Source organism: Hakea prostrata, chromosome 2 (genome assembly GCF_041222555.1).
Source record: "Hakea prostrata isolate BN-2017 chromosome 2, UWA_Hpros_2, whole genome shotgun sequence".
In the NCBI taxonomy this organism is placed as follows: domain Eukaryota; kingdom Viridiplantae; phylum Streptophyta; class Magnoliopsida; order Proteales; family Proteaceae; genus Hakea; species Hakea prostrata.
The window spans coordinates 70417666-70488345 of record NC_142601.1 but is presented as its reverse complement, the minus strand read 5'-3'; the positions used below and the strand labels follow the sequence as shown (position 1 = coordinate 70488345).

At 37.3% G+C, this 70680-nt stretch overlaps 6 protein-coding genes across 16 annotated transcripts in view; 2 read left to right on the top strand and 4 right to left on the bottom strand.

Annotated features, from left to right (window-relative positions):
• The window catches only part of LCB1 (long-chain base1), a 14629-nt gene extending 5429 nt beyond the window's left edge, over positions 1-9200 (bottom strand). Inside the window, exons 1-14 of one of the 4 annotated variants that reach the window (XM_089146458.1) lie at positions 9096-9200; positions 8892-8992; positions 7749-7867; positions 7545-7639; positions 5454-5545; positions 5071-5164; positions 4905-4977; positions 4615-4747; positions 3555-3729; positions 2190-2330; positions 2019-2114; positions 1207-1348; positions 565-692; positions 1-470 (exon numbers count right to left, since the gene is read on the bottom strand). The exon at positions 1-470 is cut by the window's left edge and continues 2803 nt beyond it. In XM_089146458.1, the coding sequence (XP_089002584.1) occupies positions 294-470; positions 565-692; positions 1207-1348; positions 2019-2114; positions 2190-2330; positions 3555-3729; positions 4615-4747; positions 4905-4977; positions 5071-5164; positions 5454-5545; positions 7545-7639; positions 7749-7854 (1452 nt within the window). In that variant the 5' untranslated portion in view covers positions 7855-7867; positions 8892-8992; positions 9096-9200 and the 3' untranslated portion in view covers positions 1-293. The other 3 variants (XM_089146457.1, XM_089146459.1, XM_089146456.1) reach the window with 3 other exon arrangements.
• Positions 9201-10788: 1588 nt separating this feature from the next.
• LOC149026202 (gamma-glutamyl hydrolase 2-like) lies at positions 10789-23068 on the bottom strand. 2 transcript variants are annotated; one of them, XM_089146455.1, is made up of 11 exons: positions 22908-23068; positions 22408-22814; positions 21408-21494; positions 20706-20795; positions 18752-18846; positions 16233-16293; positions 15336-15425; positions 15174-15236; positions 13162-13250; positions 11761-11853; positions 10792-11653 (listed from the first exon to the last, which is right to left on the bottom strand). In XM_089146455.1, exons 1-11 carry the CDS (start codon positions 22933-22935, stop codon positions 11620-11622), a joined length of 1137 nt encoding a protein of 378 aa, XP_089002581.1. In that variant the 5' UTR covers positions 22936-23068; the 3' UTR covers positions 10792-11619. The 2 variants fall into 2 exon arrangements, with proteins under 2 accessions (XP_089002580.1, XP_089002581.1); XM_089146454.1 differs by lacking the exon at positions 22908-23068 and having other exon boundaries at positions 10789-11653; positions 22408-22863.
• Positions 23069-25139: 2071 nt separating this feature from the next.
• LOC149026201 (gamma-glutamyl hydrolase 2-like) lies at positions 25140-41880 on the bottom strand. Of its 4 annotated transcripts, none has more exons than XM_089146451.1 (11): positions 41603-41880; positions 41005-41305; positions 40772-40858; positions 35010-35084; positions 33812-33909; positions 30652-30712; positions 29650-29739; positions 29485-29547; positions 26882-26961; positions 25639-25740; positions 25141-25534 (listed from the first exon to the last, which is right to left on the bottom strand). In XM_089146451.1, the coding sequence occupies exons 2-11, from the start codon at positions 41284-41286 to the stop codon at positions 25486-25488; spliced, it is 987 nt and encodes a 328-aa protein (XP_089002577.1). In that variant the 5' UTR covers positions 41287-41305; positions 41603-41880; the 3' UTR covers positions 25141-25485. The 4 variants fall into 4 exon arrangements, with proteins under 4 accessions (XP_089002579.1, XP_089002577.1, XP_089002578.1 ...); XM_089146452.1 differs by lacking the exon at positions 41603-41880 and adding an exon at positions 41428-41591; XM_089146453.1 differs by lacking the exon at positions 41603-41880 and having other exon boundaries at positions 25140-25534; positions 25645-25740; positions 41005-41591.
• Positions 41881-43407: 1527 nt separating this feature from the next.
• On the bottom strand, positions 43408-52162 carry LOC149026200 (heat stress transcription factor A-4c-like). 3 transcript variants are annotated; one of them, XM_089146447.1, is made up of 4 exons: positions 51688-52162; positions 51544-51612; positions 50684-51107; positions 43408-50588 (listed from the first exon to the last, which is right to left on the bottom strand). In XM_089146447.1, exons 3-4 carry the CDS (start codon positions 50900-50902, stop codon positions 49467-49469), a joined length of 1341 nt encoding a protein of 446 aa, XP_089002573.1. In that variant the 5' UTR covers positions 50903-51107; positions 51544-51612; positions 51688-52162; the 3' UTR covers positions 43408-49466. The 3 variants fall into 3 exon arrangements, with proteins under 3 accessions (XP_089002573.1, XP_089002572.1, XP_089002575.1); XM_089146446.1 differs by having other exon boundaries at positions 51544-51609; XM_089146449.1 differs by lacking the exon at positions 51544-51612.
• Positions 52163-57280: 5118 nt separating this feature from the next.
• LOC149026199 (craniofacial development protein) lies at positions 57281-65193 on the top strand. Its single transcript, XM_089146445.1, has 3 exons — positions 57281-58118; positions 64235-64352; positions 64468-65193. Exons 1-3 carry the CDS (start codon positions 57313-57315, stop codon positions 64669-64671), a joined length of 1128 nt encoding a protein of 375 aa, XP_089002571.1. The 5' UTR covers positions 57281-57312; the 3' UTR covers positions 64672-65193.
• Positions 65194-70006: 4813 nt separating this feature from the next.
• Positions 70007-70680, top strand: part of BEH4 (BES1/BZR1 homolog 4) — a 4090-nt gene continuing 3416 nt past the window's right edge. For both annotated transcript variants that reach the window (XM_089146443.1, XM_089146444.1), the window contains exon 1: positions 70007-70576. In XM_089146443.1, coding sequence (XP_089002569.1) covers positions 70361-70576 — 216 coding nt within the window. In that variant the 5' untranslated portion in view covers positions 70007-70360. The remainder of the gene's footprint in view (positions 70577-70680) is intronic.

Here is a 70680-nt window from a genome sequence, read left to right as displayed (position 1 = left end):
TCCCTTCTCACAAATTCTTTCCCACTTTTCAATTAAGATTGATGTTGATCCACACAAAGTATTATTCTGGGAGATGCTTTCTCAAACACAAGGAAACTTTTATATGATCATAATCTTGGAAATAATTTTAGCTCTATATACATGCTACAAGTACAAAATTACAGTATCAATATAAAAAACAAGGAATTGAACTCTTAATTTCCGTCAACCTGCCTTAATTTTCAATGTGATTAAGATAACAAATACAAAAACCAAACCCTAAAACACACACACACAAAAAAATTGTGCACCTGCTAGTTGCAATCTGACAGCACTAGTGCTGCAACTCTCTTTAATGACTCCGCTACTCTAAGCAAATCAGATTCTGAATGGGCAGCAGAAACAAATAAGCGGATCCCCACAGGAAGGCAGCATTTATCAAGTGTAGACCTTTTGGAAGCCACGACAAAGACAGACTCTTCCTTCAACATCTGCAAATGGACAATAGTCAGGGAAAAAGAATGGTCCAACATTTTAAACCATCGAAGTGTGATCCATATAGGCTCAACTAATAAGTCAACTTACACGATCAGCAATATCTTCAAGCAGCAGTAAATCATTCTTCATGGATCCTGTCGTGTGCTTTAGCTTGAGAAAGACTAGGGGAGATAGTGGGCTACTTGCAATTGTCAGACCTGGTACGTCTGACAAACCTGCAATAAGAAAAGGAAGTTTACTGCAAAGCATAAAAAAATTGAACTGCTTAAGCCAGATCAGAAATGGCCAAAAGCTGAAGCCACATTAGCCCATTGAAAACTGTAACATGATGGATCTGAACACCATTGTAAAAGTACTTAAATTCTTTGATTTAACCTGGCCTACTGCACTTACTAAATGACTAAAGTAGAAAATAGATTTTTGGAAGGTCACATAAATTTGTCATATATACTATTACCCAATTGTTAAATTTAAATATCATGTTATAATATCTATCTTGGGTTTCAACCCAAGGGAGGCCCAGGGTCGAAAGCCAGTGTTGAAAACTATAAATGAAATCCAGTTTGTTTCAGTTTCAGTTAATATTGAAGCTGGCCTGAAAGTGAGAGTTAGAAACTTGCCAAGAAGATAATGCCTAAAGATAACATAAGCCTCATTGTGAGATGCAGTAGAAACCTCCAAATGAAGAAGAGAAAAAAATTTGGTCTCTTCAACAAGTAAAGAGCAAACCTTCCAATAATAAGGTGACATTTTGGTTGAGCTTTGTGATTAGACGAGGATTATCTTCCAAGATATCAATTGCAGCAATTGCAGCGCTAGCAAGATAAGGAGGCAATGATGCAGAGAAAACATACCCTGAGCTACCAAGACGCTGGCAATAGAGCAAACAGAGGAAGAAGGATTAAATGAACAAAATGAAATATAAAGGAAGAGATTCAGAACCTAGATGCAATTGATTTTAGAATTTAACATTAGCCTCAAAACAGTTAAGGATTTATTTTTTTTGGATGAATAAATAAATATATTAAACAAGAGAACAAGGTCTTTAAGCAGAAAACCAAAAAGAGGAACTAAGACCCCAGGAGACAACAATAAGCATGTTCCTTGGGGTATCGTCAACATGGCTAAGAGTCTAGAAGATACATCAAAATAGACGGCGTTCAAATCCTGTCTATAGATCAGGATTTGGTAGTCCATCTACGAAGATTGCGCTTCCATCAAAGGTGATGGATCAAGGCACAATACATTAGCTTATCAATCCGATCGCAAATGGAAGGGCCTGAAAAGTTTCTCAAAATCCAAGACCAATATCGAAAAAACCTATATGATCGCCTCGAGCGGTGCCAAATGGAAGCAAGGGCTTTTCCCCAGATCAATCTGGAGAAGGGGCAAGAAAAGAAAAGGTGCTTAATGTTTTCAAAACGTTCCAACAGAGGATGCATTTGGGGTTAGTGGGGATGTGGCAGTTGATAAGGAAGTGGGTGGGGAAGACATCGAAATTCTAATATTAGAACTATTTTTAATTCAACAAAAGGGCATACCTGGTGATCTACAACTTTAATATTTCCAGTGCAAAAACCCCCATCTGTAGCCAAGGCATGCCCCATAGCAGCAGTTATAACATCAATTTTCTCAACCTGCCACAGCATGAAATGATAAGAAATATGAGCAGCAACTGGTCATCAGTTAGGTCTACTAATTCTGAAACTTACTGGAACCCCATAATGCTCACAAAGCCCTCTTCCTGAACCTCCAAGAACACCAATTGAGTGGCTCTCGTCCAATAAGACACGGAATTTATACTTCTCTTTCAATTGGACAATCAAATCTAGTGGAGCTATTTGCCCAGAATTCTGTAATCATTAAAGACGCAACACATGGGTCATCTCCTAAACAATATTGCAAAAAAGAAAAACCAATATGCATGGAAGAAAGGAGGACCACAGCAAACATGGACATTAACATTAAATAAGAACATCAGTTGAAGAATTAATTAACTAAGTGCAGTTGTAATGTAAGGCCAGAAAGGTTTTACAGTACGTAGCTTATAGTTTTTGCCATGCTAATTTTATCAACCAAACATTTATTATTTTGGCCAAACTTTTGTGGGTAAAATTCTTAGCAGAAAAAAGTAGTTTACCCATCACATTTGTATTTCTATGTAAAATAATCTTGACTCATTATCTTTTATAACTTTATAAAATAAGTCACTCATGGTTGAGGCATTTTTCTAAGTTTTTCTCAAGAAGTCACTCATGGTTGAGGCATTTTCTAAGTTTTTCTTAAGAATAATTCTATATGAAAACTGGATATGGTGCTAGTCTGATAGTGGAAAAAACCAATGAAACTTCAACAACATTTTAATTTCAATGAACTAAAGCCCACGAATATTTCATTTCAACAAATTTGATAATCAAAGTTCTTTAAAACCCTTTTCTTTTAGGGTAAAACTTAAATTATGGAATTAAAAAAGATCTACTGTTTGGGAACCATAATTCAACATTACATTATCATATATGCAGGAAAATATAGTTAACCGTATTTCCATGAAAATACATAGTGATAATTGCACCTCAGTCATTTCCTACTAAAAACTTGTTATACAAATTTACATGCATGCAGCTGTGTCAAGTTTTGGAGCTGTTCTATTTAGACACTATCTGTCCATGTAGACACAGAGACCAATGCAGATGTCCTTTTTACATAGTGCAGATCAATATTCTTTTGGGTACCAATGCTGTTGTCCTTCTTACATAGTAGAAATCAACATGTTTTGAATATCTTTTGTTCCAACTGTCTTATCCATGTCCCTCACATATATATTTCCTCTAGCTTTACTAATAAAACTTTTTTGTTTTTGAGTAGAAACTGATAAAACTTAAACAATCAATAGATAAAGCCTATTAGAAATGCTTCACTGGTACATCTTGTCACTACAACAAATTCACGTGCATACTCATGTGAAGAATAATACACCACCTAGATAGCAAGGGCAGTGAGAATTTAGAGTCTTATACAAGGCACTAAAAAGTAAATTGGAAACACCAGCATGAGATTCATAATCAATAAAATTTTACCTGATATAAACCTTCAATCACAATGTAACGCCGCACTTTAGTTGCTCGCTTATTTTCTCGCATAATTTTTTCCAATGTATTTCCCAAGGACTCTATATCATTGTGTTTGAAATACACAACAGTGCTTCTGGAAAGATATAGACCATTTTGTATTGCCCAGTGCACACCCTCATCCCTGGAAAGGAAATTTCAATCAATGGCAGGGAATTTTCATAAATAGGAAACCAACCGCCGGACACTGATGAATAGACAGAAACAGGTAGATAGAGAGGTGGAGACTCTGGAAAGGGAGTAGGGGGGACATAGAAAGTCCGACAATCATAGGGTCAAGTCTTGAGGAAGTAGGGACAGTAATTGTTCTATATTCCAAGAAGAAAAAACCGAAGGAAGAATGTCACCAAGAGACTACTGCATGAGTAAGATCTAAGCTTCAATAGAATCAAGCCAGTAGCAGATGAGGGGACAATTAAGCAGTCACATATATTGTTCTACTTGAAAAACAATCAACTTAATACTCCAACAGAACACATGACTGTAGCAAGACTAGCTTCAATTTAAAATAAAATAAAATAAAAAACATAAGTTCATGGAGAAATGGAAACCGATTAGCACAAGTAAAAAGTCTATGGACCAAAAAAAATTAAGCAACCTGCTAACTACTGAACCATACAACACAAATACTCATGAGGTGACAGAAGCCAATAATTTGATTTTCTGAAGTAATCACTTCTTTTACTAAAGTAAGGTAATCACCACAAACCAAAACAGTACTACACAGAAACAGAAACTACTGAAAAACAAACAAACAAAAAAAAAAACACACACACACACACACACAAAGAAAGGGGGAGAAAGAGAGAGAGAGAGAGAGAGAGAGAGAGAGAGAGAGAGAGAGAAGTACAAAACATAAGGATGAGAGACTCAAGAAAAGAATTCATCTTTTGTACACTTTTAGCAGTTGGGACAGCTGAATTAAAAAATTATCCTTCAAATAATTATTTGTATGTAATTTTCTACTTGATAAATAAAACTATAATTAATAAGGTAATAACAAACTCACGCGACGATGATGTCTCCTTTCTTGCATAAGGCTGGAATGGCACTGAACATAGTAGAAATCCCATAAGAATAGAGTATTGAATCAGGAGTTCCCAAAAACTTTGAAATCCTTTCCTCACAATCAATGTGGACATCTAGGTAAGAAGCAAGAATTTGATACATATAAGTAGTAACAAGAAAGGTCTAACTCTTAACAGCTCTTTACATAGAGATGAGCTCCATAAATACTACGTGGTTCAGAAAAGAACATTCATGGCAGTTAATCAAGGGTTAGTAATCATCATGCTTTACCAATTGTTCCATAGAAACCACGTGGACCACAAGATCCAACACCATATTTTTCCACTGCTGCAGTGCATGCTTCCTGACATTAATACAAATTAAAACACTTCATTGAAGAGAAATAATTAAAAAAAAAAAAAAAAATTGTGAAACAACACCAGCTTGCTCTTCTCACATGTAATTTCTCATTTCCTATCAACCCAAGGTAATTTGTTGAAGCAAAGTTTACAACTTCCCTGCCATCAATTATTGTATGTGGCCCTGCAGCACTGCATGAAATGGCAAACTCATGAGCAACAGTATTCTCACATACATTAGGAATTCCTCCAAAACCTAAAAAAAAAAAAAAAAAGAAGAAGAAAACTAGACACTGCCTTAGCATCAGAAAGCAAGCAAAGGACCAACATAAACAGCAAAGGCATAACTGTTCTGGAGAACTTGTAAATTAAACCAATTCTGGATTACCCCGCACTGAAATAGATAATTAAATGCATTGCAGCAAAGATGAAGAGATACCAGATCCATCAATTGAAACAGAAGTAAATAAAGCTCTTTTACCTTTCCAACACTGGTGACTCATACTTCATCTCCTCTGTGAGAGGAGGAATAAGAGATTCCGGAACCCAATCTTCACAAAGCTCATCTATTTCCTGCAGGGAGATTCCTTTCAATTTTCAAAGAATGTTTTGGCTAAAAGAACAAGGCAACATTTAGGACAAACTTTCCCAGACAACTTTCCAGCCCTGGACCTTCTTCAGCTTTTGGTTACAAATGAGATGAGAAAAACAGTAACAAATGCAGAATAAAATTGCCCGAATAAAATTGCCCAAAATCTAACAACCAATTCTAGACTGGTAATTAAAATGTAGGAAGTAGTGATTTGGCACACCATTCTTCAGTAAATAATACAAGACTTCAGCTTAGAAATTAGCCCCCAAAAGGATGAAAACTGTATTTGTAGTTTAAGGTAAGGAGACAACAAGATAAAAATAACCAATAAGACAATGAATTTCCAGCTTATGAAAATTGGCCTCAACCCTGCATAATAGTTCTCAAAATCATGGTCCCTGATCCCCTTCCCAGCTTACGGTGTTGTTATCAAAAGGCAAAATAAAAATTGTATAATTTGCTCTTGACAAGTTACGCTCCTTGAAGGAAAAGTAACACCCTTTAACAATAGATAATAAAAATGGCTTTCACTGATTTAAACCAGAAAAGCAAAGTTCTATTTGTAAGCTCAGTTAAAAGTTTTAACAGCTAGTGAAAGAAAACCAACGTAGAAATTTTGTTGAACAGTAGCCAGGCTAAGAAAGGAAAAGCCAAAGTTGGGTTCATAGTTTTCCCAAAGAATAGAAGATATCCCAGTGCCATTTGAGGCTTCCCGGAAAAGAGGTTTTGTCGAGATAAGGCAAGTATCTTCAGGTGATTGCAGACGCCATTGGAAATTTTTCTAAAAGGACAAAGCACAACAAGCTTCCAAGATGTCAAACCACAATAATTTACAACAAAAAAAAGAATGTTCCGCCACACATTTCCTATCTGATTTTCTCTTCTCACCAAATCATAGTCACTAGTGCAACAAGAAAGCAACGCATCTCCAGATCCTCTACCCTTGCTTGGTCCCAGTTATATTGCATTTACAACCCAATCCACATAACACCTGTTTTTTTATCACGTTCTCAAAGCCCATGAGTGAAAAACCAAACATAGCTTAAGAATTTCATTGAAGAATTGAAGTATTAAAAATGGAACCTAACTCTTTGTGAGGCATTGTTTCATGACGGTGGCAAATGTCCATTTTCCATGTCTTTGTTGAAGAATTTTTTTCCCCTTTACTCCTCTTGGTATCTTTAATTCCCTACAATCTGGGCACCATCAACATTATAGAGCAGAGGCAAAATTCCTTCAGACTCACTTCACTCTGATGTGCCACCTATACTGCATTCTTCATGCCATTGCAGAACTGTGCCATCAATACCTCCCAATCCCACTAAAAATCAAACTGATTGGATAATTCATAAAATTTGATGATATATTCCTCAATTCTCATACCATCCTGCCTCAAGACTCTCAACTTGAGCTGCATGCGGTGTTTGTAGTCGCAAGAATCTCCAGTTCATAATTGTGGGTATCTTAACCCAAGTAGTGATTAATCTGATTCTGTTTTCGGTGTTTGTTCCACCAGATTCGAGCAGTGCCATTCAGTTTAACCTCTAAAACTAGATCTTACTCGCTCCTATCAACCCTTACCTTGTGAAGATCTCTAAACTCTGACCCTATCGACATATTATTCCGGATTTTTACAATTAGTTTGGCTACTCTTGTAGCTCACAGGGAGCACTGTCAAGTGGTTAGCCAATCCCAAACAGTGGAGGTGATGTAACCCCAAATTGACGGCCAGTCTTCAGGATCAGTTAAGTTGAATTCAGCAGTAAATTAGGGTTCTTAACTAGGGAAAGGGCAGTAAGATGTTTCATTCAATATGTATGTGGTGCATTCTGCAGCATATGCATTGCTTTTTGGAATTGGGATGGCATTGATACGTTTTGACTTCTCATCTCACGTCTTGTTGTAATCTATGCTCTCTGATCTGTAGCTTACAGTTTCTTATGCAATAAAAAACATAAATAAAAAGAGTATTTCACTAACCTTCTCCGTCAAAGGTCGTTTAGGGGGCTTATAACTCTTTTGAAATAATAGGAAAACGATGGCTACCAACAGAAGACCTTCAATCACCAAATGCCCTTCACCAACAGGACAAAAAAATAATCAGGTGGAGGACAAAAATGAAATATGAACATCTCTTTCTTTTTCTCTTTAATTTATCCAATTTGAGAAACTTGGATGACATACCATCAAGATGAAATCCAAATACAACAGCTGGAGCAAAAGGAGCATCAAATTTAACTTTAACCAAATCTAGTGCACCGCTCAGAATTTTCATAGCTGAAAATTCCATTGCCCACCGCCCACTGTCATGAAAATGTAGAATTGTAGAGTTGAATCAAATAGAGGACATTCTAAACAGTGGGAATAAGAAATTAAAACAAATAAGAGCTTTCCAAGTCATGTAGCACTACTAATCCATGAAAGTTATTGATCAAACAAAAAAATTAAAATTAAAATTAAAAAAAAGGAAAGTCAAGGAAATCATTTCCTACGTATCCTAATCATTGCACAGTGCAACATATGATTTCGGCAAAATTTTCCCAAGAGGCACATGCAATCAGCACTGCCGGAAAAAAGATAATGCCAAGGAATAACTTTAGTTTCGCAACATGCTGATTCAGCAATAGAAAACACACAAATTTCAGTACTACATACTGACAATAAAATCCTTACAAATAACTAACAACTGCCACAATCAAAACCAATACAATGCCCCCAACTTTCTTGACAGCAATACAATACAACCATACCATCAAGAAACAAACCCAAAAACCTTCTAAAACAGAGACACTGCATTATCCAAACTAAAAGAGGAAGATATCTACAGTTTGGTAATAACTCGACACAACATAGATGCTGGCTCCAATACTAGCAATCTGCCAATCAACTAGTTGATTGTATCTGAGCATACTGAAGGATAAAGTCCATCGAGATCATTCCAGATGCTTATTTAGTTTATAAACCTGGGTTTTCTTTTCACCTCTTGTTTTAGGATTTTTTCGTTTTCTCAATGAACTATTGGAATCGATGGATAGAATCTTCTATATGAAGATTCGGAGGAAGAAGATGGAAAAGAGAGAAACAGCAGAAGGTTTTAGTTGCATATATAAATAAATATTTATCAGGAGTTTCGAAGAAGGAAAAGACAGAGACCGTTATTTCAGCTCTGCAAAACCCTACAAAATTGAAACAACAAGTAGAAGAAAGGGGGGAAATTTTTCAAAATGACAACGCCAGGTCATATTTTGCAAGGATTAATATTGACATGAAACAATAAAATGCGCAGAGGAGAAAGCAGCAGTAGAAGGGAAGAGTAATTCAATATACAGAAATCAAAGTCTTGGATGATCTCAAGCTCGGTCAGTTTGCAGATCTGTTGTTGTTTTCGTCGTTATCTGCTACGATCACGTTCATTAGCGTCCCAGAAACTGCAAACACAGAACAGTCGGCAAACGGATTAACCTAACTGAGGACCCAAAAACTCAAATGAGATTTAATTCTTCGTCAACCTTTGGATCTAAGATTTGAGACCTTAATATCTCGTCAGCGAGAGGAAGAAGACATCCCAGAAAAAATAAGCGGTTTAACTTTTCAACTCTTGGGATCTTTATTTAATCGGGTTCGTAACGTGCGTTTTCGAAACCCGCGGGCATCGTGCAAACCGGTTTCGTTTTTTTTCTTCTTTAGATCGACCGTTTTTGCACGCATCTCAACTACATCCTCATGAGAGGCTTTATATAATTGATATTCCAGACCCTTAGCCCGACCTGAAGAAATTCAATCTTTAACCCCTTATGTGAAAGTTTTTATCTTTTACCAACTGAACTATCCCAGAAGCATGGGATAAACCGGTTTCACTCAAGAGTTTTATTTTTTAAATTTACTATTGTTTCAATTTCAGCATTAATTTGGTATTTTCTAAGTGTTGTATTGCGATGGTAGAGTTATTCTAGTGGTACGTCTCATACACAACAAAAAAAAATAAGGGTTTTACCAACGTAGAGTTATTCTAGTGGTAAAGGAACACTTCTTAATAAAGAAGTCATGAGTTTGACTCTTGTCGAAACATATATAATATCTCAATCTCTTGTATTACTATAAAGAAGCGTATTTGTACCGGAAAAGAAAGAAGAAGAAAAAGGCAAAGTTTCGTGTTTTCAAGAAAAACAATAGCGATCATATCTTTCTATGATCTTTCTTTTAGTATTTTGTTTGTGAAATGTATTGCTAACTTTCGAAACCTGTAATTGTTCGTGATAATTTTATTTTTATCTTGTAATGTTTAACAGCTCAATCAAAGGAGGAGAACAAGAACCCTCCAGGTAACTCTTGATTAAACCACAACTTTCAGTGAAGAAGTTGATCTCCAAATGGTACATGTAATAATTCTCACCCCATTTCAACCAAATTAATATAAAATTATTAGTTAAAGAAAAGAAGAAGAAAAAAATTGACCATTCATTGAAGGCTAGCCTAGCCGTCTTAGTATAGAAAATTCTACAAAACGCGTGGTTGGATCTAACCGCTCTCATGCAGGCGTCTTGTGGGACTAAAAATCAGATCTGTCAGTTTGACCGTTAGCCGCCTTTAGAAAGCTTCGACAAAATTGTCTTTTATGATTTTTATTTATCGTTTGTAGTGCTTTTATTTATTTACTTATTTATTTTTAATTATAAACGTCCTTCCAAATTTTCTTTAAAGTTTAACATTATATTCTTAATTCCCTCTTAACTGAACTTCCTTATTTTTCTCCACGCATTTCTCTCATTACTGCACGATGGTGTGCGACAAGATAATATGAGAGAAATGAGAAAATAAGAATTTCAGTTGGAAATTCTTTAGGGTCTGTTTGGTTACTTGAGTCTATAGATTTCAAAAATTTAGAGATTTCAAATCTATAGACTTCAAATCTCTAGAGTCATGGTTCTAAAATTAACTGTTTGATTAGCTTAAATTTTTGGAATGAAATTTGTAGATTTATCCTAAAAAAAATATTTATTGAATTATGGTTCAAATGTTTAACACTTTGATAATTGGGGTAAAATCTCTGGATTTCACCTCATACCCATAAATCTACAGATTCACATTTTTAGTGTAAAAATGTGAATCTTTAGATTTCATGAATCTAAGAATTCACACAACCAAACAGGTAAAAATTTCCCATTTGTGAATCCAGAGATCACGTAACCAAATAGGCCCTTACAAAATACATAAATGGATTTTAAATGGACAATAGCTTTATTTTTAGAAGAAATTTCTAAAAATTACAGGGATGAGAAATGAGAAAATAAGTTCATTACAAAATAGACAAGTGGATTTTAAATGGACAAGAGCTTTATTTTTAGAAGAAAACTTCAAAAAATTACATGGTTGATTTTACTTTTTTGTTATATAGGAACAACAATGGAAATTAAAAAGGATAAAGAAAAAATCAAGTAGAGGAAAAGAAGTGTGATTCTTGCCCTCCCCACACCTAAAACGGGGTTGGTCCAAGTGGTAAGCAGTTTGGTTCGCTTATGCAAGGTTCCGGTGTCGAATCTTTGTGAATGCAAAGACATTTTTATTAATTCTCATACGACCAATTATGATGAATAATATGGATAATATGGAACAACTGGCAATTAAGAAAATGAAATGTCGAATTCATTGAAGGGAAAATGAAATGTCTGAAAGGAATGAGAGACAACATTATCAAAGATAAGCTAACAATATTAAAACTGATCCTTGAGTAACCTCAAACATAATAAGTTCTTAAGCACTAACTTAAGGTGGCATGATCATGTTTAACAATGTACATTAATATAACATAAAAATAGGTAAGGCAACAGTTGCTTGTATATATATAACATCAAATTGCTTATATATATATATATATATAATTTTTTGTACAAAGGCACTTTTTATATAAAGGAGATGGTGATATTATAGATACCATTAATGAGAGCCTGTAGTTTCCCCGCCATTAATACTCATTCGATGCTATCCAAGCTCTCCACGGTCCAACAGTTTCACAGGCAATTTGACATTCAGACCGCATTCACTTTGGTGTCCAAGATCAAGAGAAAATATAAACTTCATCAAATCCACTCCTGCAACCAAACAAGAAGCAGCCAAGAAAACAAAACAAAACAAAACTAATTAAATGACCTGCATGCTACTTAATTGCATGACACAGTTTCAAAGTCCATAGACATACCCAGCCTTTCCACAGTAAGTGGGACGGTAATTGTAAATGAGGTTGGCGAGCACCTTTCGCGTAGGTGGCCTGTTTAAGGACTTTCTTGCTTCACTGTAAAACCATAAATTGTAAACAAAAAAGAGAAACATCAGAAATACCAACTTCCAACTTCAACAGCCAATATCTATAAGATGTCAGGACTTAATAACAGAAACTAGGAAAGAAGTGACTTCAATGTAAGCTGCAAAGAAATTCCCAGTCAATTCGTTTGGGCAGGCAAACCAAAATTCTCAGAGTTAGAAACCATAATCTAGAGCTTTTTATAAAATCTCAGAGAAATTTTAATAAAATGTTTGTTCCAAAAGTAGTAATTGCTTTGCAGATCCATGTTTAAGCAAGGGAACTCTATGTTTGCATCACATCAGAAAATTGCAAATACTTGATTTTATTCTCAATGATGAGACATTTAAGTAAAAGAATCTTTTGTTAATCCAGAAAGTTGTGCCTTGAGAATCAAACAATCAGTCTGACACAATTGACAAGGTAAGGTAAGGTCAAATAAGCAGAGAAAATTCTATAGGAGATTGGAGCTTATAGCTTAAAAGATTTATTTAATTGGTTGCCTAACCATGGGCCGCAGTGAACAAAATCTTGTATTGATGCTCCCAGTAAAAATGACTAGGGAATTTATCAGATGAAATGATCGAATGACACCAAGACCATGCCACTTAAGAAATCAGTCTATAGGCAAGGACAACAATCTAGACACATCATGAGACTTAGTGTTTAAACTGCTAGTATTAATACGAACTAACATATCGAGATAACATGAAAGGTTATGTCCTTAATCATCCCCCATGTCCTCTAATTATTTTTATAAGGAATGCATAAATGGGTCCAATACTAACCATGGAGAGGGAGAGGAAGAGGGAGTGGGAAGTTCCTTTCTCATGCAAGAAGAGGAGAGTCATTCATTTGACATCCTAGGGATTAGGGAACCCCACAATAAGCTGGATGGTCCAAGCAAACGAGTGGGGATCATCTCCCCTGACAGTGCTTCCCCGACAGCGTTACAACCACAAATTATGTGGGCCCCATAAGTAAAAATAAATAAAACATTAAAAAAATCTCATCACCCTAACCCTGTGGGCCCTCTGTAATTCGTGGTCAACAGCCGTCGGGGGGGGCAATCCGGCCTCCAAGCAAGCAGTACCTTTTTTTTGGGGGGTGAGTAAAATCAAGCAGCACATTGTTTCTGGATATTCTTCAATTTGAGGGGGTAACAAAAACAAGGGATTAACAAGAAAAATGAATGTCAAAATATATAATATGAACAGTCTGTGACACCCATATATTTCAAAGAGACATACTTTCAACACTAATCTTGTCATAATTTCAGATTATTCATTATGACACTACCTCACAAAAAAATTGGCAACTTGTTGAGTCACTTGAACTGCATCTTCTGTGTGTGGAATCACTGACGAGCCCCATTCAAATGCATTTTTCTGCATCAAGCTCAGTTCAAAAAATATTCAGTCCAATACCAAGTCGAAAGAAACTAGGACAAAGCTGAACAAGTGCATATTGGCCAGTTTAAGAAAAACTTAAAGAAAAGGGAAACAGCGATTACAAGTTTGAGTGTAATGACCAATACATATCAAACAATAAAAACAGAACTCTGCAGATGTCTAAGCATAGTGATACAATTTGACAATTGGGGTCAGTGAAGAATCCACGAGTCAGAAGGCTAATTCCTCGATATCAAAGGCATATAAGGTTAGATATTTCCGAAATTAGCCTTTCATTCTTACTTTGGAGATCAGACTCATTAAGATTTAACAGAAAAAGAAAAAAAATCATGTGCAGTTTACAATGGTACTTCACATCTACCTGAAAAGCTATTAGCCTGAAAAGTTTACATGTACTTAATAGAAAATTTTTAATTGTAGGTGTATCTTCACAAAACAGGGATTCCACAGAGAGTTTCATTTCTTGGAGATGATCATGTACATACCAATACTACACTACGTAGGGACACAAGTTCCCTCAGATACCAAAGCTTGAAAGAGCTCTGATTGTACTACACTATGTAGGGACACAAGTTCCCTCAGATACCAAAGTTCGAAAGAGCTTTGATTGTACTATACTACATAGGGACACAAGTTCCCTCAAATACCAAAGTTCGAAAGAGCTTCGATTGTACTATACTACATAGGGACACAAGTTCCCTCAGATACCAAAGTTCGAAAGAGCTCTCATTGTACTACACTACGTAGGGACACAAGTTCCCTCAGATACCAAAGTTCGAAAGAGCTCTGATTGTACTATACTACGTAGGGACAAGAAGTTCCGTCAAATACCAAAGTTTGAAAGAGCTCTCATTGTACTACACTACGTTGGGACACAAGTTCCCTCAGATACCAAAGTTCGAAAGAGCTCCTCACAATCACAAGTTTTCAACTAAGCTAGAGCTCAACATAGCCCCGCTATAGGAACATAACAAAGGAGTTGTGATTTTGTTTTTGCCATTTATATGACTTGATTTCATAGAGCATCTTTAGTTAAAGATATGTTCTGGTTTTTCAGGTAAAAATGGATGTTTAGACTAATTTTACATTTGCAGTTCAGTTAAAAATTTTGATCTCTCAGTACAAACATTCCAAACTCCCATAAATCTTTCCACTAATTCGGGCATTCCGATGTAAGAACCCTCAAATTTCCAATTTCAATTTGAACCTTTTTTTTTCCAATCTAAAATTTACTGTAAACCAATTTGGATAGCATATCATTCAATCATTTCAAGTTGAGTATGTAACCCAGGAGACGGTATAAAACAGATAGTATATCAATCTACCCTTCCATACAACTAAATCTAAATCATTATATACTCGGTGCAAATTCAACTGCTTCCTAGTAATATTCATCTTCCTATTTTTCCGTAGTTTATTCTCTTATTTCCCACAGCTATTTCCACCCAAGCCAAGGAAAATCAGATTGAATCCACCTACACTAATTATGTACAAAATCAAATTTCTAATGGAGAGCAATCCACCAATACGACAATCCCAAGATATTTCATAAGAATTTTTTTATTTTTTTTTGGGTCAACGATTTCATAAGTAAAGGAGAAGAAAAGGATGTCTTGGAATACTGATATGAAACCTGAATTATAACATTATACTACCAACTGGCTCTGCTTGTTCACCCAAAAGTTGCCCCAAAAAAAAGAGAAATACCAAAGACAGTGTTTTGCAAAAGGGCACTATGTAATTGAATTTAGATTTCAGAGGAACTTGCACCTAGATTCATCAACTGGGATGGAAGATAAACTGCTGCTCCTGTGAGCATTGAAAATATTCCAAAGCATAATAAAAAAAAATACATGGCTAAATGCACAAAGTACACGCTCAAAGGAGTTAAGGAATCACCTCTGGATGCCACTGGAAGCCAGTCACAGGATAGTTCCGCGCTTGAACAGTTGACACATAGACCTGGCATAAATCATGCTCCAACAATGAGAATCCATATAAAGGAAAACAACACTACCAGGATTAACATAAAAGGAAAACAATAGCATCCAATTTCATCACCTTATCATCTTCATCTCTGCTGGTTGTCAAGATTTTGAAAAAACTGGACAGATAAGGATTCTTTTGAAACTTTTCAGGTGACACACCATACTGCCCACACATAGATGAATTTGGTGTTATTCTTTAAATAAAAACAACGCAAAACTACTATCGAAAAATAAGGACATTGAATCATCTAAAACCCCAAACTTGAAAGTCTAATGCAACCCCAGCTTCTGAACCCAATAAAGTGATCAGCAGAAATTCCATAAATGTAACAGTTCACAACTCTTGCAGGTTTGGCAGACAGGAATGATGTAAAGTAATTTGAAGAAGTAGAAAATTCATGGAATTTAAAACAAGAATAGAACATAAACAAATTGCGCTACTGTGACCTGTTGGTTGCAGGTTCAGAATTTGGAAACAGTGTTCCCCCCCCCCCCCCCCAAGGAGCCGCATCCAAAGGGATGTTTTTAGATTAGGCCATAATTCCTAAATACCTACCTACCCATGGTTTAGGCCTATAAATAGCCTAATATAATAAAAATCCATTAGAAAAAGGCCAACCCCATAAAACCCAATCCAAAACTTATCTCTAGTGAAATAAGCCCATTCAGGTGATTTATCTGAACCAATGACTGGGGGCATCCCATACCTCAAATTAAGGACATGGCATTTTTTAGAGGGGATGGGTGGCATAATAAAGCTACAAGTATCAACTAAAAACAAAGCACTGCTCATGATTCAGTCATAAATCTTTCAACTTTCTTGTGGCTCTGTTAGTTCCATTGTACAATGGTGGAAAAATATTTCCTGTGGAGTATGATTGCCTACAGGTTTTGACTTTCTCTCATATCTGACCAGAAAAGCCACAACCTAACTAGCTAAAGGAGTACACTGAAGTGTTTTAGAATTTACCTGATGGTTTTGCATGACAATACAATCTGTAGTTAATTTTTTAAGTAACTCTGAAGGGAATCTGCACAATCAAAATTTCATATTAAATTGTATGGGAAGCTAATAAAATACAATTTGAATACAGTTCCACTACAGATACAATGTTTGAAATTAGTATCCATGAGTATAACGAACCTAATATTACAAATATTCACTTGTTACATCATGGCAAAGCTGCATCTATCACTAAACATTTTGAAGCAGATCCATGGTTGCCTTGAGGAGTGAAGATCCAATCTTATCCATGTTTTGGAACCAACAAACACTGAACTTACCATTTATTATTTTAAGTCCGTTGAACTTACCATTTATTATTTTAAGTCCGTTAAGTGTTATCAGAGCACTGAAGAGACAATTTACCAATGCATTTATGGACAGAGGCCAAATAATGTGTGGGCGAGTGTAACAGCAAGTTTGATACTCAGGTTCTCTAATAGTCAAGTCAATGAATGCAATAGTTGATGACTTTTTGGAGTTACCATTCTCTGGGCGAAGAGTGAACCCAGTGCTGAAGGCTTCTGCACAAGCAGAGTCCAGGGGGCAGTTTTCTTTATTATTCTGTAACATTTTTTCTTCTTTTAAATCTTGGCAAACTGCCAAAACATCGCTACTGGGGGATCAGACCTGGAGCAGCCACAAAGGCAGGATTCAAGGGCAGCTACGAAGACAAGCCAAACCAAGCCCAACCAATCCTTATGTTCTGAATTTTCTCACCTGAAGCCCAAACGAGAAAAACTTTTTACATATCCTCTTCTTATTTTTGTAAATAAGGCAACTAATATAATCGAGTATATTAAAATACAAATGAGATCCATGGCAATAACTATCACTAGTAATATACGCACGGTATACAGATATCTACGTATATCTAGATCCCCCCCCCCCGAAGTTGTTCTTCCCCATGTCTAGGGAAATATTTAAGTTTATGTTTCATTTTTAAAATTCAGCTTGGTCTTGGGACCAATTTTTACTGTAGTGAGAAACTAAGCATTAACTGCTTCATTGCTTAATGTAGGTGATGCAGAATCCCAGTTATAGGCACTGCAGGAAGAATTCTAGGCCAGAATAATAGCTCAAGCACTCAGTCCTGTTTTTCAGTCACTTGTCTCTTCTTTTGCAGAGTCTCAGTATAAGGTCTCATCCATCATAGCCTGCAACTGGAGGAGTTCATTAGTCTTTGTTTTTTTTTTTGAATTTCTTTTCGTGTCCAGGAAGTATTAGCCTTTCTTTTGTGTTTATCCTGAATTGTTCTTACAGATTTTATATTAGAATGTGAGGTGCTAGGCCCTACCCCCACAATTTGATGAATGAATAGAAGTTTTGTGATACTTGGTTCCAAGGATTTTAGACCATTATACTTTTGTGGATTCAGTGGAAGGCCTGGAGCATTCCAATTTCCAAGTTAGGCTTTACAGAAATTTTTTATCTGTATTTCCTCTTTTATTTTGGCCATTGATTTGCAGGCTTAGTTCTTCTACTTTCTTTGATCTGCACTTCACTTCTGCTTTTCTAATAGTATTCCGTTGGTTAAGATTGTGCTCTTTCTATTTTAAGTTTAATATTCAGATTTCTCATTTCTACTAGTTTCAATTCTGATTCAAAACCTGAACTAAACTTTTTATCATTTCAGGAAATATGGTTTCTACTTCAGTTCACTGATAAATCATTTATCAGTTATGGTGTTGATTTCTTATTTCAAACCCCATAACCTGTCTTTCAATTCTACTGATTTCTCAGGGTTTGAATCCTAGTTCCTTCAGTATCTGAACATCTGACTATTGGATTTAATCAAAATTTAATGGATTTATTCTCCTTGTTAAACAGATCACTTGACAAGGGTTTCCTTAAGATCAGACTTGTCTCTGTTAAGTAATCAAAGTTCTCCAATTCTAAATTGTACATCCCTAGGTTTTCTGAACCCTAGATATCTTAGGCTAGTTGAAACGCATTAGCACGCTCTTGATTCACTTACAAGTAATGATTAAACATCCCCAACATACTAAAGCAGCACATGTTGCATTCTGAAAATCATGCATCACTCTGTCTCTGAACATGTGAAATGAGACCCCATCCTCTTACCTTTTGGCCATTCTTGTCAAAATGCCAACTAGACTCTACAGGGTATCCTTAGGAAATTTGTTCGCTTTCCAGCATCCAAAATTCAAATCAAGTTCCAAAAGTCTGTCATGTTTGTTTCCAAAGAACAATGAATGACAAATGGTTACTTTTTCTTGGTTTTATCTCAGTCCACCCAATGGATAGAGACACGTCATCTATTCTATCATACTTATATATGAAGACAATACAGTTGACCAAAAGAAAGAAAACAAAATGCTAGACCAACAGTAGTCAAATCCAAACATGTTGATGTACTACTGCAATAGAGATAAGGACAAAAAATGGCACTCAGATAAAGCAAATGGACACAAAGAAAAAAAGTTACACCAGAAGGAAATAAGATATATCTTAGAAATATTTACCTTTGAAACACAGTGCCTTCAAGTTTTGTGTTTTCTGTGAATTGAAGAGTAGATGGCTGATTTAATGCATTAAATCTTTCAAGAAAGTTAACATCCTAAAAGCACAGCCAAAAGAAAATTTGTTTTCAGAAGAAAACCACTGAAATAATCTGTTAATGAAAGAAATGGAAACCATCCTAAGATCTTTAAAAAGTTCATGGCAGAAGTATATTGTTATCAACCTAAACAAAATAAATTTACTCTTAATACAATATAAACTAAGATAAATAAATAAAAATTAAAAAAAGTGGATGCTTGGATTTTGATAGACCTAGTTGTTATAGCATCAAATTTACATATTTTAATTTAAAAGTTCGGAACCAGGAAAAGAGTTAAAAAGAAAGCGAAACTATCACTGGAGTACAACCCTAACACATACCCAGCAATGATTGGGCTTTAGAGTTGTAGCCCAGGCTTAAGTAGGGGTTACACTGAGTCCCCAGCATACCCGACCTGTCCAAGCCTACAATCTTACTTGAAGATAAAGTAACAATCAAATAGCATGTATACACTTTGCATGTATTGGAGACAACGAGTACACTGACAGATTCATACATTAGAATTGGAATGCACCAACCAAACAAGTAGACAAGGCATAAGACTCATAGCATGTTATGTGTTGAGAAAAGCATAAGGTCATCCTATTTCCTAGGAAAATATTACTATCAGTGTACGAGTCAGGTTTCCCTCAACTGCCACAAGTAGATGGATAGCTAGATGAGAACCTACCTCTGCCACAGGGTTGAAAATTTGACAGCTAGACCCCAAGGTCCCCAGCTCACATATCAAGTTTCAGCTCACTAGTTAGTCATGAGGAAAATATAGTACTAAAAAGCCAAGGACTGAAAAAAGAGTGCACCCAAATGCTTGGTCAACTGAAGGGTGAATGGACACACACAGGGCTGCTTATTTAAGTAGGTATAATAGTAAAATTATCTTCCAATCTACAATAAATGATTGAATTTTGGTTGGAGCTTTAGTTGTGGTCAATCCAGACCATGTCCTAACTATCAAATGGTCAAAATGGCTGAATCACCCTTCCATCATGGCACAAGAAGGTATGACCGTCCACCTATTTTTATAGACATGCTTGTCAAGAGAAACCTTTGCCTCAATAATAACTTCAATTTGCACAGTGCATAACCACTATGGCATGGAACCAGAAGATGCGCCCTTGCATCTGAACAACAATTTACAATGGATTTAAAGCAAAACAGCAGCAAACAAAGAAAAGTTAAATAATGTCTCCTAATATCATTACAAGTCATTACTCAATGATTTGCAAATATCATATGCCCACACACATGTTTTATTATTTTTTTTCTTTCACATTTTTACTAAAACTATGTTGCCCCCCCCCCCCTTTTTCCCCCTTTAAAAGAGGAGGGGGGGGGGTGCTACCTGCTACTGTATCCGTTAAAGACCGTTAAAGATCACTTTCCAATTTGTGCACAAAGAGCAGTCTATATAATTGTCAGAACAAGTTTGGTGGATTTGCAAAAAGAAAAAAGGACATCTTTGTTTCTCTGTGGCACCAGAATGCGTACATTGGGGATTGAGAGATAGACAGTCTAAGTATATTTGCATCTGAAAGCTAAGTTTAGTTCTTTGTGGTGGGTGGAGGGATAAAATATAAACTTGTAATAGGTGCAACTCACAAAGATTAGGAAAGAAGATCATAATATTCCCATTCCCAGAAGTAGATTAAATTTGAAGACCCTACAATATCAAATCTCTATTTACATCAGCACTCTTTTATGCTAGTTATGACTTAATGTTTAAATATTCCACATAGCATTCTTCATCTTAAACTGATGAGACTTTCAGAGTATAAAGTTCCCCGCTGCACCAAGTGGTAAAAAGCTGTCAGTTATTGCAAAAGTGAATGTAAACAAATCTGAGCAGGATAGATTACCTTGCTGATGATCATGCTTAGAAGTTCGAAGCCTAAGCAAGTTGCAACCAAAGGAAAATGGTCTCCCATGTTGTTTTTCTCTAAAATTTTCTGCACAAGAAGAAACACAGGAGTACTTTTTAATTCAGGAGGGATCATAAATGCTAGGATAGTATTCACATGTACTTTTTCCATTCATGTACAATATTCTGCTCCACCCACAGAGGGAGGGGGGGGGTTCTTGGAAGAGAGTAGCCACATTTCAGGGAGTCGTAGAGTTTAATCTTGCTAGATCACTAATTTTATTTTCTTCACCATTCAATGTTATATAGCGTCAATATCAAAAGCACCCGAAAAATCTTTACTTGTGGGTTGGGAACTTCTTCATCTGTACGATAAGATGTATGTATTTCAATCTACAGTTTACTTTAACCCCTTTTCTATTTGCATTAGTAGATAAATACACATAAAGACAGGGGAAAAAAAATTTAAGGAACAATTTAAGTAACTGAGCGTGCAGGACATGATACAAGGTTACAAAAATCAGTAATCCTAATCCATATTGTTAATTCTGGATGTGAATTGATGGAACTGATCCAATAATCAATATGTACTCGGCTAACATTTCACATGGTCTTTTTGTTCCCTTTTTCAGGTGAAATTTAACAAAGTGGATGGGCTGATCAGGAATAATGGATTTCATTAATTTTGTAGAATGAATACCTCAAAAACTTCCAGCACAATCCCATAGTACAAACCACTTTTGGCCCATCCTCCAGTAAAGAGCACGCCATTGACCAGATTGAGCTTCTGCAATAGTATTGGAATGTCCATAAAAAATCATACAACTTGTCTTTTTGGGAAGGGAAAAAAAGGACTTTATTGAGCTAAACATTCTTAAAAAGAAATATTCGATAGAAAGCAAGAGAGGAAAGCAGCCTGCAATGTTGATCAATAGAAGCTAAAGAAAAAATGATCTCTACAAGAACAATTAATAGCTTTTTTCTTCTGAAATTTTACAAAAAGCTACTAGTAGCTAAAAGAACAGAACTTCTTTTGCTCAAGCAACAATATTAAGAAATATTACAATTATATAACATCAAGCGAGTCACCAGCAGATAAACATATTAGTCTCCTGTACCCATGCTTGGGCACCGCCGTTGAATTTGATGCCAGTCTTTTTGCAGATAGCTAACCTATCTTCTTTTTCTTTTCTTTTTTCCTTTTTTTGGGGGATCAAAGGAGAGAAATTTAGTAAGCAAAGAGGACAGAGGAAAATTTCCTCCCCAGGAAAACAAAGGCAACAAAGCATTGAGATGAATAAAGCCACCAAACCCGGGGAAATCCTAAAACACGAGCAGCTTTTGCAAGGAAATGGGCTTCCCTATTAGCTGATATAGGAAGGTAATTGTGCTTTTAAAGTTAAAAAATTGATCAACACCTTAGCAACCGCTTTACATACATAGCTAATGCTTCTTGTACAAATGGAGTTGACAACACTTTCTATGACTTGTAATTTGAACTCCATCGTAACCTATTGAAGACTTGCTCCTTTTTCATCCAAAAAAACAAAAAAAAACAGCAACAATTAGAGAATCTAGAAGCATCAGGACGTCTAGAAACCATTTTGCAGTGGGCTACAGACAGAAATCGGCAATGGAGCACCACGGTATATCAGAAGAATTCAGCTCTTTAAGACATGAATAGTAAACAAGATACTAACTTGGAAGAGGATTTCCCGTGGTTCATTGTAGATAAGAGGAATAACACGAGCACCAGCAGATTCTACGAACTTCACATACGACGCAGCAATATATGAAGCACTCGAATCATTGTTAAGCCTTCCAGACGCGCCATCACCAGGATGGCTCAAAATTCCGATGATCGGCCTTGAATAAAGAGTCGGATCAGTCGATGACCAGCAGGCCGAGCGGGAGGAATCGAGTCTAGACTCTCCAGGTAGAAGAATTGTTTGAGCCCTCGCATAATTCAGCTCTTTCGAAGAAGAAGAAATGAGTAGAGGAATCCATAAACAATTCCATATCCTCGCATAGTAGCGTGAAGAGTAAAAAGAAGATGATGTAGAAGTAGATTGAGAATCGTCGTCTTTAGCCATTTCGCAGCGATTATCTGCGAAATCGGAAGTAGAGTTACAAAAAAGTCGAGAGTGCAAATCCATTGTCTGTAAAAACAGAATATATGAGTATGAGTAAGTAAAATTACTAGTACTGCAGTTAGGGTTAGACACCATCAACACCACGCAAGAAACGGAGAAGACCAGAGAGATCGTCCTTGAGTTGTGAATCTTGTGATCAGACCTCAAAGAACGAAAATCTTCTCCTGCATTTCTCTTCCAAGTTGGAAGTTGGAACGTCAGAATGCACTGTGCTGTCACGTGTGTGGTTAGCTTACAAGTAAGCTTTTGATAAAAAATCCATTTTTTCCAGAAAAAAAAAAAAAAAGAGAGATTACAGATTCGAGAATCCAAATATCCAATTGCCACCTAATTGCCACGTGGAATCGCATATTGAGAGTTGAAATTAGTGGGTTATCCCTTGCTCGATTGTGCAGGACCATCAAACCATTCATTTCAGGCGGTAGGATTGGAATTTCGGTCGAAATTTCAATCTCAACCGTCAAAATTAAACGGTCGAGATCAAAATTTCAACCGAAATTTCAGATCCTATGGCCAAAATTTCGGCTTGATGATCTTGCACATTTAATGCACAGGATCCAAGCTTTTTCGGTTATTTTGACTAGTATTGTCTTTCATGTGGAATTCCTGCAAGAAAAATGCTTTGAAGGTGACAAACACGGTTATAAATCAATGATTAAAAAAAGGAAACCAATAAGGGAAAATTTATACGGTACCCAACAAAATAAATTGATGATATAAATGTAAGAACATCATTGTCTGATATGTAATCTGTATATGTTAGCATATGAATTAACTAAAAATGTAGTTGGAGACTTGGAGTGGTGCTAATTGGTAAAAAATCAATACCTCAAATAAATATATTTATATATATAATTTTCTTTTCTTTTTTTCTCCACTCATTTCTGCTTTTTTTCATAGACAGAGAGAAGTGATTACTTTTTGTGAGAAATGGAGAGAGAGACTAGACAACATGAGAGGAATGAGAAAATAAGAATTTAACTTGAAATTCGTTATAAAATACACAAATGGATTCTAGAGGGACATGTGTCTTGTTTTTTAAGTAATTTCAAGAAACAATGGGGATTATTTTTTTTTCTATTGTGGGAACAAAAATAGGAGCTGAGGAAAAAAAAATAAAGCATATGAGAGAATGAAATTGGATTAAGTGTTTAATTATAGTGAAATTAAATGATAAGAAAATTCAACAAAATGATTATTTCAAGGTTGTTCGGTTGATAAGATCAATACCTCTTAATAAAGAAGTCCTAGATTTGACTCTTGCTGAAGGCATAACGAAGGTTTGACGAATTTTGTCAAGATTCCGATATTTCAAGACCAGTTTCCCAAATGCCCCCAGGGCCCCCAATAGAAGCCAGAAGGCACCAAAAGCAGACTAATAATAGGGATTCAACAAACAAAGCAAATTCACCAGGCAGAGGCCCATCTTGCAGGAGATGTATATCCTTCACTCACCATTCCAAGCTTATTCCTTACCGCTACCTCTGTCATCTTCTCCTTCTTCCCTTCAAGCCATGGTAGAGTTCTTCTTCTGAGCTCTCCCTATCTCATCTCATAAGTTGTATGGAAGCAATTTTTAGAAATGATTCAGAGGCTAGATGGAATAATTTAACACGACGACGACCCCTCTCTTGCTCTCTCCTATCTTCTTTAAACACCTCTTAGTTTCATTTAATGTCTGCAACTTCGGTTTTCCAGCTACCCTATTTGGAATCCGGCTATCGTTGCAACAACTTCTCAGCTGAAAAATTTCTTGTGTTCAAGTTAGTCCATAACCGACTTGAGTTATGACTTGTGAGTTGGTCGAAAGTTGCACGCTGACATCCAAGTGAACAATGGGACATTTGCCTGGGACAACAAGGGTAACAAAGCGTTGATACGAAAATTGGAACAAAAGAGAAAAATACCAACAAGATTTTGTGAAATTTCAACCATTTTCGCTTGTATTTCACCAGTTTGCTAGAAGATCAGCAAATATCGTTTTCCCCCCTCTTTTATTTTGTTAGCCACCAAGCTAGACGAATTTTTCCATTTTTCTAGGCTAAATTCGCCGAATTGTCTTACCCCTTCTATCAAAAATATATGATTATTTCGAGGATTTGAATTCGATCATAAATAAAGAAAGGTAATTTTTACCCTTTTTGCCCTCCCCTCAACCACCCCCACCCCCACCCCCCTTTTCTCACTAGATTGATTATAAAGAAGTGCTAATGATGCTGTTTAACTAAAAATCCTTCATAAACAATTCTGATAAACAATATCGAACATTTAGCAATTGAGAGAGAAACTCACTGAAGTGAAAATGAAGATGTCGTAATAGACGAACGACAAAATTATGAAAGATAAACTAACCATATTAAAGTAAATAAGTTCTGAAGCAATAACTTGAGGTGGCATGCTCATATAGTCATGTTTAACAATGTACATTGATATAAAATAGCAATTGTTAAGGCCACAATTGCATATAAGCTACATCTTTTTGGGTAGAAAAGATAACTAATTTATTTATGTAGGGCAAAGCAACAGTTCCTCCGCCATTAATACTCATTTGATTCAGCAAACCAACAATGCCGAAGTCCATAAGTAACATTACGCTGACTCCATTGTTGAAGATCTAGAGGAAAATTAAGCCAGACAAGATCTAGTGAAAACATAAACCGGACGAGCTACATTCCTGCAACCAAACAAGAAGCAGCCAAAAAAAACAAGACAAAAACTAATTAAATGACCTGCATGCTACTTAATTGCATGACAAAGTTTCAGAGTCCATAGACATACCCATACTTCTGAATGCGAATGGGGTATTTGTCAATGAGGTTGGCTCGCTGCTTGGCCACCTCTTGCACAGATCGCACGTTTGAGGACGACTTCATTGCTTCACTGTACAACCATAAATTGTAAACAAAAAGAGAAACATCAGAATGACCAACTTAGACAGCCCATAACTAAAGATGGTAGGACTCAAAACAGAACTGGGAAAGAAGTGACTTCAACAGAAGCTACAACGTAATTCATAGTCAATTCCTTTGGGCAGGCAAACTAAAATTTTCAGAGTTAAGAAATACATAATCTAGAGCACTTTATACAATTTCAGAGAAATTATAATAAAATTTTGGTTCCAAAAGTGGTAATTGCATGTCCATTTTTGTGCAAGGGAACTCTGTGTTTGCATCACATTAGAAAATTGCACATGTGTTTTCTCAATGATGAGCCATTCAAGTTAAAGAATCTTTTGTTAATCCTGAAGTTGTGTCTTGAGCATCAAACAATCAGCTCAACATAATTGAGAAGGTAAGGTTAGGAAAAATGAGCAAAGAAAATTCTATACGAGATTGAAGCTTAGTTTAAAAGATGTATTTAATTGGTTGCCTAACCGTGGGCTGCAGTGCACAAAATCTTGTATTGATGTTCCCAGTTAAAAATGACTAGGAAATTACCAGATGAACTGATCAAATGACACCAAGCGAATGCCACTTAATAAAACAGTCTATAGGCAAGGACAACAACCTAGACACATCATAAGACCTTGCATTCAAAATATAAAACTGCTACTATTAATAGGAAACAACATATCCTGAGATAACATGAAAGGTTATGTGACTTATGTCCTTAATTATTCCCCATGTCAACTGCAGTCACCCTCTAATTATTTTTATTAGGAATGCATAAATGGATCCAATACTAAAACCATGCAGAGGGGTTACAAGAGAGGGAAGGGAGTGGAAAGCTCCTTTTTCATGCAAGGTGACATCCTAGGGAAACCCAGAACAAGCTGAAGGTTCTAATCAAGCAATACATTTATCTTGAGGAGAGTAAAATCAATCAGTACGTAGTTTCCAGTTATTCTCCATTTTTTTTTTTTTTTTCTTTTTTGGGGGGGGTTGTGGGGGGTAGTGATTTAACAAGAAAAATGAATGTCAAAATATTTAATATGAACAGCCTATGACATGCATATATTTCAAGGATATATACTTTCAAAGCTAATCTTGTCATAATTTCAGATTATTCAATATGACACTACCTTTTAATAAAATTGGCACATTGTTGTCTCACTTGAACTACATCTTTCCAGAGCGGAGAGTCCTTTTTATATGGATATTTCTGCATCAAACTCAGTTTACAGAATATTCAGTCTGATACCAAGTCAAAAGAAATTAGGACAAAGCTGAACCAGTGCCATATTCGCCAGTTTAACAAGAATTTAAAGGAAAATGAAATGGTGATTGCAAGTTTCAGTGTAATGACCAATACATCAAAACAATAAAGAACGGAACTCTGCAGATATCTAAGCACAGTTATAAAATTTGAAAATTGGGGTCAGTGAAGAATCCATGACCCGGAAGGCTAATTCCACTATATCGAAGGTATATAAGATAAAACATTTATGAAATGAGATTTTCATCCCTCGGAGATCAGACTCAGTAGGATGTCACAAAAAAATAGATCATGAGCAATTTACAATGTAGGTGTGTGTCTTCATAAAACAGGGATTCCACAGTGAGTTTCATTCCTTGGAGACACTCATTGTGACAGCGAAACTATATATCATAAATGCTGAATATTAGGACTGAGTCACAAATAATTTAAGGAAAAAAAATTTTGGGAGTTTGTAAAAGCACCTCACAGTCACAACTTTTCAGCTGCTGGCTCAACATAGTCTGCTCAGGAACTTAACAAAAGTAGTGATTTGGTTTTTCCATTTATATGCTTGATTTCGTAGCATCTGTGTTAAAGATTGTTCTGGCTGTTCTCCCTAAGATAAAGTGGATGATGTCAAAATTTATATTTGTGGTTCAATTAAAATTGCAGGCGGCGGGAGTGTTCTGGTCAAAACCTCCGGTCGAGGTTTCAGCAGCGGAAATCCGTCGCAGGCATCGGTGGATTGCAGGCGGTGGCGTTTCGTTCGTAGAGGAGAGCGATGGGTTTAGGGTTTTTGGGTTGGTTCGGCCAACCCAAACCGGTCTATCGGTTTGGTTCAAACATTAAGGGCCAGGAGCTTCTAATGGGCCATTCGGTATGCTTAGAATCAGATTTAGAGCCCAAGAGATCCAAGTTCAAAGATTGGGCCGTAAGTTTTCCCAAGAAACCCCCTTGGGCCCAGCCCATTCCATTAATCCCCAGCCCATCTTATTTCATTAACCAAATATCCAACCCACATATCTTCATACACAATTTTAAGTGCTTAGGCCTAACCCATTTCAAAGACCCACCTTGGGCCCAACCTATTTCCTTAACCTCAAGCCCAGCCTATCTCATTAGCCCAATCTCCCGTCCCTTTTTCTTAGCCCATCGTTTTAAGTGGTTAGGCTTCACCGATTTCAAAGCACCACCATTCCATTAATCGTAAGGCCAGCCCATTTAGTTTCTCCCATGCTCAGCCAATCTTTTCCAACCAATGGGTTTACATACACCCATTTAAACCAAAACCAGTTTCTATATTGGGCTTAGCCCATTTGGTTTATCCTAAACCCAAACCTCCTCAACACTAACTTTAGCCCAAATGTTTCGGGTGGTCCAAGGCCAAACCAAGAGATCACTTTATACCAAATACTCACCAACCCAACAGTTTGACAGAACCAACACAGTAAACCGTCATCTTCCACCTCTCACCATCGAGACGGACAGGGAGGCAACATTGTGCTGGGATTGTTAGTTGTCTCACAGATTGTTTTAGGGGCTCTAGCACAAAGGAACAAGATCTTTGGGGTTCCTCTTCCAACACCGTCAATATTTGCAAGGGTGCGATTTACTCCAACAACACTTGGACTGAAATTTCTACCAGGGAAAACCACTGCTCGGCATCGCTCCTCTGGGTATTCATTGAAATTTTTTCTCGAAGTGCTCGGTGACCTGCGCTCCATCACTGCTTGTTCCATGAATTCATCGACCGCAATCGTTTACCTCTACGTTTGCTTTCAGGTGGATATACATTCTGAAGCATCGCCTCGGGGTCTTCGCTGCAACCACATCTTCGTAATGGCAGCGTTGCACCTCCTAGGCTCCCATCTACTCGTCTTTGGTCGTAGATGTGAAGACTCAACCTCAAATTTTCCATCACCTTGAGGACAAGGCGATTTTATAGGGGCCGATAGTTGTTGGGACCCTAGGATAAGGCCATGTGGAGAGAGAGAGAATGAGGGTTAATTGAGATAATAAATAGAGGGAGAAGAGGGAGGAGAGGTCATTGAATGTTTGGAGAGTCTTACGGGCAGCCATAGGCTGAGGGACACCTCACAGAGGTGTTGGGGGTGATTGGCACCATTAGAAATCAGAGTCTATCTTGTTAATTCTTGCAACTTTGTATTAATTTTTCAAGATATTATAAAGGTTTTATCAGCCTGCAGAACAACCCAAACTGCAACCCACCCTCGGGGAAAATTAATAATCATACCCTTACTCCTAAGGTACAAAAAAAAGAACAGAAGAAAAACCAAAGACCAAAGACATCGTTTTGAAAAATGGCATTATGCAATTGAATTCAGAGGAACTTGCACCTAGATTCATCAACAGGGATGGAAGATGAACTGCAGCCCATGAACATTGACAATATTCCAAAGCGTCATAAGAAAAAATTACATGGCTACATGCACAACAGTACATACTCAAAAGGAGTTTAGGAATCACCTCTGGATGCCACTGGAAGCCAAACACAGGACAGTTCCATCCTTGAAAAGTTGAGACATAGACCTGGCATACATAATGCGCTCCAACAATGAGAATCCATATAAAGGAAAGCAACACTGCCAGGATTAACATAAAAGGAAAACAATCAGCATCTGATTTCATTACCTTCTGATTTTTATCTTCGGTGGTTGTCAAGATTTTGAAAGAACTGAATAGATGACGATTCCCTTCAAACTTATCAAGTGATATACCATACTGCCACAGTGCCACATGCAGATGGATTGACGTTATTCTTTGAGTAAAACTAATGCAAAATTACAATCCAAAAAAAGGGCATTCAATCATCTGAAACCCTGAACTTGAAAGTGTAATGCAATTCTGAAACCCAATAAAGTAATTAGTGGAAATTCCATAAACCATAACAGTTCACAACTCTTGCAGGTTTGGTAAACAGGAACAGAGTAGAGTAATTTGAAGGAGTAAAAATTCATGGAATTTAAAATAAGAATAAAACATAAAGAAATTGGCACTACTCTGACCTGTTGGTTGCAGGTTCAGAACTTGGAAACAACCTCTCTTGCGAAGAAGGGAGGTAAGGCCATGTACATATGCCCCTTCCAGACCCTGAGCAGCAGGAGCCTCATGCACAGAGACACTTTTAGATTAGGTCATAATTCCTATATACCTACCTACCCATGGTTTAGGCCCATAAGTAGCCTATTATAATAAATACCCATTAGACCAAAGGCCACACACATAAATAACCCACTTCAAAACTTACTGCTAACGAAATAAGCCCACTTAGGTGATTTATCTAAACAAATGACTCCAGAGGCATCCTGTAATTCAAATTAAGGACATGGTTTTTTGGAGGGGATGGGTGACATAATAGAGCTATTTCTTGAAATAAGCCATCAAGGGTGCATAATAAAGCTATTTCTAGGAATAAGATAAGTTATAAGTATCAACTAAAAACAAGAGCACTGGTCATGCTACAATCATAAATCTCTCAACAGTTGTGGCTCTATTAGTTCCAAGTTACAATGGTGGAAAAATATTTCCTCTGAGGTATGATTTCCTCAAGGTTTTGGCTTCCTCACATACCTGATCGGAATTGCCACAATCAAACTAGGTCAAGGAGTTGCACTGAAGTGTTTTAGAACTTACCTTATGGTGATGCATGACAATACGATCTGTAGTCAATTTTACAAGTAACTCCGGAGAGAATCTGCACAATCAAACATTTCATATTAAATTGTATGGAAGCTAACAAAATACAATTCAAATACAGTTCCACTACAGATACAATGTTTAAAATTAGCATCCATGAGTATGATGAACATAGTATTACAATTATTCACTTGTTATATCACGGTGAAGCTGCATGCATCATAAAACATTTAGAAGCAGATCCGTGGCTACCCTGAGGAGAGGAGCAGAAGATTTGATCTTATCCATGTTTAGGAACCAACAGATACCAAACTCACCATTTATTATTGTATGTCTGAGCACTAAAGATACCAGTACATTTATGGAAGAGCCCAACTCATGCATGGGCAAGTGTAACAGCAAGCCAGACCTCAAGTTCTCTACTAGACAAGTCAATGAATGCAATCAGTTGATGACTTCTGGGAGTTATCATTCTTTGGGCAAAGGGCGAACCCGGTGCCGAAGGCTTCTACACAAGCAGCATTCAGGGGGCAGTTTTCCTTATCATTTGATAACATTTTTTTTTTCTTTTTTTCATTGGCAAACTGCCAAAATGTCACTACTGGGTGAACAGACCAGGAGGAGCCACAGAGGCAGGATTCAAGGGCAGCTACAAAGACAAGCCAAACCAATCTTGACCAAACCTCATATTTTGGATTTCCCCACCCCAAGCCCAAACAAGAACAATTATTGGATCCCACAGCCAGCGTAGCTTTCTATTGAGTTAGACGTGGATAGCCCAAACAAGAAAAACTATTCACATATTCTCTTCTTATATTTGTAAATAAGACAACACATATAATCAAGTATATTACAATATACATGAGATCCATGGTAACAACTATTCAGTAGTAATATATGCACGAATTGCCATATACACATAAAAAAAAAATTATTTAAATAAAAAAGGTGTTTTACTCATGCCCACAAAAGACTAACAGTGAAATATTTAAGTTTATGTCTCACTTTTTAAATTCAGTTTGGTCTTCTGAAGTGGGACCCAGTTTTACTATGGAGAGAAACTGAGCAGTAACTGCCTCATTGCTTAAACGTGGGTGATGCAGAATCCCAATTATAGGCACTACAGAAAGAATTGTAGGCCAGAATAATAGCTCAAGCACTCAGTCCTGTTTTTCAGTCACTCATTTCCTTCGCAGAGTTTTAGCATTAGGTCTCATCTATCATAACCTGCAACTGGAGGAGTTCATTAGTCTTTGTTCTTGTTTTGAATTTCCTTTCTGTCCAGGAAGTATTAACCTTTCATTTGTGATTAGGTTGAATTGGTTTACAATTTGATGGACGAATAGAAGCTTTGTGACTTGGTTCCGTTTATTTTAGACAATTGTGATAAGTTGATTTCATGTATATTATTTTTGATGATTAATTTGCTATATTTCCATGTGTTTATAATTGTTTTATATCAATTTACCCTAATATTATATGAAAATGAATATGTTGCACCGTTTCCTTTAATTTCTATAATTTTGATGATTTTATATATTTCCTAGCAAATCTTAATTAAGATTTATTAATTTTGTTTGCAGGAAATTATCAGAAATTATAAATCAAATCTGCAGGGGTATTATTGAAAAATTCCGTGAAGAGAGAGTCTTAATGGAATCAAGCTGGATTTTACTTCCACTCCAGAAAGGAAACTCTTGTTCATCAAGTCACAGTGCACTCTAAAAGCTTCCTCAAGTCAAAAACATGGAGAGAAGGATTCCTTGCATGCTTCAAGATTTTATTTCCTATTTGGGACTAGATCAAAGAAGGAAAAATAATCCTATTCAGAGAAGGAAGAGAGAAAAAAACCGTTTTTCCTAGAGTCCCCTTCCCTATTTATAGGCTAGTCTCCATTTGATACAATTCTAGTTTCCTAATCTGACTCAACCAAGGAGGGTTTTGGTGTACAAATCGGACCGACTTAGATAGCTCAAATGCACAATTCCACCGTTGGATTTGAAGGTCAAGAAGTCGTGAAGCTCTCCTCCAAAAATCAGCTTGATCGGATAATTCTGTGGATTCAGTAGAAGGCCTGGTGCATTTCAAGTAAGGCTTTAGTGGAATTCTTGATCAGTATGTCCTCTTCTAAATTGGCCCTTGATTTGCATGCTTAGTTCTTCTACTTTCTTTGTTCTGTTCTTCATTTTCGCTTTACTAAATAGCATTCTGTTCGTTAAGATTGTGCTCTTTCTATTTAAGGTCAATAATCTGATTTCTCCTTTCTTCTAGTTTCAATTCTGATTCACAACCTGAACTTCATAATATGATTTCAAGAATTATGGTTTCTACTTTTACCGATAAATCATTTATCAGTTACAGTATTGATTTCTGATTCCAAACTCCATGCCTGTCCTTCTATTCTACTGATTTATCAGGGTTTGAGAATCTTAGTTCCTTCAGTATCTGAACATCTGGCTATTGGAATTAATCAAACTTTACTGGATATTCTCCTTGTTAAACGGATCACTTGACAAGGGTTTCCTTCAGATCAGACTTTGTTAAGTAATTAAAGTTCTCCAATTCTAAATTGTAGATCCCTAAGATTTTATGAACCCTAAGTACCTTAGGCAACTTGAAACCCATTACCACCCTTTTGATTCACTTACTAGTAATGATTAGACAACCCCAACATACTAAGGCATCACCTGTTCCATTCTGAAAATCATGCATCACTGTGTCTGTGAACATGTGAGATGAGACCCCATCCTCTTACCTTTTAGCCATTCCTGTCACAATGCCAGCTAGAATCTACAGAGTCTCCTCAGGAATTTTGTTCATTTTCCAGCATCCAAAAACCAAATCTAGTTCCAAAAGTATATCATGTTTTTTTTTTCAAAGAACAATGACTGACAAATGGTTACTTTTTATTAGTTTCATCTCAGTCCACCCAATTGATCGAGATACTTCATCTATTCTATCATCCTTATGTATGAATTCTAGACAGTTGACCTAAAGACAGAAAACAAAATGTTTGACCAACAGTGGTCAAATCAAACATTTTGATGTACTACTGCAACAAAGAAGAGGACAGAAAATGGTACACAAGTAAAACAAATAGACATAATAAAATAAAGTTACACAGAAGGAGATAAGACATATCTTAGAAATATTTAACCTTTGAAACACAGTGCCTTCAAGTTCTGTGTCTTGTCTGACTCTGAATTGAAGAGTAGATGGATGATTTAATGCATTAAACTCTTCAAGAATGTCAACCTAAAAGCACAGCAAAATGAGAAGTTCTTTTCAGAAGAACATAACTAACATAGTCTGTTAATGAAAGAAATGGAAAACCTCCTAAAATCTTTAAAATGACACCAAGGGGGGTTCATGGGAGGAGGATATCGGTATCAACCCAAACAAAAGCAATTTACTGTTAATACAAAATAAACTAAGATAAATACAAAAAAATAAAAATAAATAAATAAAATAAAAAAGTGGATGCTTGGACTTTGATAGACCTAGTTTTAATGGTTTCAAATTTATATGTTCTAATTTAAAAGTTCAAACCTAGGGAAAAAGTAAAAAGAAAGTGAAACTATCACTGGAGTACAGCCCTAATACATAACCAGCAATTATTGGGCTTTAGAGCTGCAGCCCAGGCTTAACTTGTGCTGACAATGAGTACCCAGCATGCCCAACCTGTCCAAGCCTACACTCTTATTTGAAGATAAAGCAACAGTTAAATAGCACGTATGTGCTTAATTGCATGTATTGGAGACAACGAGTACACTGACAGGCTCATACATTAGAATTGGTATGCCACCAACCAAACAAGTAGACAAGGAATCAGATCTAAAGCATGTTATGTGTTGAGAAAAGCATATGCTTCTCCTATTTCCTCATTATGTGCATATATTAATAGGAAAATATGACTACCAATGTAAGAGTCATGTTGGTATCTCTCCTGTAAAAAGGGCATCTTTGTTTTTCTGTGGCAAAAGGAGGTGTCACATTGGGGATTGAGAGAGAGTCTAAGTATACTTGCATCTGAAGCTAGATTTAATTGTTTGCGATGAGTGGAAGGGATAAAATATAAACTGGTATTTGATGCAACTCACAAAAAGCAGGCAAAAATATCATAATACTCCCATTCCCTAAAGTAGATTAAATTTGAAGACCCTATAGTGTCAAACCTCTATTTAATCAGCACTCTTTTATGCTAGTATTGATTCAATGTCTAAACATCCCACATAGCATTCTTCACCTTAAACTGAATAAACTTTAAACAAGAATAAAATCCCCTGCTGCAGCAAGTGGTAAAAAGCTAGTTATTGCAAAACTGAACATAAACAAATCAAAGCAGGATAGATTACCTGGCTGATGATCATGCATAGAAGTTCAAAACCTAAGCAAATGGCAAATAAAGGTTTATTTTTCTCTTTAATTCTCTGCACAACAAAAGAAAACAGGAGTACCTTTTGTTCAGGAGGGATCTTAAATGGTAAGATAGTTTTCAAATGTAATTTTTCCATGCATATAAAATCTTCTCCTCCACCCCCCCACCCCAATGGAAGAGGGGGGGGGGGGATTCTTGTAAGAGAGCAGACATTGTTAACTGATCAACATCAGCAACGGTAGATTGATTGATGAATTAGTAGGTATATATTGTTCTATTAAGTCTTTTATGTTGCAATTTGTTCCTTATTTTTAGGTAGTAACATATTGGTTGGTTATTGTTCTCTGTTGCTTAGAAGTAGTTGTTTTGCAGTTATCTTTTCCTATTTTTTAGCAGTGAGTTAGTCATGCTGTCTTAGAAATGAGTCCCATTTATGTATGCTTCTCTAAGGCTGTTTTGTGTCATTGAATAGAAGATAAATAGCCCAGAAATTGCTCTGCTCTTGCGGCTGTCCAGTATACTCTGTTTTGCCGCTGCTAATGAACTTTGTTTTGCAGTAAAAATCAACAGATTCTGGTATCAGAGTTGGTTTGATTGTGAGTTTTTTTTTTTTTTTTTTTTTTGAGAGCTGGAAACACTGAGTGAGTGTGTGCACGAACTTGAGTGGTTTGCAGTCTTCGAAACAGGATGTCAGACCTTCAAGTTATCGATGGAATCAAAAACTCAACAATCAGAATTACAACTCTTGGTCAACCTGCATAATGTCTTACATGCAAGGCCAAGACTTGTGGGAGGTTGTGAACAGAAGTGAAATCCAATAACCAGATGCTGAGGATGCAAATGGCACATTGCGAAAATGGAAGATTAAGGCAGGCAAAGCGATGTTTGCTTTGAAGATGGCAGTTGAAGAAGATCTGTTTGAACACATCAGAGATGCAAAAACACCCAATGAAGCTTGGGATATTTTTGCCAAGTTATTTTCAAAGAAGAATGATACAAGACTTCAGCTTTTGGAGAGTGAACTCCTGTCAATCGCACAACGCGACATGACCGTTGCTCAGTACTTTCACAAGGTGAAGACGTTGTGTCGAGAAATTACTGAATTGGACCCACAAGCTCCAATTGGTGAAACCAAAATGAAAAGAATAACCATTCATGGTTTGAGGCCTGAACATAGAGGCTTTATTGCTGCTGTACAAGGATGGCGGAACCAGCCTTCACTTGTTGAGTTTACAAATCTGCTTGCCAGTCAGGAAAGCCTTGACTAAGCAAATGGGAGGGATTTCACTCAAGACTAAAGAGGAGGCTCTTTATGCAAACAATAGTAGATGGAGTCCAAAATCACATGGCTTCGGAAAGATCAAAAGAAAGACGATGAAGCAAAATGCCAACAAGTTGAACGAAATGCACGTGCCAAAGGAGAATGAAGAACTTCACCAACAAGAAGAAATTTGAAGGGAAGTGCTACAGTTGTGAGAAGAAAGGGCACATGGCAAAAAATTGTTGGACCAAGAAGAAACCCCTAGAGAGTAATGCAACCATCTCCAAAATTGAAGAAGAATGGGATGCAGAGGCATCTTTTGCTGTCCTAGAAGAGACGGCGTTTACTACAACAACAACTGAGCAAATCAACTATGAAGATGACTGGATCATTGACTCAGGATGTTCAAATCATATGACTGGTGACAAAGATAAGTTGCAAAATTTGGAGGAGTACAAAGGGAATCGTGACTGCAAATAATTCCAAGCTACCTATAGCTCACACTGGTAACACTATAGTTTCTCCCTATTGCAGTATTGATAATTTTTCACTTGAGAATGTTTACCATGTCCCTAGTATGAAGAAAATTTTGCTTTCAGTAGCATAATTAACATCTTTAGGGCACTTTGTCTTGTTTGGCCCACAAGATGTCAAGCCTATCGTGATCTTGAAATTTTAGAAAACCAATGATGAAGGGTAGGAGGCTAGAATCAGTTTATGTGATGTCTGCAGAGGTTGCTTATGTAGATAAGACAAGGAAGAATGAGACAGCAGACTTATGGCATATGCGTCTAAGTCATGTTAGCTATTCCAAGCTGATGGTGACGATGAAAAGGTCGATGTTGAAGGGACTTCCTCAACTTGAAGTGAGAGGGGACACAATTTGTGCAAGATGTCAATATGGGAAAGCACACCAGCTGCCATTTGAAGAAACAAGATGGAGAGCAAAAGAACCTTTAGAGCTTGTTCACTCTGATGTGTTTGGACCTGTCAAGCAAGCTTCTCTTGGTGGGATGAAATATATGGTAACCTTCATCGATGATTTTTCCAGGTATGTATGGGTGTTTTTTATGAAGGAAAAATCTGAAATTTTCTCAAAGTTTCAAGAGTTTAAAAGCATGGCAGAAGCAGAAATTGAGAAGAAGATTCGATGCTTGCGTACCGACAATGGATGGGAATACACCTCAGATGAGTTTGACAATTTTCTTTGAGATTGTCATACTCGCCATTAGTTTACATGTGCCAACACACCGCAACAAAATGGCATAGCAGAGATGAAGAACAGGCATCTACTGGAGACTTGTCAAAGCATGCTCCATGCCAAGAATGTTCCTAGATGTTTTTGGGCTGAAGCAATGAAGACAGCAGCCTTTGTGATCAATAGGCTCCCTCAACAAAGGTTAAATTTTCTCTCACCCTTTGAGAAAATATGGAATATGAAGCCTACAGTTGATTATTTCAGAGTATTTGGTTGTGTGTGCTATGTGTTTGTACCTAACCATTGGACAAAAAGGCCATTAGGTGTGTGTTTGTACTTTGTAGGGTACGATAGTCAAAGGAAGGGGTGGAGGTGTTGTGATCCTACAACTAGAAGATGCCACACTTCCAGGAATGTAGTATTCGATGAGTCATCCTTTGGTGGTCCTCAGAGAAGGAGAGCTTACCAGATTCAGCAGCCTTTAAAGATCAGTTGCAAGATGCTCAAATTCAGTTGAGCATTCATGGAAATGGAGATGTTGACAATGATCATGAGAATGCCGAAACTAAAGATCCTTGGCAAACTGGTGTATATGAACAACCAATTGAAGAAGGTGAGATTAGCGAAGAGGGGCCATCAATTTCATTGAGAAGATCAACTAGGATCAAGAAGCCAAATCCCAAGTATGCTAATGCTGCCATTATTGAAGGGTTAGATGCAAAAGAACTTGAGAACTTTGAAGAAGCTTCTCATCACTCAGAGTGGAATGAAGCAGCTATGAAAGAAGAGATTGTTGCCTTAAAAAGGAATCAGACATGGAAGCTTGTACCAAAGCCAAGAGACTTGGAGTCTATCTCATGCAAGTGGGTTTACAAGATAAAGAGACGAATGAATGGGTCAATTGAGTGACACAAAGCTCGACTAGTAACTCGAGGTTTTTCTCACCAATATGGACTTGACTACAACGAAACATTTAGTCCAATTGCAAAGTTCACAACTGTTCGCATCCTACTTGCATTGGCAGCAAGCAAAAGTTGGAACTTGCAGCAAATCAACGTGAAGAATGCCTTCTTGCATGGAAAGTTAGATTGAGAGATCTACATGGATCAACCACTGGGGTTTCAATACAAAAATCATCCTGAGTATGGATGTAAGCTACAAAAAGCACTCTATGGATTAAAGCAAGCCCCAAGAGCTTGGTATGGTAAGATTGCTGAATTTCTAGTTCATAATGGTTATTCGGTTACATCTGCAGATTCAAGCTTGTTTGTTAAAGAAAATGGAGGGAAACTAGCTATTGTACTAGTATATATAGATGACTTGATCATAACAGGAGATTGTGATGAAGAAATCCTTCAGATCAAGGAGAACCTATCTATCTCAGATGAAGGAGCTTGGACAGCTAAAGCATTTTCTTGACCTAGAGATTGACTATACTCAAGATGGAATGGTTTTTCATCAACAAAAATACTCCAGAGATTTATTGAAGAAGTTTGCAATGATTGAGTGCAGGCCAATAACCACACCGATGGAACCAAATTTTAGAATGTGTGCTCATAAAGGAAAAGACTCAGAAGATGCAACAATGTATTGTCAGCTAGTGGGTAGTCTGCTCTACTCTGACTAGACCTAACATTGCATTTGTGATTGGATTAAGACAGTTTGTGCAAAATCCCAAGAAGTCTCATCTGGAGACACTGCAACGAGTATCAAGATATGTAAAGCACACATTTGGATATGGTTTGGTCTATAAGAAAGGTGAAGATTGCAAGTTAGCTGGTTATTGTGATGCTGATTATGCAGGAGATTATAATACACGAAGGTCAACCAGTGGATATGTTTTCATGCTTGGGTCTAGTGCTGTTTCGTGGTGCATCAAGAGGCAACCAACTGTTTCTCTATCCACAACAGAAGCAGAGTACTGAGCTGCAGCAATGGCAGCTCAAGAAAGTACATGGCTCGTTCAACTGTTGAAGGATCTACATCAACAAGCAGATTATGCACTGCCTTACATTGTGATAATCTTTCTGCAACCTGGTTGGCAGAGAATTCAGTCTTCCACGCTAGGACTAAGCATGTGGAACAGTGGAAGCACATTATCATTTTATTAGGGAGAAAGTCTTGAAAGGAGAAGTTAAGTTGAGGCAGATTGGAACAGAAGATCAGATTGCAGATTTATCTACAAAAGGATTGAACTGTGGCAAGCTTGAAAGTTTTCGTTGTCAGCTTGGCATGATGGAAAGTACTGGAGCTGATGTTGAGGGAGAGTGTTAACTGATCAACATCAACAACGGTGGATTGATTGCTGAATTAGTGGATAGTTAGATTGTTTTATTAAGTTTTTTTTTTGCTTTTTTTCTTTTTTTTTTGGTTGTAACATATTGGTTGGTTTTGTTCTCTGTTGTTAGGAGTGTTGCAGTCATTTGTTCCTTATTTTTTAGCGTGAGTTAGTCATGCTCTCATAGACGGTCCCATTTAGTATGGCTGTTTGGCTGTTATTGTGCTCTGTTGATTAGAAGGGCCGGATTGGCCCCGCCTTGCCGCCCTTGTTCTCCGTCTTTGGTTGGTTATTGTTCTCTGTTGATTAGAAGTAGTTGTTATGCAGTCATATTTTCTTATTTTTTAGCAGTGAGTTAGTCATGCTCTCATAGAACGAGTCCCATTTAAGTATGCTTCTCTAAGGCTGTTTTGTGTTGTTGAATAGAAGGAAAATAGCCCCGAAATTGCTCTGCCCTTGCTGCTCTCCAGTATACTCTGTTTTGCTGCTACTAACAAACTTTGTTTTGCAGTAAAAATTCAACAGACACATTTCAGGGGGTCATAGAGTATGAATCTTGCCAGATGACTGATTTTATTTTCTTCAGCATTCGATGTAATGTAGCATCAATATTTAAAGCACCCTTCAACATCTTTACCTGGGGGTTAGGAAACTTTTTATCTGTATGATAAGATGCATGCATTTCAATCCACAGTGTGCTTCAACCACTTCTCTATTTGCATTAGTAGATTATTTCATGTAAAGACCGAAGAACAAAAATTTAAGAAGCAATTTAAATAACTGAACGTGCAGGACAAGGTGCAAGGTTTCAAAAATAGATGATCCTAATCCATATTGCCAATTCTGGATGTGAATTGATGCAACTGATCTAATTATCAATATGTACTACGATAACATTTCACATGGTTTTTTGTTCTTTTTCTTTTTTTTTCAGGTTGAATTTAGCAAATTCGATAGGCTGATGTGGAATAATGGAATTCATTAGTTTTCTAGTATGAATACCTCAAAAAGTTCCTGTACAGTCTCATAGTACAAGCCCTCTTTGGCCCATCCTCCAGTAAAGAGCACGGCATCGACCAGATCGAGCTTCTGCATGTTTAGTTCAATTCACATCAGAGCTCAGGCACGCCTAAAATCGAAGTACGTCAGAACATTTCGCCGGTTTTAAGACGTGAAATTTTCCAAGTAGTATTACCAAAGAAAATAAATCTCCAGGTAGTGAATAAGATACTAACTTCGAAGAGGGTTTCCCGTGGTTCATTGAAGCCAAGAGGAATGACAGAAACGTCAGCAGATTTTACGAACTCAACATACTGAACAGGAATATAGGAACGACCCGAATCATTATTCGACCTTTTATAAGGATGGCTCAAAATTCCGATCACCGGCTTTGAATTCAGAGTCGGATCAGGCAGTGAGCGGCTGGCGGAGGGCGAGGAGTCGAGAAGAACTGTAGAACTGTCTGAGCCTTCGCATAATTCAGCTCTTTCGAAAACTAAATCAGCAGAACAATCCATAAGGTCCAATTTGATATCCCTGCATAGGGTAAGGAGTACAAAGAAGAAGATGTTATCTGTTGGTCCAGACAACTCAAAACTAGGAACGCAATGTTCACAGGAGAGAGGAGACAAAAACCCTAAAACTGCGAGATTGACAACCTGGTACGCCTACGCTAGTTACAGAGGGAAGTTAAGACGAGCGAGGGAATTAAGCTGGACGAAAGGGGATTGATTAGGCAGGGACGAAATTACAGAGGCGGTTAGGAGTCAGGACAGCTTCTATTTGCATTCCAATTCACAAAGCCCTTGACTGCAGGTTTCTGGAAAGTCTTACCTAACATTCCTGCCTGTTGACCTTGGACCTGCTAGGTGACTTCAACCCTTACTGTTCTCCTCATGAAAAGCTGCGGAGGTGTTCCTCTTTCCATGCATGAGGTGATCCCTTTAGCCTCGTGCATCGGTGCATGTCAGATGTCGAGTCTTACTGGCCTCAAATGGACCGGACTTGCTTCAATAAAAGCATTGAGCTGCCATTGTGAGATCACTTTCAGTGATCGAGATTCTTGAACTACACCGTTGAAACAAAGAAGAAAAAAGAAAAAGAAAATGGGTAATCTCTATTCTCTACCACCATTTTAGCAAATTTCCAAATGGACAGGGTACCAATACATGTGGAGTTAACAACAAAGGGGTAAGGCTTTTTTTTATCAAAACTAGATGGGAGTATCAACGGTTGTTTGATCAAGTAAGACCAACAAATTCTCAATCCAACCATACTTTCTCTACTTGTCAGTGGAGAGGTCTTGAGTTCCATCTTTTGCAGATAGAATTTTATTTTCAGCATTAAAAAAGCATCAGTACCTATAAAAAACAAAAAACAAAAAACAAAAAAACCAAAATCATAGATTTAACTCTAACTTCTTTGGGTGTTCAAGAAAATAAAAATCTCTTATGATTGAGATTTCGAGCTCAACCGTTGGCAGCAGGTGCTACGCATTTAATATACAGTATTCAAGAAGTCTCTTATGCACCATCAATGCCCAAATCTTCCTCTTTCAAATACTAAAATTCCAGTGCTATAGAATTTCCAATGTCAACACGACAACTTTCCATTGGAACAGATAGGTTTGGGTGACAGCTTTGGAGTGGGGCTTGGGAAGGCCATTGAACTTCTCGGGTGGGTTTTTCATTTGACAGTTTTTTTTTTTTTTTTTTTTTGTAAGATTAGACAGGTATGTTTAGTCGTTTCTGTATTTGTTATTCTCCTCGACTAATGGATTGTTTACCGACTCCACCTCAACTGTCACAGCACTCTCCAATTGTTTGACTGTGTTGCAGTATAAACCCACTGTTTAATATGTGAGAAAACGGGAAAGTGGAACCCCCAGAAAGGTATTGAACAATGAAACTTTCGCATGCTGCAACTAAACTATACACCATCATATGCAATCACTTTGCTCAGAAAGGGAAACACACAAAAGTCTAACTAACAAATGATTAACAAACCCCACCGGTTCCCACCAAAAGAAAGCAAGCACATAAAGTTAAAGCTAAAACAGATCATGCGTTTGAAAACATCAGCAAACCTCTTCACACAACAATAAATCGCAAAGTAGGTCTGGAGAAGAGAAGGATCAGTCCATGGCTCTGTTATGCAAAATACGTTTCCCCTGATAAAACAATATCAATGTGGAAGTATGGTTGGATGCAGAGTGTCTCCTTCCCAAGTCATCCTTTAGGGCCTGTTCCAGAACTTGATCTGCTGACAAAACTGACCTGAGGTTTCCCAGCTTCCACTTGAAAAACAGGGCAAGTGCATGACCGTTACAAACTCTATGTAAATAGTTCTTTTGTAATTGGCTATTTGGCTGTTTAAGCGTAATTGGTTTTAAAATAATCAGTTACAACCACAGACAAGATTCAAGAGTGGTTGGGAAACTATGAAATGGAAAGGCTGAAAGTAAACTGAGATAAAATAGTAGTGATGATTTTCCATCATAAACACTAAAATGGATACTAGCACCCCTCCAACCCAAACCAACCCCCCCCCCCCTATAGATATAATGATGCCTATCCTGAAATCTAGCCAACCACAGATGACTAATTTGGACATCACTGGAAGACAACAATGGTGGTTCCTTTGCTTCTTGCAGTTCCAGAACTGTTCCCCCTTTTAACAAATCCTTTTCCCATTGGAGAATCCAATGCTCATTTCTGATCATAATTGCCTAGGTTTCATGATGATTCATCATGGACTTGTGCAACAAGAAGCAGAAATTCAGGAATTAATGACCCACATTTTTTAACTACCTATTGTATCTTAACACAAGTTCATAATGCTGGCCAAGTTCAAATGGACTAATCAATAAACAAGACTTCAGAACTAACTGCAGAATCACTTAAAAGCAGATGGGCCGAGTAATACAAACTTCTTTGATTATAGAGATTGCCCATCGGAAGTAAGAACAAGAGATGCCTAGCTCAATTGCAAGACCAACTGATTTAGTCCCAAAAACACTGAAATACATCAAGTAAAATATTTTCATGATTTTATTCTACATCTAACAAAATGAGGGAAATAAACTAGCCAGAGATGACATACATCTATTGATTTTGTGCTGAAATGCTTACAGCCAAAAAAATTACCAGTAGGGCAGCAATCCAAAATGTGGCCTGAACTAAACAAAAAATTGTTCCATCCTTGTCATTTGATTCTCATCTAGACTTCTCCCCAACAGCAATGAAAAAGGTAGCTGATTCTATGTAGGCATCGAAGTGATATGGAAGATTGGGCAGAGATATTGAGATGGCAAGGCAACAACTATGAAGGGCAGAAAATGAATTAGCATTCAAAGTGAAGTAGGAATAACATCAATGAAATAAAGAAAACCATTCCATCTCTTTGCATCACGAGATGAATGAATGGGTCAGTGAAGACAGACATTGTGCAAAAATAATGTGTCACAGGGACAAGGGAAGGCCCAAGAAGGCCTGAATTGAGCAGCTGAGAAGGGAACAAGTATATATATGTTCCCGGTAGACATGGTCTTCACAGAATAATTGCTGAACGGCATACAAGTTGCCAACTCCTGATGGCTGCATTGGTTTCTTATTTGCTTTGTGGAAGGGCAATGCATATATCAAGTCTTGACATAAGTTACAAGTTTGACAGTGTGCATTTATGGATGGATTGGAGATAGAAAAGTCTTGTAGGGTAGCAATGGGAAATAAAGAATAGATCTCCTGGTAACTGTCACATAACCTTCTGAGAGTGGATATCTCCTACAGTACAATTTGGGATATATGATGGAAGGTGATAACATCTGTGGAGAATCGTATTATTTGGAAAGTGTGATTTATTAACATAGCTATGTACCACCCTCTCTGACTAGTATCTTAGGTGTCTTGTTGACTCTTTGGTTGAGATGTTTCCATGCTCTATCATAAAGAAACCTACACCAAACAAAGCATTAGAATAGATCCCAAGTCATGAAAACTCGGATGCAACCTTATGCAACTTCTTTCACTCACACAAGAAATTTGAATAGTACTTGTCCTTCATGTAACAAATGACGTAGAGATCTTTGCTATGATGTTGCCAATTGAATAACCAATAGACCCATTGATCCTTTCTAATCTGGAAATATTTACTGAGGTAAGAAAAACTAGGAACTCTAAATATAGGGGACTTATACACAACAAAAATATTAATGAACTGCTTAGTCAATAACTCTTACCACATTTCCATAAATTATCCCCACTAAATACAGGTTAGATTTCACTTCAGAAAGATAAGTCAAATCATCAGCTGGTAGACCTTCACTAATTGCAAGCATGAATCTGCTTGAAGAATATAACCTGTCAATCCTTGTGCAATTGTGCACTTCAGCTCAAAAAGAAGATATTGACACTCGGCTATCAGGTTACCCTATTCTTACCAGTCTCAAAACCCATTGTATACACTCTACTATATTCAAACTTACTCCAATCTTTTCTCATCAAAGCCTTATGGACCAGGTAGCAAGTGACCTCCAAGAGACCTTTACCCCTTTAATGAATCATGAAATTACCACAGTTTTTCTTATCAGGGATCTCGTCTATTCAGTTCAAAGAAAACTAAGTTTAAAGCTTAAGATAACAATAAACAGAACAGTTATAATCAGACAGATATTGATGGAGATTACTTGACCAGAAAAAGGAATCAGGCAGCATCAGCAAATAATTTATTTTGTCACCAAACATGTTAAGAACAGTAGAAAGTAGAAGTAATTTCTGTTATTCACTCAATAGAGTAAAAAATAACATAAATGAAAACTTGCTCCATGCCAGATATGGGAACTGCAAGTTATTGAAGATACATGGTGCCACCCAGAAAATAACCAGCTGAGCTAACTACAGGCCTGAATGAACTGGTACGCCACACCCAGACAATTCTTGTGCACAAGAAAGACGCGAGCTTCCATACAACTATACAAGTCCCCAACAGTTGCTAGCACACCCTAACCAACTCATACCAGGCTTTCTTCATAAGTATATCTTTCAGTAGGAGATTCATTAATAAATTAGAAAAGTAAAAATTCCTTAGCTCAGGAGAAGCTCACCGTGTTGTATGAGTATGACACAATGAAAATTGTAATCAAGTCCCACGGTACAATCACATCCTACCCAAACTAATGAGATATTAGTGACCACAACCAGATTAAGTGGCACCATGCTTCAAAAAGTTGATTTCCATACAACAAACATGGTTAAAAGGAAATCACAGCAAACTACCTGCAATGAAACAGGAAACATCTTTTTATGAAATCAAGTCACGCTAAAAACAAAATCATACTCAAATTCTGCACATCCCCAAAATTCTTTATCTTTTGGAGGGAAAGGAGAGGGGACTGACTGTTCGGCCATTAGTTAGCCATTAATACATCATCCTGATAGCCACTTAATCTAATTGCATCATATTTCACATTAAATGAAGCTAATTACTCTGAAAATAATTCTATGAGGACATGCTGACCCTTTCATGTCTAAAACCAACAAAGAAGTCGAATCCTATCTTAGTACAATCAACCAAGGATAAAAAATGTCTTCCCAGCCCAGCAGCCAACCATCTCGCACACAAGAAATCTCAACCTCAAGAATTTGAGAACATTTTTCTAAGTTCAAATTATTTTGAACCAACCTAGGTAAAAATGTAATAATATTTTAATAATATCAAAATTAAAAGAACTTCCAACTTACTTTGTCTAGGCGGTCAGATCCAGCTCCATCAGCACCAGAAATTTTAGCAGTGTCAGCTTGATAACTATGTGGCAGATTCTTTGGTGTTCAAAATTTGAGGACAAGTGAATGTCAACAGCTATAAATACAATATTGAGTATAGATCTGATATGTACACCAGGATATCCCAGAATAGGCTTCAAAAATGGTTTGAAAAAGTACTTTTTTAACAAATAAAGATTGTTTAAATTTTAGAAAGGATAAAAAGGGAGAATAAAAAAGTAACAACAGGGAAAAGCCATTTGCACGACCATTATAGGCATGTAGACTATCTACAGGTGTCTAACAATCGACGATTAAAAAAAGTCAGCTCATTTGGCAGATGTAAGCAAAACATGAAAGGCTTTGAACTGTCAAAGCCAGTACCCTGTTGATGCAACAAACTTTCCAGCTAAAACAAAGCACAATCTAGAAGTCACCAGTTAAAGACTTGAGGATTGGTACACTGTGTTAAATTACTTCAATCCTCCAAAAGTCTTGCCCATGTCACTGAGTTCTTCTGCTGCATTCCAGTTTCTAAAGACACCAACTAATAATCTCATAAACTCAACTAAAGCCCTTACCAGCTATTTAGTGTCACTTGCTATATCCTTCTGCAGACATTTCACATTACATTAGGCCATAACAATGGATAGCTAGAACATAAGTTGATCTGCTAGATACCTCCACCTAGCCCTTCTCAGTATTCATTTATCCTTTTGAAACCTTCGACAAAGAATCACCATGGTAGTCATGGTTTTCTATTGCACAATACCAAAATGCATCAGTTTATTTCGCTATCAGGCATTTAAAAAAGAAGAAGAAGCAGGGAAACGTCAGCAGCCAATCTTACTGAGTTAAATGAGTTGATACTTTGCAGGTAGGAGGCTTGCACTGCTAATTCTCCTGATTGAACACCATGTCTCCCTCCCATCTCAACAGTCTTTGGCATTTATGTATGATTTCACCATTGTTTTAAATATGCAGCAAAATAACTTCCAGCTTTGCCAATGTGCATGCAATTAATTCAAAGGTTCCCTTTGGACATTCTAGATCTGCCACATGGCCCACTTTACCCTCACAGAGTGTGAAAGCCCATAACTGCAGGCCCCAAATTGCTGGCACATCAAATCAAAATATATATATATATAAAAAAAAAAGCAAACTTAAAAATAACCCAAAATAAATGGTGCTTGGTTTATTTATATATTCCCTCCAAAACAACCAATCCATAATAACCATGTCCAGTAATGCTTGCGAGTGCATCTTCTGTCAAACCTCAATCATGTAAACAATGATGATGGAAACTTTACATCATATAACCTATTTGATACCAGATGGCCTTCAGCTTGAAGACAAAGAGTCTAGGTTTCAATTACAAATAGATGCATAGATCCATCAGAACAAAGTCAGGGATTTCTATTCATGGAAGAGAATATGCAGATAAACTTCATGCTATAACAGGGTAAGGGAAAGATCAAACAAGAGGACTTACAAATAGAGAAGCAAACCACAACGCAGGTAGAAAGAACAAGATGGCAAACCTAGGACTGAACATCTAGGGTTATATGATCAGAAGCTACCTGAAACACTTGAAACAACAAGGTGCCCAAAATCGCCCAACAGTAGCAGCTTGTTGGCTAACAAAATTGGGATTCATTACACTTGGAAGTGTGCCAGAGAAACAAGGGAGCTATACAATGTATGGTTCTTTTATTTAAATCACTCAGCAAATCAAACACAGAAACCTCATACGCACTGCCCCTTCCCCACAAACAATGAAAGAAATAAAACCATATTAACAAAAATAGCACTTGTTATTATCAGAATGACCAAAGGAAAATTTTAAAAATACCGTATCATTAGTGACAAAATCTGGACAGAAAGACATGAGCTCAGAAAATTGAAAATTGGATTCATCAAGACAACATATAAATTTGAAGACTTATCCTTCAGTTACACAAGTCCTACCCAGAAGCTACACATAAAATTCCACAATATCAGGTATACCTGTTGAGTAACTAAGTGGATTGCAGTGACTGCTTTGATACATTTTGAGGCTCAAATAGAGGCCTATAAAGGCAGTAAAAGTTACAAGAAGCTGAGAAAGTTACAGATCATACTCGTCTACCTAGTCATTCTATAATATAAAACACTATATGAAATCATGTAATTAACTGCAGAAATTGGGAGGGGAAAGAGAGGCAAACAGGTAAATATCATTTCAATAACCCAGGCTCCTTTCAGGATGAATAACAACCCCCTATCCCCAAACAAATAATTACACTCAGTTACACTTGGGTAAACAGTAATGAATGAGGCGATGACCAAGTATTTTGGTCTCAGCATCGGGGGCTGAATTGGTCTCTGTCGATTCTAATTCGAATATGATCAGAATCTATCCCAAAACCACAGAACAGCCCCTCGATTCTGAAAATTCAGAGATCTGGTCCAAAAATCCTAGAGTCAATCCCGAAGATCCCGAATCGGGATCAATCTCACTAAATCCACCTGACCTGATTCCAATTTATGAAACAATGATAATGACTTAATAGACCACTACCCTATATGGTAACAAGAGGACGGGAAGACTTGTGGAGTTGCACTTAATAATAATAAGATCTCCATGGCTGCTCCCATGGAGGTTTTGAGCTCAATAAAAATAATGATAAAACAAACAGAGATATCTAGACGGAAGGAATGTTCAAACCCATGTAATCTCACTTAAAATGATTAAAAATAATTCTAAAATTAAAGAACAAGGAAACCTGCTGGACGCTAGAACCTGATTTACATGCATCAAAATGTACAAGTACAAAGAGCTCAAAAAGCTGATGTCTGGTAGGCATATTTTACAAGACCAAACGTCTGCTATATTAAGTCAACTAGTAACACATCCACCCTTTAGACTTCTAAAAAATGACAAGAAGCATCAACTAACATCAGATTCTTTCGGTTGGAGTAAGTTGGCCCATCTGTTCTGTAAGGTTATCTACATTCTTAATGTTCCGCCAAAATTTTCCATGATCAAGTACTCTGTTTTCACTCTTCCCAATATCAACATCCTTTCTTTCAGACTGAACCTCCTGTGTCTCAGCTGGACCAGGAGTATCAGTTAAGAACTGCTCCCAGAACACATCATTTACTCCTGTTTGCAAAGAGGAAGTCACAGTCCCTACCACCCTTTCTTTCTGAGGATGAATCTCACGAACAGTTGTAGGCTTGGAGTTCATGTCAATTCCAGTAGATCGACCGTCTGTGTTATGTTCAATAGAAGGAAAAATGGAGCTCTCCCCGTAACTCGTAGATTCTGCCAGATCAGGAGAGGATTGGATCTCTCTAGCATGAGGTGACGAGGGATGCAGGTTAGGTGACTGCAGATGCATGCTTATGTTTATATCTGGATCTCCAGATGATGTATTCAATTCAGTAAGAACCACAGCAGAAGGCACCAAAGGTATTCCAACAGTGTTCATGTCCTCTCCAGAAGCTTCACCAACACCTCGGAGAAAAGTCTCCCAAGAATTCAACGAGGAATCCAGCTTCTCAAATGGCTCAATGTTTATGATTGGCAAAGATAGAGCATCCGAGCTGTCCCTCTGGAAAGATACCATATGCTTCTCCTCCATGGTAGCTTCATCATATAAGTAGTCAAGTTTTGGCAACCTTCTCTTCTTGTTATGATTTTCTGACTGTTGCATGAGATTGGAAACAAAACCAGGTTTCTGCAAGATTTGAGCTAAGAAAGCTACCATCTGCCCCTGGCGATGCTCCATTTGATGTAACCGTTCCTCCAAAGACTGCATTTTCAACTCCACACCTTGCTGCTCTTGTGCATGCCTCTGTAGCTCCACAACAAGAATTGTCTTCTCCTGTTTCAATCTCTCAATTTCCTCCTCAAGCTCCTGTTTCTCTGATTCAGTCGATGCACTATGTCCTTGGTTATGTAGTGAGTGGCTGTGGATTGGCTTGCGTCTATGAATGTTCTTAAGGAGGTGTCTTTGGCCTCTCACAAACTCCTCGTTTGCAAATTCCCATTGATCAGGATCAATTTTTCTGAAACCCTGGATGAAAAGAAAATGATTCGGACCAAAGACAAACAAAAACCACCCGACCCAAAGCCAATTCGTATAAACAAACACAAAATCATGATACTTACATAAGTATTGAGTTGCCTGACAAAGCTGGAGAAGTTGTTGTGCTTGAAGTACCTGGGCAACAAATCCCTTGCAAAATCCGGTGGATTCCACACAATGAAGCTGCGGTTGGTTTGACTCCATGAGACGATGTTATTCGATGATGGATCATCCACCATCTCATACGTCTTTGTAAGAAAAGGAGGGGGCGCATTTGAGCCGCCCTGAGATGCATCCATCATAAATCCAAACTCTCTACTCTCAACCGCCAAAATCCAAAAACCAACAAATGCAATCCATCTCCAACGATATCCTCCAACAGTTCCCTCAAATATTGATCAATTCAAGTTGTTTACAGCCACCAATTTTTCCAGGATTAAGGAATTGAGAACCCCAGCTGCGAGATCTCAACGAACAACTAAAAGCAAACTTCTATCAGCCGTTCCTCTGGAAAAAGAAAAGAAAAGAAAACCCAACATGAAATTGAGTCTAGAGAAAATTACTTCGAGAATCAAACCTAACGCAACAGTTTCCACCACAATATTTCTATAAACTTTGGAGTATAGGAAAAAGGGAGGGGGGAAAATATACTTCTTTACTCATCCCTTGGAGTGGAAATTCAACTCCATCTAACAAGTATTCAGGAAGAAGTAATCATTATAAACGTCAGATTACAAAATGCATTAAACGAGTTCAGTTCTGAAGATTTGATAGTAAGAAAGAAGCAAAAAAGAGATATTTTTTTATTTTTTATTTTTAAAATAAAAGTTGCCATTCCTTTTTCTTCCCTTTCACAGGGGATAACTGGAGTAATAAAACAACAAAGATATTGCCTTCCCCAAAAAACCCCTGAATCAGCATATTTAGGGTTTCTAAAACTTACCTAGACGAGACAGTGAAAGAAGAAGAAGCAAAAAGGCTTGACGCTTCCACCATTCATGAAGGAAAACTGCTGAAATTTCGAAGAACAGAGTAAGAAACAGTGAGGGCGGGAGTATCCTTACAAATGGGATAACGAATTACCAACCTCCAATGTTCTTTTCCTTTTCCCAGTTACTAGGATTACTGGTTTGGTAATTGTCGTAGATCGAAGTGAAGGATTCTTCTGCAGATGATTTTTAAGGAAGGATCAACTTGGACAAGCAAACCCGAAATCAAAGAGAAAAGACATCTAGAATCGATCATTTAAATCATTTGATTTACACGGATCTCACGCGCTTCTTGACCACATCTCTCAAAATTTCCTCTCCTAGTCAAAAATCTCTCGAAGTCTGGATTTCTGGAAGGAGCAAAGGGACCCTCTGTGAGAACGATATTCGTGGGTTGGTGATTCAACATATATCTACCGGATTTGGTTGCAGCTCTCGCTTCATTCGTGGAAGGAGGAAAGCAGGGAAAAAGGGTCAACTCTCAAGGGAGTATTCGCGTTGGTGTGTATGGCGGTGGCAGAAAGAGAGAGAGAGAAAGATTGACGATGACGACGGTGTGTTGTTGAATTCCAATTTATTGAATTTGTATGGCTACAGATCAGGGGTTTGTCGCCTTTCTGGCTTTATGTCCGTTACGAGGTGGGGTCCATTAAGGAAGGATGACCGGATCAAACCAAACCCAATCCATCCGTTTTGGGCCGGTTTCCGGCTCAGCTGCCCATTTCATTTCGTTTTCCTAGACCAAACAAGGAACGGACTGCTTCGGTCGTCAGTTCGGCTCAAGTTTTGTCTATTTTCGGTTGGATTTCGTGGCCCTCATGGTGCATCCGGTCGAGAAGATGAGGCCATGAGATGGAGCGACAACAACGGAGCTCTGAATGGTTTCCGAGAATGAATGGAAGAGATCGAGTAGAAGAAGACGATGCAGATGGAAATTTGGTGGAAATAAGGGCTTTTCAAAGGGTTGCGGTGGAGCCATTTTCAGGTTCTTGTGTGGGTTCTACTATTTCTATATGGAATGAAAAGAGAGAGAACTAAACTGGAAAAATGGATTTTCCGTCAAACTTGGGAGATTTTCCGGAAAATCGGCGAGCCTGGAAAATCGGCGATTTGCGACATGGACGATTTCGTTTCTATATTTATTTCGCTCTTTAGGATTTCGTCCTCATGGCTCTTGTGGCGGTGAAATGGAGGTGTGATGATGTAGGATAGGTGGTGTCCCGAAATTGCTTCAGTCATTAAAATGCGCATTGCCGTCAAGTGGAATTTTATAGACCATCGGATTTAAGAACTCCGATCGAGATTTCGATCCTACGGCTCCATTTGTTTGGTTTGATGATCCTACGCATTTAATGCAATGCACATGATCAAAGCAAGGTCTAGTGGTGTCTCCTGCAACTCCTCGTGGTGTTCTGTGGGCGTTCAAAAGGTTTTCCCTGGAAGCATGCTTGAGGTTGAGTTGAAGGTCATTCTTGAAGGGGTGAGAGCAGTGGTTGACTATTGACATGAGACTCCTCCCTCTTTGACTTGAGACTGATTCTCTTAAAGCAGTTGGTCTTTTGAATCCTTGTTGTGTTATATTGGGGGTAGATTTGGTTGGCTCATTGAGGAGATTGGTCGTTTCTTGGTGGTATGGATTGCAATCGGCCATTGAGTTCATGTGGATCGTTATATATGCAAATAAAGCTACCAAGTGGATGTCTAAAGTAGCCCTTGTTCAAGAGTACCTTTGGATGTTCTTTTAGGATATTTCCCTTTTTGGATGAGGTTCTTCAGGCGGATCGTGCTTATGTATTTCTTAATGTTGTCTTGGGTCTTGGACCTCGTTCTTATAAAGGTCTGCTGCCTGGGGTGTTCTGTGGGTGATTCCGTTCAAAAGATTTTCCCTGGAAGCATGCTTGAGGTTGAATTGAAGGTCATTCTTGAACGGGTGAGAGCAGTGGTTGACTATTTACATGAGACTCCTCCCTTTTTGACCTGAGACTGATTTTCTTAAGGCGATTGATCTTTTGAATCCTTGTTGTATATATCGGGGGTAGATTTGGTTGGCTCATTGAGGAGATTGGTCGTTTCTTGGTGGTGTGGATTGCAGTCGGCCATTGAGTTCATGTGGATCGTTATGCAAATAAAGCTACCAAGTGGATGTCTAAAGTAGCCCTTGTTCAAGAGTACCTTTGGATGTTCTTTTAGGATATTTCCCTTTTTGGAGGAGGTTCTTCTGGCAGATCGTGCTTATTGTCTTGGGTCTTTGACCCCATTTTTGTATATAAAAGGAAAAAACCAATAACATATTAAAAAAAAAAAACATATAATACAGATACAAGGACCATCGATAATCCACTGAGTGTTATAATTTGAAAAATGCCAAAACAGTTTAGAGTGTTTTCAGAAACATAAACACTTTTATAAGTATTTAATAACACTTGCTTCTAAAAGTGAAAATAGCATCAGCAAGGTTTTATAGAATACCAAATTCCACGAGTACTCGTCTTTACATTATTTCATTTAAATCCAATCTGCATCTAACTTTTGCTTCGAAAAACAAACGAAAATTATTTATTGAAGCATAAATTTTCATAAATTCCAATTTCGACTTCACAAATCACCTAGTAACATGACAATTTTATCAAACAATTTTCAACTAATTCTTTTGTTTCTCAAAGCCAAAAACATGAGAAACTATTTTCCAATATATTATCCAACGATTGCTTTTAGTGGGTTGTCTCTCCCCAAAATCTCATATGAGATAAGTACACAGAAACATTTTCAAAACTTAATAGTTTGCCCAAAGTAAGGGTATAAAAAGAACTTCAAAATTGAATTCAGAGGAAAATTACCTTATATTAAATGTCCTTTGTTTTATTCTCTACAGTCATCGAGAGTGGGTGGTCCATTTTAACAAGTAGTCATCTAAATGAGTATTAAAAAAAAAAAAATTGAAAATGAGGTTTCCATAATTTGCCACTTCTATTATTGCCGAAAGCAGGTAAGATGGCTCAAAAAGAAAATACAATATGAATATGTTTGGTGTGATGATCTTGTATTCAAGCATAGATATATATGTATACAAAATAATCATTCACTCTTTAATGAATTCCTTATAAAGAGAGCATACCACACGCACCCAAGTGGGTGAAACATTCATATTGGAGAATTATTTCACTTCAAAGAAAACTATAATTTATTTGTGCTTTATTATCCATGCATATCATGCTTCTTCAACCCAATAATGTGTTAAGCACGTGGAGGTCAAGCATTCATATTGTGAAATTATTTCCAAGTGACTACTAATTAAAGTCTTAAAAAAGTAAAGAAAAATAATAATAATCTATAAGGTCCATGAGGTATCAAATAAAAGGTTAACAAAAAAACATCATTTCTTAGCCTCACAGGAGGTTAGCATCATTTCATCTCGTATAAAGATTTAAGAGTATAATTTGTGTCAATTTTTGTAATTATTATTGTTTCAAATTAAAAAGGTTAAATCGTTTTAAATTATTATGTGTATCTTCATTTGTGTAAATTGAGCGTTCCTTCTATCTTAGAAAGAAGAAGTTGAAATATTGGTTTCATAACAGGTAAAAATAAAGTGTGGCATACACATATTATATATTTATTATTTTTATAATAAAATATTATTATTATAAGCATTGGATTATGAAAAATCCACTGAATAGAACATTCAGTAAATAAGAGAAAAGAGTAACATAAGAATTTACGTGAAAAACCCTTAAAAGCAAAAAATCACGGGCAAGAGATAAAACTTTACTATAAATAAAGAAATATATAAGAGATAAGATTTTTGGATGAATTACATGTGGAAGGAGAGGCATCTTTTTATAGTCTCTCCCCATCCTACCTTCTCCCACATCTACTCGAACGGGGACTAAAATTCTCAACAAACTTCCACTTATTTTTGATGTAGGATAACAACTCCTACTTCTACTAGATGTTGAGTTAAAACTATACAACAATAAGAGTCATAGTATCATATGATAACCGACGAGCAAGTGAAATAAGATTTTAGTAAATTACATGATTAAAAACAATCTTTTTAAGTATTAGAACTTGACGTTGAATCACACAATGGTTATACGCAAAGTATTTGGATTATAATATTCTACTTTTGGAAGATATCTTTGATTGTTTAACATTTGGCTTTGATTAGAGGGTATTTATACTCATCAAACTTATGGTTCAGGGCTTAAGACGTGTTTACGTCAACATTGTAAGTTGGACATGTTCTTGTAAGCAGTGAGTGTTCTTGTCAAACTGTATACCATAAGATGAAGTGTCGTAGATTAAGAAAATGATATGATAAGAGTGTCATACAAGCACCAAATATGTGACATAAGGCTCATTAGATCAACTATCAAGCAATGCAACTTAAGTGCATCGGTGGCTGATTGTCAAGTTCACATTCTAATTAAAAACTGGATTGGTGGTTGGGATATATTGTCCCAACAAGCTTCACTAGACATCATACGAGTTCATAGTGGTTGGATATTTTAAGCTAGGAATTATTGTTTTTAAATATATTTGTTTGATCTATTGTATAATTTTTCCATTTGAACATTTTGTTTAATGAACTTTATATATAAGTGTCATCTTCTTTAGAATTTTATATCTTTTTAGTGTCATAGTAGGATGATTAAATAATGGACAGGTACATAATTCTGAAATTTTTAATGGAAAAATTTATCTTTTTGCCACATGGCAGATCAAATAATGCTAAAATTTTCAAACAAGGTTCTATGCTGTTCATGTCAAAGTTCTAATTTTTTTTTTCAAGTTCTAACAGATGGCATTCATGTATCGTGGCAAAATATATAGAATGAGAATAATTATTATTGTCTATTTGTATTATTATTTAATTATTATTTAATTTTTTTTAATTACTAATGCTCTTCTTACCATTAAGTTCCATTAGTTAAGTGATGATATAACATCTTAAATTTATCTAAAATTCAAAAATAACCCTAAGAATTTTACTTACTACAACTGTCCTTAGTAATTAAAATATTGTTTATCATAATTAAATAATTTTATTTTCTAATCAAAATAAAGAAAAGAAAGAAAGAAAAAAAATATCTTTTTCAATATATAAGAAAAAAAAAAAATAGTAATTCCTTATATTGTATTTTTTGTTGTAGAAATATATTGTACCTTTTATTTATTTACTTTTTAATTTGACGTATCAAATCTTAGAAAGATAAATAGGGTTTTCTTAGTTTCTTAATTCTAGGACAAAATATATATTAAATATTCGAGTATAATTGTTTCTTTAACGCTATTAAAATTGAGGGGTAATAGTAATTTCATAAAGAATAGAGTTATTTTAGTAATTAAGTAATAGTATAAGGGGCAAGAGTAAATTTCTCTATAAAATATTAAATATGGGTACTGATGGGCCAACAAGTACTGGTATGGATTCTGATAGGCATAACCATCTCGCAAATTTCCTGATTAAAGCTAGGCTTAGGCCCATAAATTATCGGCATGGGTCGAGTCTGGGCTTTTTAACATTTGATCTGGGTCAGAAGGCCGGCCCATTAGGTACGGCCAGGTTGGATTTTGGTTAATACCTTTTGTATCGGTTGTTTCGGTAAATATCAGATAGGTTGGTCACTGTTAACCCCGACCCGATCCGATCCGAAATCGGTTATTCAAACCATTCCATGACCCTAAGTCCCCAAACTGCAACGAGAATCGAATGCCAGAAAATGGCCTTGTTCAGAACCCTTCGCTCTTCTTCTCATTCTTATTCATTTCTCAGGTATCTAAGCACTTCATCCCGAGTTAAAAATCCACTGGAAAGTTCACCCTTTGCTCATTCTAACATTTTTCATCCACAGAGATGTGGTGGCGTGGTTAATCAATTGTTGTCGAGTTCATCAATTTCTCACAGTACATTGTCGGCTTCTACTGAAAAAGTAGGGCGAGCAGAAACAGAGTCCAGCGATTCAGAGAAGGATGAATGGACTGACGCATCTGAAACGGATCTTGAAACGAATAAGAATAAGAAGAAGGGGGAGAAACCGCTTGATTTGATGTTTAAAGAGGCTGTTGGGTTAATTGAAAAGCCCGAAGATGGAGAATCCGATGAAGAAGAAGAATCGGAGGTTGGAGAATTTAAGAAGAGATTACGGAAATTGGAAGCAGATGTGAGGAGGCTTCAAGAGAATGTTGAGAATATAGAAAAGCTCAAAATCTTGTCTGAGAAAAAAGAAGACCAATCAGATGAAGGACAGCCTGAGGCTCAATCGAAACAGAATTCATTGTCTTCTATGTTCACTCCACCAAATAAGCCTAAGTCACGGATGCCAAAGGAGGCCAAGCCCCCATTATCAGAACTTTCACCAGAAATGGTTTCGCTTGTGGGACGTTTCTATGATGAAGGGTACTTCAGAAATGCCAATTTCTTGCAACGCAATAAGTTGGACATCAGTTGTTTCTGCGAAGAATATCCTCGAGATTTCTTGAAGAATGCAGCAGAAAGATTTGGCCTGGATCATCGTGAAATTGCAACGTAAGGAGCTTCTTTTCCTTCTTTTTGTTATAAAATACTATATATAGTAGTTCGACATCATTGACCGAACCATATTCCTGCTCAAATTTGTTTTAGGTTCAAATTTTGTTTTCCATTTGCCATAAACAATTGTTGGTTGATGAATTGTTCCCTTTTTTCCTTTCTTGATAAATAACAAAATTATTAGCTGAGGAAAATAGCTACTGTATAATAACAATAAAAATAAGGTAGTGCTATGAGCAATCTCAACACCAGAGATATGCAAACTAGAAACCCACAACTTAGTGGAAGAAAACAAACTGAAAGCTACGATTTGATAAAGGATATTAGTATCCATAGCAAAATATAGGCTCGATGATGCCTTGATTAATCAGTACATTTACTCTTTGAATGCCATTTAATCCACCTAATTACGTCAGCTAAATGCCACCCACAAGGAATTGCTATTTGAATATTGGAAACTATAAATAACGAGTTGTGCTAGGGAGGGTTGTCCCTGCTGTCTATAAGGCCACATGTCATTTTTATTAAGGGGGTATGCGTGGAAGGTAAAAAAGGGCTGCATGTTCCTGTTCTTTCAGTTTAGGAATCTCTTTTCATCAGGAAGCCCCTTCTTTTTACATGAGCAAGCATTTAATTGAGAGAGTACCTAAAGTCACTGGGCAACTAAAGTTTGATGGAATTTGAGTATAGGGGTTGGTATTAGTGACTGACATAAATATTTCCTTCAGAAACTTCATGTGATGAGGGCTCTACTTTTCTAGTTCCTGCTACCTATATAATTGTGGATTTTCGGGAACATGGCTACCATGAGAAGTCTATTGGTCAGTAGAGTCTTCTGAATGCAGACTTATCTTGATCTGGCCATGTATGTTTCAATTGCTGCTTGCTTTGTATTATGTAGCAGAGAGCAGTCATGCTCTGTGCTAAGATGAATGTAGCAGTGACTAGAAAAGATGGGGAAAAATGTAATGTCTCTCTTAAAGGTAAGGAGTGGACATTTGTATTTTGGGCACATCATACCTGATAAAAATTAAACTGTCTTTAATGGATTTGAATGTTCTGCAATCGAAGTTACATTGATAAGAATGCTTCTTTTGACTCTCACAAAGATGGGGAGTTGGCATTAACTGAGGAATTTGAGCACTTTATTCCTTAAAAAAAGAAGAAGTAAGAAAGCAGGGATTAAGACTTAAAATGAAATTGATCGACAGCCCTTGTATGGAGCAATGATTTGATTCAGATTGATGGAATTGAAAGAGTCAGGGCAAGACCTAAAATGACCTTAGAAGAAGTTGTCTGTTGCAAGCCTCAAGATAGCTTGTACTTGTCACAGATGCTTCTAGACTTTGCGTAGTCTTCAAGGAGGACTCTTTGGAGAAGGGTTGTTACATCATCAAACATTAATGGGATGACTCTCTAGCTATTTGGGCAAGTTTTCTTGAACTGTTTCGGGCTGGTCATACATTGGTTGGTTCGTGCTCTTGACTTGGCCCCAGACCTTGTGGATTTTATGGTTTTTGGCCTGCATCATGGTGATGAAAGATATTCATAGCTTGGAACTTGTATTAGTTTGACCTCAAATAGAGCTTAATTGAACATAAGGATCTATGTGGATGACCCCATTTAGTGGGGATAAGGTTGAGTTGTTAATGTTGTTGTTGTATAAGTTAAGAATCTTATACCTAAACTGTTGCTTTTCCCGAACCAGTGCGCACAATATAATGAAAAAGAGCATATTGTGTACCCAGTGCGCAGGGCTATTGCCACTGTATGATCTAGGGAGGGTATAAGCCTTATGTCTGCTTCATGGAGAGGCTCTTTCCTGAGTTGAACCCACGATCGTTATGTTTGTAACTTACTATTGCACTGAGGCCCGGCTTCTCACAAGTACCCACTCTTCACTCTTCCTTACTTCCATGAGGCTTTGGTTCAAGCCTCCTGGTTCTTATCTTCCCTTACTTCTCCATAGAGTTTGTATCTATCTGAAGAAAAAAAAAATTCCATTCTTGCTTCCTGCTACCTGTTATATTCCTGACTTGATCACAAATGTTAGAACTCCCTGGATTACGGACGATTGGGCCTGGAATTCAGGATAGTAGTATCTTATCTCTCTGTGAATTGAAACTAAGGCTTTCATCTCAAAGGATTTCCCGCCTCTGAGAATCAAGTTATTCTTTAGACATGGACTTTAGTTTGTGGCTAGGTGTAGCTGCAGGTCCTTACACAGATCTCCTCATGAACTGTTTAAGCTTGTTAGTGCCGGATTTTTAGATGGCTTTTGTTGTGATTCAAACTCAAAGTTCTATTTTGGTTGGGTCTTTTGTGAGGGAGCTCTTAATGCTGAAGCCAGCCCACCTTTTCCATCTTTCAGTAGGAAACCTTATTTCTTCTTCGTTGCCTAACCCTTTGATCCTATAATGTTAAAGCCCACATAACTTTTTTGTTATTCCATAATTTCTCCTCATTATATTACTTTCCAAATCTATCCCACTTATATATCCCTTTCTATTTGAGTCCCTTAATTGTTTCTCTTCACTTGTAGGTCATACATTATTCAGCATATTCACTGAAGTGCCATTATTTCCTTATATTTTGATTTTAATTGTTTGGGTGGTCCTATAAGATATCCAAGAGTGGTTTTTGGAACCCCAGGATTCACCAATTTGTCGCTGGAGTTAAATTTTCACCTCCCTACCCTCAATCTTTGTTGACTGGTGGAAACAGTAAAGTCATCCAATGACTCAACTCCCACTAGGAGGAAACACAGGTTAGCATCACCTGTCTCACAGACTGGGTTGATAAACTTGCCACTGGTCTTAAGGTTTCAGTTCCACTGTCACTTTGCTTCAATCCATGATGCCGTTACTCTTGGCTTCTGCTGACAAATTGATGGCTTTGGATAAGGGGGATAATCCCATTCAGTCAGGATCTTTTGTCTCTGTACTACAAGGTCCACTCTAACGATAGACGACCACCACCATCTCTTTGATAATTTGTAGTACCTCTGTTAAATCATTCCTCCAGTATGAAGTATTCACGTTACTTAAATCTGTGTTTTCACCAGTTGAAAACTCAAAATGCCAAACTTTATTTTCAATAATGTAACAACGGGTAAAAAGTCTTTTGAAAATTATAAGTATGTTTGGTCCAGTTCCAGGTTTTCTGTTGGTTATTTATCTTTGTTTTGTTTTATTTTTTCTAAGTTTCGTTCTTGAGTTGGGTTTTGTTAGTCATCAGTTGGGGCTTATCAGGTGAACCATTCAGAATTGGGGTGACCAGTTATCTGTAATTTTTTTCAAAATCTAATCTTATTAAGTGGTTCGTTAAGTCCCAGTTTCAATTGGTTGGTATCAGTCCTGTTAATCTGTTTTGGGATTGAATTGACACCTGTTAATTGTGTCTACTCTCTACCATGTACAGAATGAGCTCTGAGTGTGGCTTTTTGAGCAACCCCCTCCCCCTCTTTTTCTTCTTGATCATGTAGGCTCACATCTCAGAGTCCAATTGTCTCTAACACTTGTGGGAAAGAGGAGGAACAGACTGAGGACATGTAAATTTTCAGTGGAAAATTTGGAAGGAACTGTGGAATTGGGATGATAAAAAGAGATGATCCTGTTAGGTTCAGTTGCATATGGCATTTAGGGAGCCATAGGTGAAGTAGAATCAAAGGCTGGATGGAAGAAGACCATGGAACCAGGACCCAGTGGACCCGCATTGCCAGGCCTGTTCAAGCAGGAACAATCAACCAAGCTGGTTCTAGAAGGGCCAAAAAGAGACCAAACCACTGTTTGTGTCATCAGTGTGTCAGCCTCATAGTTGACTTAAGTGAGAATAATCTTAGAAGATCTATGGGACCCAATATTAGATCACATGGAGTTTAGAAGTTTATTTGGTTTCTTTTTAATTTTTAATAAACATCAGTTTCTAATTCTTATGTTACCATTTCATTGAGTTGCTACTTGCTATATCTTCTTACATTTTCATTTTAAGTGTTAGATCATTTCTATTTCTTTTGAATCTTTAGTGGCTGTTTCCTTAATAGAACAGAATTCTAGAAGAATTGAAATAACAAGCCATGGTGCCGTTACCTATGGGGTAATCCATGGTCAACAGCTGAGATAGCCCATCCATTTACCCCCTTTCTTCCTTCTATCTTCTCTTCCCTGTTCCCTTTGCTAATCGATTCCCTATTTTGTTACTGTTGCTGTTACTGCCACGAGCTGTCGCTGAGAGCCTCTTGATAGAGCACCAATTTACAAAATAGACTGCTGCTGCTGCTGCAATCCATCAAAGAGAGACCTTCTAAACCCTGTAGAATTGCTAAGGCTTAGTTTCTCCTGCAACTTTGGGTCTCCAATTTCTCAGCAATAAGAACTCTGATCCACTAGAGACTTTGAGGACATTCAGAATCTTAGATCACTAGGAGCTCCAGTTCATCCCTGATCTGAAGCCCAGGGTCTCACTGGTTTGCTTTTATTTTGGTTTTGTGCCTGAGTTTTCTACTGATTTTATGGGAGCTTGAACATCATATTTGGAATTGTTATCCTTAGGTTTACTGTCTTACATTTATTTGTAGGTGGTTTCATAATATTGCATCTGTTTCATGAATTTATGATGTATGAGAAATAAAAACTTGGATATGTGGAGATGATGGTTTCTGATATTAAGAAGGGATGAAGAAGTCTTGGGTTTATGACATATCATAGTCTCTCTTCTTTCTTTCTTTTTTTTCCCCTTCTTTTCTAAAGGGAGGATAGGGAAGATAATAGTAAGGCATGACAGAGAATTGAGATGAGATACTCAAGCTAAAAGTTTTAGTGAGGGTTGGAGGAGGTGGGAACTCTTCACCTGCACTTTAGATAATTTTCCTCAAGATTGATTGATCTTCGTTAGTCAAGAAGAGTCAACATTGAGAATGGCTACATCCCAGGTCATCAGATGATAAAGTGTGAAAACTATATGCAACATACCCAGTGTTTGAGACTCTCGCCACCGCCGGGTCTGGGGAGAGTCATAATGTAGTCTTTACCCCTGCTTTTGCTGAGAAGCTGTGCGTCCAGACTTTAACACATGGGCAATGAAGCAACCTCACCATTTCCATTGCACCAAGGCCCAACCACAGTATGAAAACTCATATGTAAGAGGGAAATGTTCACTGCATCAGGGATGCAGGATATTTTGAAACTTCAAGACAAAAAAACCTTAGACAGCACACACTGGTCAAATATGTTCCAGTTATTGAAGTTTAATTCTTGAAATTTGAGGTGACTGGCTATTGTATATTATCCTTAAAGAAAAGAACAGAACTTTCATGTGGGCAATGAAGTAAAATGGAGGGCAGATCAACTTGTTTTCGTGGAAACCCCTTTTTATTAGTGAAGATTCTGGTAATCCTTTTGTCCTTACTGGGTTTAGCATAGATAAAGCAATTGATTTGATGCTTTGACATTTTCCCTTGAATGTGTTCCATTTGAATGCTAAATTAATCTATTCTTTCAAGTAGATTTTAGATTGTAACGTTTATTGCGACATCAAGACACCATTTACACGAATGCTCCATTTTTCATGTTTTAGTTGCTTGAGGCAACAATCCTATATACACTTCACGCCATCCTACGAAATTCCTCTCAGTTATTCCACGTTGTTCTAAATTCTGAATCAATTAATGTCTGTGATGAAACCATCCATTTTGTCTTCAGAAGTTCAGAAAGCTTTTATATACCCGTGTCTTGCAAGTTCTTATTTATATTTGATATTGTGAAAGGAAACAACTCTGCTTTCACATGTCCATTTCGCCAATTCTTGCATTGACCAACATACTTAGTTCATGGGGGCTGATTAAACCCAAACGTTTGCAGCTCCCTATCATATGCAGTTGCACAGTTTATGTCTTAAGCAAAACTCCCTTGCAAAAGTGGGTGTAATTAGTCATGAAGCAAAGTGTATTTTGACACATATTTTTGCGTTTGTAAAATTATTTATTTTGTTACTGGGCAGAGTGTATTTCAAAATAATGTTTTCCTTATTTCTTAATTTTCTGTTTTTAGTTTGCTAGCTTTTGAGTTTTGATGGGTTTTCTGTTCTTTTGCTAATATTTGAAAATTTGTCTGCAGATGGTTGTCTGGTAGTGACTTGAAAAGGGTTGCCCAGTTTGGTTGTCCTTCCACTGAAAAGAGCAATGTTTTTGCAGCTAAAAGATTACGTGCCTTTTTTACCATTCAGGAAGATACTGTAAGCCATCTTTCATCCTGAAAACATGTATATTTCATCATGGGAACGTATTAATATATACACTAGATATATTTTTATAAGGTTTTCTTGATTTATTTTTCACATGTTTACTCAGGTATGTCGGACGTGCAAACTGAAAAGTTCATGCAAGTTTGCAAACCAAAGAGTTTGGAAAACTAATAATTTGAATTTAGCTGATGCAATGAGGATTCTCACTTTGTATGACTTGGGTTCTGTCACTCCTCGGCTGGTAATACCAGAAGAAATGAAGGCATCGGTCAGTAAATTGCTAAGGGAAGTGATCAGTCTCACCAAATAGCAGCATGTAGTGCCCAAGGACACTCCCGGACATGGAGTTTCAAGTGCATGTGCCTACATTGTACCATGAGGTTGGGTACTATTTTGTAATATGGCAGCTTCTGAACTCGTAAATCAGTTGTTGGAAGACAGGCTCCACAGTTACTAAATCATCCAGTTAATTGGGGTTTTTCCAGGTTGTGGTAGGATATTAACTGACGTGCTGTGCTGTCTGCATTTCCTTCTGCTGTGGAATCTGTTGGGAACAAACTGTTCAATTTGGTTTGAGTAAGCTGCCCTTGCATAAATTTTCTGACTACTCACTACCATCAAGATTAGGCTTGTACTTCTGACATAATGGGAATTGCACGAATCTTAACCACTTCAGTTGTTAATTAGTTTTTCCTGCATGTTTTCTGATCTGTAGCTGGTTGAACATTATATAATATAAAGCATATATTATTTTTTTTTGTAAACAAAAAACTTGGTAATATATGGTAAAAACTTTCGCTCCTCCCCTCTTTCCGTGCTTTTGACTATAGTTATTCCATTCATGGTTCTTGAATAAGGCTCCCGTTTAACTCTGTTACGTTTTGTTCTACTTGGCCTGCCAAGTTCAAGCACCATCATCTTGGTCATGGGAAAAATCTCTACAGAATACCATTGATAAAAACTATCAGGTTTTTATTCAAGAAAGAAAAAAAAGAGGATCATTGTCTTGAGTAAGATTTGTATCCACTCATTTCCCAGTTTGTTGGGGTTTTCTTCAATTGAACCCACTTCCTCTGTTTCTATTGTGTAAGGAATAATGATTTCTCATAGACAGAATTATGCCCAATAATTCTTTTCTTCATTTGAATCTCTCCTGTAAAACGGAAAGGTCTTCAAAGCATTGAAGAGAAAAAGGTAATGTCTCAGTTGTATTATTCCAATTCAACTAGAGACCAGAGAACACACTCAAATACTAGTTGATGTAATGAATAAAGATTTGAACAGTTATGAAATTTTGTTTCTGTCCCAAAGTACTTTCACTAGTATAGAAATTGTAACCCATTTACACAGTCAAAATAGCCTTTCTGAAATTCCTGCATAATTGCATAATTCTGGTCAACATCTCATCTCCAACGACTCAAAAGTAAAAGGAGTGGTAATTCTTGAAAGTCTCTTGGCACGTGAACGACATACTCTTATGGTGAGAGTCTTTTATTTCTGTTCCCACCACCATATGATATTAATGGTTCTTTTTGTCATGTGCTTTACCCATAGCATCTCTGTCTTCAATATTGAAAGTAACTTCCAAGAGTAAAGCTAAAAAAAAGCTCTGTTACTTCTTTTCTCATAGAAAGACATATATTCAAAGCTATCTTCCCAAGACTTTAGTCTCATTCAAAAAATGAACATGTCTTACCCATATGTACTTTTTCCCTTTTCTTTCATCTCTTCCTTTTATTTATTTCTGCAGAACCTTATCTTTTATTACAGTGATTGCAAAGTGTTAGACTTTGAAATCCTGAGTTTTGGTTTAATATCATCTCCATCACCTTTCAACCTTGTGGGCCTGCGTTTTAGCCAAAGTTAGGTAGCTTCTCCCCCTACTTGGTTGCCTAGTTTTAGAACAAAGAAGAGGTTGTTTAAGCATCATAATCAAGCCTACATTTGGAGAAGAAAGTTGCAGATTAATTTGGATTCTGTGATCAAGGGGTGGCTTGAATTCAAGTAATTAACCTAGAAGGTCCTCTGTCATCAAGTCGATTTCCACTTTCAGGCACTAATTTTGCTTTGTTGACCCATTTTAGTGGTGATTAGTTTTCATGTTTAGTTGGGTAGGGGAAGGTAAAGAATGAGAGCGATTGAAGGTCTTATTCTAATACAGAGATTATCTAATATGAGGGCATGAATCCTTCTAAATCACTATTAATAAGCTATTGACTAATCTGAAGCATTTTAATGTAAAAATATTCAGAGCAAGAACAGTTCTAATAATTTTAAAGATTGGAAATAGTAATCCATTTCTGACTTCAATTTTACTCCATCAAATCTTTGACAAGTGGATTGCTACCACGTGGGATTTGTTCTAACTGCATGAACAAGATTTGAATTTAGAATCTTTTACTAATTAAGTCTTAAGATGATAAACCATGGTTTAATAAACAAAAGAAATTAATGTTAATGATATGCATTAAGTGTTGAAATCTATAATAGAAAAAGTTGTTTTGTTTGGCCTCATGTGGAAGAGTGGGACTCCCTTCTTTGACTTTGAAAAAAAACAAATAGCAGAGATGCAAGCGGCGCTATTATCATCATCACTACCATCATTATATGCTCTCTCCATTGTTCTCCTAAGTCTCCCACTTTGTATTATCAAAAAAATAAATTTGACATGACAAGGATTCTCTACTTTCGTGACATTTTGATACTCCTTGATTTACTCCATAATCTTAGTTATAGATATGAATTTCAATTCTTAAATACAATATTAGAGATACGGATTAGTCATTTTTATCTCTCTAATCTAGGAATAGATCTTGGCATCTCATGGCGTTTTTACTTTTTTTTTTTTTTTCATTTAGTTTGTTGAAAAGATAGTCTAAAGAATCTAGGTTATATTGAAGATGACGTTGATCTCTGACCACAGACAAAGAGTTTGAAGATAATATTGCAGAAGAACTGAAATTAGAAGCGAAAAACAAATTGAATGCTTTTGCACCTTTAGTGCGATAAACCAAAAACTTAACTAAATGGATTTGATTACACAACTCCTCTACCTTTATTTTGTAATATAATTCCATGTATTTGCAGAGGTTAAAGATTGATCCAACCTAATTATGTTCCAAGAAATTAATTAACCTTGAATTTGACTTGTTTCGTGAGGTTGTTGTCATGTCAAGTAAATGGTTACCCCGTAAACCTCTTGAATCATGAAGTTAGATTAGAAATTGACAAAGGTTTTAATCATCATTAGGTCTAAGGGATTAGTTTGACTGAACCAAGAAAACAAAAAAAATAAGAAAATGAAAAAATGGAAAGTGGTCATCACTCAAGAGTTCATAAGTCTAAGTGATTTATTAACCATCCAAAGTTGAGAGTGCAAATAAGGGTTGTCCAATGGAATGGTTAATGAGCTAGATAATGACTTGGGGATCCACTTAATACCACATTTAGACTTATCACACCATTGGTTAGTTCCTTTTCTTTTGGTAAACTTTATTGGTTAGTTTTTATTATATAACGTGCGTTTTCTACGCTAAGTTAATGTGCGTAGAGGGTGAATCGGCCCCCACTTAATGGAATAAATTTTTTTGTCTTTGAAAATAAAAATTAAACACATCGTTGAACATTTAGGAAGAATGACCTACCTCTAAACACTGATAAAATGAAATTTTCTTAAATATATAAGAGTATCAACATAGGATTATTGAGGATAAAGAAATAGGACTCATCCAACACTTGCTCGACAGTAGAATGTGGTGCACTTGTGCTTTGTTGATCATAAAACATATCACACTTTAACCCTTTTCCTCCTTTGCTTTTCTCTCTCTCTCATATCTCTCACACACACACAAAATGGTGCAAGTTCATGCACTTGGTGCACAGGGGCACTGAGAAACCGTGTCTTGCCTCTGAATCCATAATTGATGCATGAGAGCCACCCGAATGAAACGTAACGATGGATCATGGATCATGGATCATGGATCACTCCCCATGTCATGATCCTGTATTTTCCATCCTTTTTAAAATTACAAATTTGGACGGATAAGATCCTGTGGACCTCAGCTTCAAAGCTTCTTTCTTTGCATTACTCTTCTTCTAATGGTCCCGTTTCCATATAAAAATATCTCTATTATCCCCCACTTTTTTCAGAATTAAAATATACTTTTCTCTGACATTTTATTGGTTGGAGGAGTATGTTTATATTAGATAATTAAATTCAAAAAAGGCAGAAGTCGACACGTCATTGCGCTCCACATCCTCAGGAAATTTCCCCCTAACGCTTTATTAGAATCCTGAAATAACTAAAATACCCTCATGAGACCTGAAAGGGACATTGTGGTCATTGTCTGGTGATCCCCATAAGTCATAAGTGATAAGGCATAATAAACACACAATTGATATGCCTCGTGGGTGGCGGGCATATCGGGTTGCATGCATGTGACCCCACACTACTTAGATCATTAGCTTCCTACTATGGGTGGTCCCCACCACCACCTCCTTCACAGTTCACACTCTCTCCAGTCTCTGCTCTCTCTCTCTCTCTCTCTCTCTCTAGCTTTCTCCACGCAAATTCGCAGAATTGCAATTCGGAAAGTTTAATCGGCCGATTTAGAAAAACCCCAGAATACCCTCCTTCTGTGGGATCCACCAATATTAAGTCATGAAGAAGGAACCGACGACCGGACAAACCCGTGAGTAGAAAGTAGTGGGAAACGGCCGCGGACATCAAGGGATAGAATGCAATCCAGTTAAGCGCTGACCGGTCTCACCCTCTCACGTCCGCGGAGCTGTTGCACGTGCGATTGGTTAAGTCTTTCGTGTCGTGGCTCGTGGGTCCCACTCGTGCCTGCCTGCCTTCTTCGATCTTCCTTTCTTTCTATCTCTATCTCCACCTCTCAACGTTGGAAGCGACTCTAGCGCCACAGGCAGAGTGGACTCGAGTGAGTGGGGGTTTGGCACGTGAAAGGGCAGTTAAGTTAAGTGGGTGAAGAGACCGTAGGCCGCATAATCGTGCGCCGCCCACACGCTGACAGTGCGGCCTCACGCCGCAGAGCAGCAGCTGGGCGGTGTTCCGACTTCAGACCGACGTTTCCCTCGTACACATGCTTGACCACTTATCCATTGACACGTATACAAAGGTGGACCCCCACAATCGTCCCTTCAGCCGTCTTCTTTTTCGCCCAAACCCTCAGCCGTCTTCAGTCAAGTCATTGCTCACCCCCCCCCCACCCCCGTTTTCCTGTACAAAACGGAGACTCTGACAGAAACGTGCCAAGTGTTTGTCAAGGGTTGTGGGAGTGAAACTTTGTCCGTTATACCCTCATGGCAGTTGCGCCGGTTGTCTCTTTCTACGTTTGAAATATCTTTTATACCCTCATTCTAGTTCTCCTCGCAGTGAAAAATTAATCACATGAATAACGCCGCGTGTTGTGGTGTTATCTCCTGTTTCAATTTCTGCTTCTCACGCAATGCAAGCTTCCCAGTAAAGCCATATCTTAGGCGGATTTAATCAAAGTTTTAAGTAGGTTAAATTAAACGGTTAACAAAGTAAAGCACTAATAATGGCAAAGATGGTAATATTTAGGGATGTAGTGGGGGCTATTCAGACCATCTGGGCTATTTAGCTCACCAGCCTTTCATCCAACCCCTCATTTATTTGATACGTGGATTCGACGAACTTTTTTGGATTTCTGGGTCTAATAAAAACCATTTTTCCTGTTTTACGAGCGGTTTTTGTGTGTGAGTCTCCCGCGATTTTGATCTGCTTTCCCTGGTTTTCTCTCCATTCTTACTGTTCAAACTAGGCGAGGGATCTGCACAAAAGCCATGGATCTGGTCTATCGAGCACAAAATTTTCAGCTCTAGGGAGTGCCACGGATCTCTTGTCCGTGTAGAATTGAAGGATTTGGTGTCTGATCTGCTTCGCTTGAGCTCGAGCTTGAGGTGCTTAAATTGATTCCTGGTGGTCTTGGGAAGAATTGATTCGAGTTTCTTCAATCATGACGTCTGGAACGAGACTTCCGACATGGAAGGAGAGGGAGAATAACAAGAGAAGGGAGAGGAGAAGACGAGCAATCGCGGCGAAAATCTATGCCGGTCTGCGAATGTATGGGAACTACAAGCTTCCCAAGCACTGTGACAACAATGAGGTCTTGAAAGCTCTCTGTAACGAAGCCGGTTGGACTGTGGAAGAAGACGGCACCACCTACAGAAAGGTAAGTAGTGAGTTCGATTCGTTTTCTGTTAATCTAATTTGTAAGTTATCAACTGGTTTAGGTTTTTACGTTTGGCCGGCGCATGTTAACATTGTGCTTCTGAT

Coding starts and splice junctions, on each gene's coding strand:
- LOC149026202 (XM_089146454.1), bottom strand. CDS start 22,863: ATGGATTTGCACTCTCGACTTTTTTGTAACTCTACTTCCGATTTCGCA. Junction 20,796..21,407: donor TTGTGCTGGAAGTTTTTGAG/GTATTCATTCTA, acceptor CTTCTTGTGCAG/AAAATTTTAGAGAAAAACAA. Junction 13,251..15,173: donor GCTTCCAGTGGCATCCAGAG/GTGATTCCTTAA, acceptor AGCTTGATGCAG/AAAAATGCATTTGAATGGGG.
- LOC149026201 (XM_089146451.1), bottom strand. CDS start 41,286: ATGGATTGTTCTGCTGATTTAGTTTTCGAAAGAGCTGAATTATGCGAA. Junction 29,740..30,651: donor TTGTCATGCATCACCATAAG/GTAAGTTCTAAA, acceptor GCACTGTGGCAG/TATGGTATATCACTTGATAA. Junction 26,962..29,484: donor GCTTCCAGTGGCATCCAGAG/GTGATTCCTAAA, acceptor AGTTTGATGCAG/AAATATCCATATAAAAAGGA.
- LOC149026200 (XM_089146447.1), bottom strand. CDS start 50,902: ATGATGGATGCATCTCAGGGCGGCTCAAATGCGCCCCCTCCTTTTCTT. Junction 50,589..50,683: donor TCAGGCAACTCAATACTTAT/GTAAGTATCATG, acceptor CTTTTCATCCAG/GGTTTCAGAAAAATTGATCC.
- LOC149026199 (XM_089146445.1), top strand. CDS start 57,313: ATGGCCTTGTTCAGAACCCTTCGCTCTTCTTCTCATTCTTATTCATTT. Junction 58,119..64,234: donor GATCATCGTGAAATTGCAAC/GTAAGGAGCTTC, acceptor ATTTGTCTGCAG/ATGGTTGTCTGGTAGTGACT. Junction 64,353..64,467: donor TTACCATTCAGGAAGATACT/GTAAGCCATCTT, acceptor ATGTTTACTCAG/GTATGTCGGACGTGCAAACT.